The following is a 71,692-nucleotide window of genomic DNA, read 5'->3' as shown; positions in this document are numbered from 1 at the left end:
AGGTATAGGAGAGAGGAGGTGTCACAGCCACTGTTTTCCCTCTGTATTTTGGTGTGTGTGTGTGTGTGTGTGTGTGTGTGTGTGTGTGTGTGTGTGTGTGTGTGTGTGTGTGTGTGTGTGTGTGTGTGTGTGTGTGTGTGTGTGTGTGTGTGAGTGTGTGAGTGTGTGAGTGCCAGAGATGATGTCATTGTGAAAGCTAAGCCGCGCTAATAAGGCACAAGACTCGGCCCCCGGCGTACTTGTGTTTACTGTGTGTGTTTGCCTCGCTGAGCATTTGTGTGTAAGCGCCAAAACGCTTTGGCCTTACAGAGCCCACAAGTGTCTGTAGTGTCATGACATCACTGAGCTGGTGAGGTCTCGCAGTTTAGGATCTACTCAGCATATTTTGCATTTTGCTGCAGTGCTGTCACAAGCCTCATTTCCTGTTCAGTGTTGATGGTTTGCATTAAATGGGTTCCGTGGTTAGTGTGCTTGTGTAATGAGTTTGTTTGCTGACATTTCCAAAAACAAATTCAGGAATTAATTAACCACAAAACTGCACTTGGAGGATATTTGGCTTTCTAATTAGACATAGTCTAGTGATAAGGTTTTATATATTAAAATCCATGGCTTTTATAATCTGTAAATGATTTTCTCTTGAATAAAGCAGCTTCGTCTCCTTAGCTAACTCTTTAATGTGGCACCGTTTACAACTCCAGTTGTATTTACTTTTCATTTAAGATTGTACTTAACTATATTTGTAGGCCTACTAATGCAACACTAGTTCAATAATTACATATGTGTGCAATACGTAAATGAACTGTGTATGTTTGTTTGCTGAAGTTATTTTGTTTTTCTGCTCTGCTTCTTTATTTCTGCTGTTTTTCTTATTTTGCGTCTTGAATAGCAGAGAATTGCGTTGTTACCTACACTGAAAAACTTAAAAGTCGACTTTAATAAAATATATTATGTCAACAGATTTCAGATAACTTTATTAGATTAGTTGAAAGCAATACTATTACGTTTAAATACAAAATATTAGGTTCAACTTCATATTATTACTTTCAAATAACCTAATACGGTTATGAAACCAGATAGAATCGGAGGATGAAACCCTCTTTATTTGTCACATACATGCACACAGCAGAGCACACACAGTGAAATTGGTCCTCTGCATTTAACCCATCCTAGTACTAGGAGCAGTGGGCAGATGTGAAATCTGTTGACCTAATACATTTAATTAAAGTCAACGGTCAGTTTTTTCAGTGTATGTATGCATGCATGAGAAAAAGCTATTTAAAAGCAAAGAGCACAGTTTGTTGATTTTTAATAAAGCCATATATTAGAACGTGCTAATCCTTTGCCAAATATGCTGTATGATGAAGTAGACTGTGCTCCGCCTAAATACGTGCATGAATCAGATAAAGTCTAAGTTCTCCATGATTGTAAATTTACTGTCTTTGGGTTTTGGACTGTTTGATGTTGTCCAATGATTATCAGAGGAAATAATTAAAAGATGAATAGATAATTAAAACAACCATTAGCTCCAACCATAAACAGAAATAACACCTATTTCAACGTGTTAGTGGCACGCTGACAATCCTTGTGCCCAATGCATCTAACAGTAGCTAAAAAACATTGAAAATAGATTAGATAAGTCAAAAAGCAACAAAAGAGAAGTGACGCAGATGGATGCCCATTGTTTTCCTAGTAGATTGTTATGCAAGTAATGCTGATAACTGAAATGTGAATTAATGCCAAACTAGTGGACGTTATCAGGAGTGTGTTGGCTTCAGTATCTGATGTAGTTTGTCTCAAGGTCCATTGCTGTGACGATCATTCAAAACACGCCGAGCTTCAAGCAGTTCCACTTCTACTCTCTCAATTTGGAATAATTTGCAGCCTATTTACATGAGATCAAAAGAAAACATTGAGGACTATGTCTGCGGGGGTATGATGGGATGAAAATGATTAACATTACTTCCAGCCTGTGGAGGAGAGGGAGATTGATGCTTTTACTCAATAATCACTGTGTTGCTTAGGGAATATGGCATAACATACATCTTTCCAGTACCGAAACTGTGTTATATAATAAATCAGATAATAAAGTAAGGGTTTATCGCACAAGATGTTCAAGTTAACACATTCAGCTTTAGGGAGAGAATATGTGCCAATTAGGTACAACCATAATTCAAACTGGATAAATAGCACTTGGTTTGAAGTTGGTGGGCGGATTTAGATACTTTTTTCTAGTCTGGCTGCGTCCCTGCCTTGTGTTCTTGCTCGCTCTAGGGTTTCCCAAAGTGTGTGTTGGTCTCAGATGGTATACAGTATGGTGTGGATCCCTGATGCCTCGGCCGGTTAATATGGGCAGATTGTGTTGTGTTAACACCCACGCACAAACACACATGCACTCCCACAGGCACATTCCCCTGCAATGCAAAAAAATGAAATATTAATTGGTAATGAAGAGCCTGAGGATCTATCTATCTCTACATCTATCCATGCTAAATTATTGCTTTTCTCTTGGCATATATCGGTACATAAGCTGGCAAAAACAACAGAAGCTTCCAGATATGCTTCAGCACTCAGCCCCAAATGGGAATTCATACCTCCTGCAGTAGAGGGTTCCTTTTTCTCTCTGTTTGTGACTAAATAAGCCTAATTACATAATTGGAAGAGCAGGGACTGATTCATACACATGAGTAAGGGAAATGATAGAAGGAAATATAAAATCATCATCAGTATGGTGTCATCAAAGAAATATGCAAGACCATGTACTTGCACAGTGAAATTTAGCATGATAAGCTAATAATGAAATGCTACAGCCAACATTAAGTGCAGAGTGTTCGTGACATCTGTTTGTGATTATGCCGTAAAGGTAAGGTGCTGTTGTGTCTGTCCTCTGCTACTAAGTGGAGCTGTCTGTTAGCTGCACCGGTGCTTGGGTCACATTCACACACACACAAACAAACACGTGCGCACACTAATGAGCTCATTTACACACACACACACACACACACACACACACACACACACACACACACACACACACACACACACACACACACACACACACACACACACACACACACACACACACACACACACACTTGTCTGCTTCCTGCCATGGGATTTGGGGTTTAGAGGATCTTAGGGGTCCCTAGAGACCTTGAGATTTGATGTCAGATGTTTTGTTGTGTGTGTGTGTGTGTGTGTGTGTGTGTGTGTGTGTGTGTGTGTGTGTGTGTGTGTGTGTGTGTGTGTGTGTGTGTGTGTGTGTGTGTGTGTGTGTGTGTGTGTGTGCATTCTGGTCTGTGAACTCAGGCTGTACACAACACATATTGACTATAGCCATTTGGGCAACATCAGGAGTTGTGTCAAAATACAGAATGTTCAGTAGTTTTTATATGAAGTGTTTAACATGGACAAACCAACCCTAACAAAAGGATGATGTAGTACAGATATAGATAAAGAATTTTTCTGTAAACAAAACGTAGAAAACAAAACTCCCTGCTGCTGTAAGCACCTGCGTGTGTGAGGTTGAATGAGTGTTATTCTTCAGAGGACGAGTCTCATCAGTTTCATGGTCAGCATGACATGTTAAGCAACAGATATGACACTGCACTGTTTGATTCTTGCAGAAATGCCAAAACATTTCTAACTCTGCTTTGAATCTCTTAAGAAATAACAAGGGAAAGAACGCTTTAATTGGATGTAACGTCAACCCCACGTTCACATTCGATGTGAAGGAACCTGTGTGTTAATATTCTTATTTAGGGTGTGTGTCATCTGCTTATGTGCTAGACCTACAGTATAATGGCTGTTTTGTTTTTGTGTTGATCTACTAGACCTCTGTTTTTCTTTAGACTCAACATGCCTTGACGTGCTGTCTGGCTGCCCTTTGACTTAAGCATTCATTCATAGTGTGTATGTGTAAATGTGTTTGTGTGAGTGTGTGTGTCACAGCTGTCTGAACTTAGGCTACTGTGAAAATGTTGCTTGTATTTCCCTGACAATATTCTTCTTTCTCCCATTTGTCCCATGTTTTGTTATCTCCTTACTTTCACCACCTGAGATACCAGATATAACGCTTGGTGACAGTTAGTGCTTTTCTGTGAAGTCTTAGTCACTGCAGGAGGGATGTGTGTGTGTGCAATGTACTTGTACGCACCAATTTAAGCAAAGGACAGTGAGATCTCACCTTATAGTATCATTTCTGATTTAATATTTTTCCTGGATGGCTGCATAAAAGGACCATCTGTCAGTGACAGGGTATGTTAGAATTTTAGATAACTCATCATAAATCATCATAATAGCCACACATGGATTACAGTCCCACTCTCCCTGAAGTATTGTCGTCGTCATAGCACGGCAAGTTGAAGGGTTAGATTTCAGAGAGAGTTAGACAAGATGAGACGAGACGGACGTCCTCTTTCATCATATACGTGGGGACAATCAGCATTGTTATTGCATGCAACAGGAGTTGACATGTGTGTCATTCAATATGCGTTTGCTTTCTGAATTACGTGTTCAATTTGTGGAAAAGCAGATAAGTAATAGTAACAAAGGGTAGTCGGTGTTTAAGGTGTCATGGTGCTTATTAAGGTGTTTATTTTATTACACTTTGTATTTGTGCACCAAAAGATACTATCCGATAATGTCTCATTTGCATATTTTAATCGAACAATTTACTTGTAACACAAAATATTATTGTTCATGTTAATTATGAACCGCAGAATCTTTTGGGTGATACCTTTCATTCAATACTCTTTTCACCTGTAACGTCTCCCTTTAGTTTATGCTTTCGACCTGATCTCTTTTTTTCGGCGCAGGTACGAAGGTGGATGCGGAACCCAAAGGTGAGCGTGGAAAAGGCCCAAGGGAAAAGCCACCTTCACTCCTGTCCAAAGTGTCCTCTGGCAGACGACCTGTGGTACACACACTTCCCCTCGCCTTATGGCTGCTGTCACTACGGGGGCCTGCAGGGCGGACAGTACTACCACCAGGAGCCGTGCTCGCCATGCCCTGCCAGCGGTCAAACCAGCAGCCATGACAAGAGCAAGGGCTGCAAGGTAAAGGGAAAAACTAATACAGAGAGAGAAGGAGGGGGGCGTAAAGGAAGGCATCATTCAGTCACTCGGTTACACTGTACCCTGTGACTCACAATGTAATGCAATATAATGTGTCACGTGAAATAATTGAAGTCCCGCCATCCTCTCACTACTAATGTCCTCTGGCTGCAGGTGCAAGCCTAACTACTGATTATTTTACAGATCTCTCTCTGTTCGCCTATTAGCATTCATTAAAAGGAGCCAAAGAAGCCAATTAGGTTCTAACAGGACTCTAGACATTGTTGTGTTTGTCTTTGTTCTCGCTTTAAGCTCTACCATGAGTGTCGTTATGTAATATAAACACTAAAAAGACAGGGGCGTTTTTCGAAAATCCCCCTGTTGTTGTTGTTTGTTGCTCATGACAGGCTGGTGTTTATGAAATTAGAGCATGATGCATATATTCAGCAGAGAATACTAAAATGTGTCACACATACACACCAGGGCATGCTGCCAACGAACGCCTTGCCCAAACACACAGCAGTCCATTCATGCTAATACTGCTGCAGGTGTCCAGGTTGTCCTTGTAACTGCAATCATAAAAGCCATCCCACGGCCATCAATCATCACACCCATCAATTGGTTCCTGGATCAGTGTGTGTGTGTGTGTGTGTGTGTGTGTGTGTGTGTGTGTGTGTGTGTGTGTGTGTGTGTGTGTGTGTGTGTGTGTGTGTGTGTGTGTGTGTGTGTGTGTGTGTGTGTGTGTGTGTGTGTGTGTGTGTGTGTGTGTTTCTCCAGTCCAATGGGCAACAGGAAAGAATGAGTCATCACTGTCCCAGCAGGACAAAGCCACGCTGCGTGTGTGTGTGTGTGTGTGTGTGTGTGTGTGTGTGTGTGTGTGTGTGCGTGCGTGCTCAAAAACAACACTGAATCATGTAAGAATATAAAACAGCACCTCATTATTGTCCATCACACTGTTCTCTTTCCTGCAGCCCTTTAGTTTATTTTTTTCCCCCCACATATTCTCTAAGATTTCTTCCAAGCAGTTCTCTATCTATCCATCAATTTCACCTCTTGCCCTCACCACCGATAGAGCTGTCACTAATGTCTCACTGGAGATAACAAATGTGTGTGTGTGTGGAATTGATGGGTGCTGAAGCGAGGTGGGCGAAGACAGGGGTGGGGGTGATACAAAGGAGGGGCCTCCATGGTGAGTCATAGCTAGCGCCCACTGCATAGTGTGTGTCAAGTCAATCCAGGAGTGTGGAGTTGTACAGGACTGACCTATAGCAGCTGCTACTGTGCAGTGTAGTGATCATGAATCAATTAATGAAACACACATTTAGAGATACACAACTGAACTCCTCTCTTCCTGTGTTTGACGTGTCATCCCAAATCTTCCATGACAAAACTTATCACACACGCCATGTTCTGTACTGTTTCCCACACACCATGTCTCAGGGCCCTCTGTGCAAACACCTCCCAACCCTCGAATTTGACTTGCCAATAGCAGAGCGTGACACTTGTTCCACAAAATGGAACAGTCACAGAAACATTTCCCCACGCATGCCGAAGGCGCCGCTCCGTGCTCGGGGAGGCCACCCACGGCCCGACTAAAAATGCAAATGAGCAAAGCTTCACTATGAAATTTGTCAGCCCATCAAAGTGAACCGCATCAGTCGCTGTCTTACGAGTGACGCAGAAACAGACTTAAGAAAGTTGGGTGGTGACGCCGAGAGGCTGCTGTCTCATTTTCGAGGAGGAGGAGATGGAAAGGATGAGGTGTTGACAGACAGTGTCAGCTTACTGTTGAGTGTGCAGAGACAGAAGGGAAAGCTCAGAGGACATTTGTCATGGTCTGATATGATGCTCTTTATACTTGCCTTTTTATGCTATTGCTTTAAGGGTTTTGTATTGTTAAACACCAAATGCTCAACATTAGCATTACACTCATTGTTGGCAGGAGCTTTTGAACCTTTTTAATCAGAACTTGGCAGCGAAATGCAGGTGTTTGTTGCCAGAGGAGCTGCTTATAAACTGGAATTAAAGTTTCCACTAGAAATTAAATACTTGAACATGATCTCTGCAATGTTTGGATTACGTAATTGTTCTCTCTCCCAAAAAGGTTTGCTCTCCTCCTCCTCCACCTCATTAAAAATGCATCCCAGCACCGTTTTTTTTTCTAATTACGAAGCATCAGCATCATTTAACATGCTCAGTGTATCCTTGACCTAGAGCTTTGCATAGCCTTCCCCCTTCCACTGCTTTCAATATAAAGCTAAATATAAACCAACTTTATGGCACTGATTTTATTATAATATTAATATCAGTGTGCTAACTTTATGGTGCCTGGATTTTTTCCATCCAGTAATAAATGCGGAGAACATAAGGCAGGACAGGAAGGGAGGTTTACTGTAAGTAGAAAGTAATATGCGTAGGAAATCAGAATTAAAAAAAGGACAAAGGGTTAGAAAAGAGGCTGCATAGGGAAGATGACAAAGGTTGAGCAATTGGAAGTGAAGGGATAGATATAGACACAGAAAAAAAAATTTGATATAGAGAGGGAAGGATAAGGGAAGCTGAGAGGACCGTTTTATTGGAAGATAGAAGATGAGGTCAGAGCATTTGCCCCACTGCCTGAGCATGACTAGAAATCAAAGGCATATAAACTCTCCTGGCAGGGACGTCCTGTACTGTCCTGTGTACTGTAACAGCAACACACTGTCAGATAACACACACACACACACACACACACACACACACACACACACACACACACACACACACACACACACACACACACACACACACACACACACACACACACACACACACACACACACACACACACACACACACACAAAGCTGATGCAAACGCAGCAATCCACTAATCTCTTACATCAAGCCTGTACTGTTCTTGATGAAGAAAGCTTAATCAGAAATGAAATGAACATGAACTTTTGCTGACAGCTGGTTGTCCTGGCATGTTATCTTGCTTGTCACACACTCTCAGTACTTTTCCTGAATCTTACAAGATCCCAAGGATATATTAAATCAAACACAAGAACAAAACTTGACATACGAACATGTTGAACAAGTGTTTTAACACCAACACCAACTTTAGCCAGAAAGTTTACTATCCAAAAAGCATCCATGCATAAGGTAAGGAAAATGAGGAGCAAGGGAGGGAAGTAAAAGAAAAACATGGTCTGGGAGAGTTAGGGTTGTTAAAAAAATCCAAGAATATGAGAGAAGCAAAGCATGTCCAAGAAGAACAGTATTTTTTATCTACTCCCTGAGGGATGTTGTCAACTATTGATTATACTGTATCTCAGCCCAAAATGGTGGCAAAGTAAAAGTTGAAAAACTGCATATTAAATTCTAGAAAACTCTAGGTAAACTCAGGTGGTTTATTGTTTGTTAGAGTCAGCTGGAACGAAAAGCTTGGTAATACTCTTCACAGTTATTAATGTTTAGTGGCGTTACTAAGAGCATGGTTCTCATGCTGGCTGGCTTTACCAGTTTGTTCTCTGCGGTGACAAAACAGAGGGAGACGACCTGTGACGAATCCACCTCTCTTGTTCTCCCTCAGCAGTGACAAGGCCCTGCAGGTTAAGCTCTGTTCGAAGAAAGCCAATGCAATATAACATTTGATTGTGGACCTGTGGAGTGAGACTGTGTTCTGTGACAGATGATGTCAAGTGCAAATTCCACTCCAGTGCCTGATCAGATAACATTTCTTAGGGATTTGAGAAGCCATCACCTTTGGCCCACATATTGGTTGTCTTCTCAGGGAAGATTTCCCATGTTTATGGTGTACGTGGTTTTCTAATGTGAGAATATGTTTTCTATTGGACTTGAAACTCTGAACTTTGGATCTTGACGTAGTTTTAACTGTCAAGTGTCTTACTTGTGGATTACGAGGAGCAGTAGATCACTTGGAGTCAATGGTTAATGACATAAGGGTCGAATTTGAATATCCCACCGCTTCACTGCTACTGCTGACGGTTTCTGAGTTGTGGAAACAAACTCTGGATTCCAGCCATCTCCAGCAGCTGTTTAAAGTTAAACTTTGAACTCTTGATGGAAAATCTTGATCTTTGGCTGAGTTGGGAGGTTTTCGTCAATATTTACGTCGATATGAGAAATGTATTGAAGTATTATGAACTCCAATAACACAACAAACAGGACTGTAGACTCTGACATAGTCTGGTTTATTGAAGAACTGTTTTATTGGATCACTAGTTGAACCTGAGAACCAATGACCTCTCTTGCATGTGTCTGACACTAACCATTACTTACTGTATCCCTTAAATGGTGACCTCACTGAAAACCTCACTTGAATTCCATCTTTAGATGAATTTTCCATTAATAGTGTTTCTTTGTGCTTGGATTTAGGACTAAGAGGAACTAAGATGAACAACTCACTTGGTCCAATTATATTTGTTACTGGGAGTAAAAATCCTAATTGAAGCGGATGTCTTGTCATGCAGACTGTTCCAATAGCAGGGAGAAATACGTCTTTTTCGACCTCTGTAATTGTGTGGCTAATTGACACAAAACTTTATTTCTCTCCTCGTTAAAGACCTCCACACATATTCACATTCACTCCATATAAATGCCAGTAGTCAGACCCCCCTGAGCCTTTCAAACTCTGTGCTTAGTAATGAAACTGGCAAAGTTCCAGCTGAGCATTGGTATAAAGCCAGTTTGGAAAACATCCAACATCCTTCTTCTCCTCCTGGCAACACCTGAAGGAGTCAACTGGTTCTCTGGTGGATACCTTGCCTTTGCCTGCATTTATAACAGTAAAATTATGCCTTGTATTATTTACAAACCTGATTTTTCATCATCCATTGCCTTTGCTATTGTTATGGGTCATCTTTTTCTCCCCTTGATTAAATGATATTTAAGCAAACTTTAAATGAGGGAACTCTCCCAGGGTCTGGAAAGCAGTTCTAAGCTATGACTGTTTAGCATTCATTTAGCAATGGAAAACTGCTAATCCTTTTTGCTATTCTGCTGTCCCAAAGCCAAGTGCTCTGGCAGTGGAAGAATGTGATTAGAGTAATAAATGGTCTTTTCCTGCTTGATTTATTCTATGCTTACAGTGGATGTACTGTATACATACAACCAGAAACGGCACAATGCATTTGTTTCCATTGCTACTGCAGCATTATACACACTCCCAAAAAAGAGATGAATATAGAAGCCATTCATACCTTGGCTGTGATTTCCTGGATTTGTCGTGACACAGGGGGATGTGTGAAATAACTTTGTCGTGTTTACCCTACCCAGCTATAACAAGCTAGAGGCGAGCTGTAAAGGAAAAGTAAGGCAGCCAGCCTGATAATCTGTGTCTGCTTTCATACAGATAAAAGGGCATTCGGGGCATGAAGAGAGTGATCTCTACATCTGCATGACTTCATAATCTGTAGTGAAATGCAAGGGAATTGATTGTGAGGAAGTTACTTTATATTTAATAATTCTGAGTTTCAGAGTTTTGCATAAAGGGAATTAATGGACAAATAAAAGGACTGGTGGCTGGATATGGTATCTGAATTCAAATGGACTATTTCAGGATCTATTTAATGGATAGTCAGTTACCTAAATGTTCACAAGCCTCGTCAGAGCAGTAAATATTCCCCCCTCCCCCTACACTGACATTGCCCAACAAGAAAAATAGGTAGCTTCCTCCTTTCTGCGTCTCATTGTGAGGAAATTTAGGATTTATTCTTTCTCTAATCTACCCTGGGAACCCGGATAATCCCATCTTCCATCTTGATGTTCCAGAGCTAACGCCAAGAAAATGCTGCGCCACAGAGGCTCAGCAGCACCCTGACGAAGCAGTGCAACTTTTTTTCTTGCATCCACACACTCAGCTCTATTGAAACTGCTTAGTGCAAAGAGGTTTATAGGGGCTTATGGCTCACACTTGACAACTAAGCTTTGAGTTGACCTGATCTGTTTCCACATTGACAATATGCTTACTCATGGCACACTAGTGCACAACAAGCAACTGTTGTTGTGCTTTGTTACTACATTCTTCATTGTTGAGCTGGAAAGGGATCAGACTTATTTATCTTACTGTTTTTCCATTTCCAGTTCAGGTTGACCGTGAGACTTCATTTAGGTGTTTTGATGCAGGAGTATAGAGACATGCTTTGGGATGTTCTGTCGTCTTGTTTCTCCACCACTCCAGACATAAATATCTCAGCTACTATTGAATTGCTTTGGTATTTTGTACAGACATTCATGTTCCCCAGAAGATGAATCCTACTCACTTTCAACTGGCACTTAAGATCCTCAGTTATACTTGTTTTTACTGCAAATGAGCTAATGTTATCATGGTAAGGCCTGTACACAAAGTTAAGATGTCCAACATAGCAAATATAGCATGTTATAGCTTAAAGCTGTCCTGCTACACATACAGTACTTAATAAACATCAACTTTTTAGCATTGTCATTGTGAGCATGTTATACAGTAAGAGGCGTTAACATGTGGCTCAAAGCGTTGCTGGGCTTGAGCTGCTCATACTGTAGTTGCTAGCATAGCTGTAGACACATTTTGTTATTGTGTATCTGGTCTTTCAAGAATATCTGTTAAATGATTATCCAACAGTACTATTCAAGAGGAAGATCCATTCATCCAGTCACTTTACTCAAACTAGGTATTTACCTTAAAACAGATCAAATAAGTGTTTGGGTGTTAGTATTCCATGGTTTTTAACGTTGGCCAATTTAAGTTCACTGTGCTCATGCAATGGGAAATATTTAACCATCTCAGTCGGACAGGAAGTGAGGCTTCACACAAAAAGACACATTTAGCATCCGGGATTTAGGCATACTGAATGACTATGAATGTTAAAGTTTTCCCAATAAGTCAGGGTTCAGAGACCTCAACATTGCTCAGAATGTAATGCTGAAAAGAGTCCAAATACGACCCAAAATGATAGAAATGGCCACGAGTCAGTTTAAGGTTAAAGTCTCAATATTGTAATCTCAGATTTATCCCTTGGTGTGTTCCCGTTCTTAACAACAACATTACAGTTCTCTGCTTCCTGCGGTCTTGTTACTCAGATACTCAATCTCTTATTTCAGGTTGACATGTCTTTCACTCTCTCTGGCTCTGAATAGTATTTCTGAGACTTAATCTCCCGCGGGACATGCTGTAGCTGCATTTAAATTCCATTTGGACTGCATGAAACATCTTTCTCTCTCTACTCGTTTGGATATGAGAAGAAAGAGCAGTGACCTTGGTGGCAAAGTCTTATCTTTGACAGGGTATGGGATGGTTTGTGTAAGACTATCTCACACTCTCATTGTCTTCGTTTATCTTTTTGTTTTCAAATATATTTTTCTTCGTCTCTGTACCTTTGCCCGCACCACAAACCCTTCATCCACTTTTTGATTCTCCCCACCGTTGCTTTCTCACCTTTCCCTCATTTCATTACTCTTTGATGCTCAGACATATGTGGGATGTGACAACGCTTGTTAGAGGTGGAGTAACACGCCAAGGGGAGCTGCCAGAGGACAGAAAGGGATATGAGGATAAGGGGAAAATGGGGTTACAAGGAAATAGGGCCATAGGCTGGCTAATAGAAATACTGTAAATACTGTTCTTATCTACTGTGTTCTGAGCAAAGTACAGTACTGCATTTTACATCTAGATCTATGAGGCAAATATCAAGGTTACTGATACACTGTTGTTTTAATGGGACTTGGTTACAGATGGGTACATCTTGGCCTTGGTATCCCTGGACCTTATTACACCATGAGTTTATGAGGCTAAAGGACAGATCTATAAGGCAGGTATAGGCAGCCTAACTAATAGAAGGACCCCCTTAAATGGTTGTGGTTCAATACCAGGGCAAATGTGAAGCAAAGGGGTTAAGAGGAAGGGGAAACTGGAGATGGCATGCATAACTGTGTGTGTGTTATACTTCCTGTGCACATATTTTCTTACCCACTGAAGGAATGCCTTTAAACTTGCTCTAGCACAAGGTTCACTAAGAGGATATACATCTAAGATCATTTGCATTATAACCAGTTTCAGCTGTTTCCTGTGTTTGTGCTAAGGTAAACTAAGATAAGCTAGGCTGAGCTCATCTACCAGCTGCTGAAGTGGTATCTTTGAGTAAATAACAACTTCTTCCAAACAAAATTCAACTTGCGTTTAATAATAATATAATAGCTGGCCCTATTGTTGTGACTAAATACTATTTTCTCAACCTGGCAAAATGATACTGAACACAAAAATAGAGGTATATCTTGCTAACACACACACAAACTCACAAATACAGTGTTATGACAGAACAGTTTTAAATTGTGTTTGACACCATCAGTAATTGTTAACATCCATTCTGTCCTTCCAGCGCTGAGCTATAATTATTGTCAAGGGAGCAACCATTCGTACACGGGCAGAGCTATTTTGCAGAGTTGCAAATTTTGAACTATAATATATACACATCCTCATACACAATCACACTCACACACATTTCTCTACACCAAGTCGTCCTAATATAGAGGCCAGCAGAGCAGAAGCCACTGATAGAGGCCTTGATAAGACTCATTTGAAACGTCCGCAGTCGATGAACCTGTACGCTCTGTGTGCCAAGGACACCATTAACCTTACATAACAGCCATTCTGGGTCAATGACACTTCTAACTATGCAATTCTGTTTCCCCAAGAACTATGTGCACCTTGACCTTCCAATATCCCATGTATTTTATACACACACCTGATCTTTCCTGTGAGAATGTGTGCATGGAGGGTATTTTTGGGTTTATGCCCGTCAGTGTTACCTGTCCCATGCTTAATGATTGAGAAGAAGTGTTTGTGATGAATACTCCTCAGAGGAGTGTGTCACTGCTGCTGTCACACGAGAGGAGATTAGGCTTAGACTAACTCACTCAATGCAATGTAACCTTGATATATTTATAGTGTGAAGGTGATTGTAAGTTATATACGTATAATAAACCACCTAAACAATAATAGCATGCTACTTTGGAAAGGAGTCAGAGTTAGACCCCATTAATTATATGCTGTCATAGGCATTAATTCCTCATAATGTGTATGGTTTTACTCATTTTTGGCTACCGCAAAAACGCTTTTACTTATTTTCACTAACAGGTCAGGAAGTGGAAGATGCTGGCTCGGCATCACAGCGAGGGTACAGGAAAACAGAAGGAAGCAGAGTGCGATGTCCACCTTGGTGGTTGTCATTCCTGGGGGATCCACTCATCGCCCCTCATGGCCAGCCCCGTCATGCTGGAGTGCTCCGTCTGCAGCGGGCCCTACATCAGCTACACCCTGGAGGATACCTGGCAGCCACGCCAACGCACACAGGCAAGTTCATTCTGCCTATAGATAATTCAATTACAAAAAAACATTTATTTATCTCAGTTATCCCTGGATCACAAAGAAGGAAACTTTCAGGTGTCCATGACAAGATTTCTAGTAAACCCCCACTCCTTGATGGTGACATTGTACAAAGAAGATTCTTAACTCAATTTTTAGAGGAAGTTAAGTGTATGGTAATGTGTCACTTAGTTTAACATCACTTCCTCTTGCAAGCAAAGAGTTACTTTGTTCTACTCTCCTGCAACACACGACTGCCACAAACCAGAAAATGATGTCATAATGTAAGAAATGATTGACTGTTTTTTTTGCAATATTACATCAGAATAGGTGACTTTAAAAAGCACAAGCACAAGTTGGTTGTTGGTATGGAAAACTTAAAGTAAAGTAGTAAAGTCAAAATGTGGATCTTTTTTCTTTTGATGCCCACAAATCTGATCATTGAATTTCTGATATTCGATAGGCAAAAGAAAAATAATTCCCAGCCATTCCACTGCTAAATGTGATTTATCGTATCACTCAAAGTTAGGACGTGCAAACCTCTACCTCTCCTTGACTGTCAAAAACTATTCCTCCCTCTCTCTCTTTTTGCTTCTGCTTGAACGACCCAAACTTTCTGTGTTCTTTTGGAAACATGATAAAACCGATGAAATATTAATGAACTGAGAGCCTAGATTCACCATCTCTATGGATACCACTCCGTGAGATCTCTATACTGAATCCACAAACCGAGTGAAGAGCATAAGAGGTAAATTCAAGGAGAAGGGGCACAAACCGTGAAGTGATTGTTGACTGCAGAGAGATGTTGACATTGTGAGGGGATAACAGCGAGCAATATGTGTTTAAATATGAACGAGGACAAGATGGATAGACATGACCACTTATATGGATATGAAATGACCAGGAAGATTGTTGAAACTATAGCCTATAAATGAGTAAACAAGTGCTGATATTGAAACAACTCTCTCACACACACAAACATGCCTCAGCTTGCCTCATCGGGAAACACCCATGGGAGAATACTGAGAGCTGCGATATGTTTTCAGAGCTGCAAAGTCAAAGAGCACACTAGACTTAGACTGTTTTTAACAAAGACATGGTTGACTGCAACACCATGTAGAAAAAGGATATCTGACATGACAGTGCAGCTTCGTGAGAAAGTCCTGAGATGCGAACGCATGACAGCTGACAATTATACTGTTGTGTAATGTGTGTGAAAAGGAAAAGTGGGAAAGGCTTAAGTCGTTGTTGTTACTGAGACCTTTGTGCACATTCATAAGTGTTTACTGGCAAATGTCGGATCCATTCAACCTGCCACGTTTATAAAGCAATATATTGACGTTTAAAATCAAATGAACCAGGTCAGAGGTCAACGTTCACCACTTCACGTGCAGTGGTTGGAAAAATACATCTCAAGCTGCCTTATGTATGATTTTGAGGCAGTGGAACTTTACACGAGTGATTCCGTTTCAGGGAACCTTATTATTCTGCCTCCCACATTTGAGAGAACTGTTGGCCTTAACTCCTCAATATTTATTCAATTCCTTGAGTTGGTAGTTATTTCCATATTTAAATTTTGCCTAACACAACTTATTAAAAGCTGTTTGTTAATGAAATGCTTGGTTGAATAATAAACTGGAGGTTCCAACATTTATGGTTTGTGGTGTCTTACAAAAATGCAAAGGCGTTTTTGGGCACTCAGAGAGCATTTCTCCAGTTTGTTGGAAACCATAAGAATGCATCAGTCACATTGTTTTGCAAGTCTCTTTTTTAAATTTGGACTTTTACTGATGTAATGGAGGGCTTCATTTTATGAATGTGCGGTTGCTTTACCTTAAGTAAAGGATCTTCATGTCATCTTAAGATATATTTTGCAAAGGGAACTTAACCTAGCTTAGCCATACAAGTTCAAACGGCTATTCATCTTCTTTTCCTGCTGGCGTTCAGTCACACTACAGCACAATAACACACTCATGTTGTCATCGTGTTGTTAGAGTGGAGGTTTTCCACTGCTTTCAACACAGGACTGAGGTGATTTAATGCAGTCTCACCCAGGAAACCCAGCCTCATTATGTGGGAAACCAACTGGAACTGGAGCACAAACAAGTCTGGCTCAGAACCAATGGTTTTAGTTTACTGATGTTGAAAAACATAAACTCCTCTTATTGTCACTAAACTATCAGTGGTTTTCAAACTTCTTTGGCTTGTAACCAAAAAGGGATTCCCCATCCCCTCCTTGTGTTGCATTTAAAACTCTCTGATTACTTTGTGTTTCTTATGGAAAGGTTGATGAAGAAAGAGATAGAAATACGAAATAAAATAATTGTGCATGATTTTCTTTTTCTTCTCCCCTGTTCTGGTAATATCCTCATTTGCATATCTCAATTACCCATGTTGGAAGCTACTGACCTAGAGTGTAGCTTGGCTAGACCATTTAAAAAAAAAAAGAAAATCAAATGGTGACTGGAAAGAACATGTTAAGCAAAATGGCTGTGCAGTTTACACAACCTAACCAGTTATTATTGTTATTCAACTGAATCAAACAAGAACATTTCCAAAACTGGATTTGCAGGGTTGTACAGAACACTAGCAGTGTGTTGTCTAATAAGCCAGGTCAGTTATTAAGACCTTTGTTAAACTTTTAGAGAATTATTTGATGCATGCAACTGAATCCAAAGTCTGACTTTGTAATGTGGTTTCATTTATATGCTTTTATATGCATGCTTTTCACATAGAAGTATTCAATTTGTCTTTACTAAGTAATGCCATATTCCTCCCCCAGGCGATGGACCTGTACTACCACAATGAGTCAGACCCAGACAGTTACGGTTGCCCTGGCGACAACAGTAAGTCACTAAACCTGTTGTTTTGTATTCTTTGACTTCCTCATGTCCCTCCTTTACTCCCATCTGCCTTTTTAATGGCCATTCTCTTTCCTCGGCTATTTCTCTCCTCTCCAAACCCAGGGCATTTCTCTTTATTATCTGTAGTTTGTTTATTTTCACCATCATTCCAAAATAATCAACAACCAGTCATTCTCTGTCTTTATTCCCCCCCCCCACCACACACACACACACACACACACACATCTTACCACTTGGCTTTGTAATCCAACCTCCAAACCTCTAAGTTTCCAGGATAATAACTGTTGTTCATAAACCAAGATTACTATTTTTTTGTTTTGTGGAAACTGACTTGGAGAGCAAAACAGTATTTAGAGAGACAATACAGAGCGCTCATTATCATCCACATGACACAGGGACCTTTCCTACATTTCTTCACACCCTCTACAGCAGAACTGTGTGTGTTTGTTCCTGTCACTGGTGAGGGTCCAGGCAGCACTGGTTTACAGCCAACATAACTGTAAATGTCAAGTGACAGTAATTTACTTTTCCATCATGCCCTTTATTTGTGCCACAAATCATAGTCCCATCCAAGGTTCACTATGTGTAGGAAATTAAAGGTGCTTTGGCTCGAAGCCCATTCATTTCTTTTTTATTGCTGCCTCATCATGAACTCTTCACGTGAGTGAGATTGAACTCAGAATGACATCATTTCTTGAAACATGCTTTGATTTTCATTTCGGATTGACAGTGATACCAAACATTTTCCTTTCTCTTTTTTCCTTTTACAATCTTGAACAGTATGCTCACACTTGTCATAGGGTAGTGAAGAAAATATTCTTTTACCTAAGTAAAGTCATCACTACTGCAATATAAAATACAAGTGGTGTAAAGTAACAAAGTAGATTTACTGTACTAAGTACTAAGTACTGTACCTTTCAAGTACTGTATACAAATACAGTTTTGAGATACTTGTACTTTACTTGAGTATTTACATTTTATGCTATTTTGTACTTCACTACATTTATGTAATACCTTTAGTTACTTACTGAAATAGATAAAACCCTTTAATGAGACTTTTGTCACACCTGGAGTAAATTCACAAGCTACCCCGCAGCAAACAAAGTCATGAAAACTAGCAGCACCTTCACCACCTTTGATAACACTTTAATGCATCAATAATTATAATCAAAACACATCATATATTATTCTGAAATGGGCCAATCTGCATAATAGGTACTTTTACTTTTGGTATTTTAAGTATATTTAGATGCCGAAACGTTTGTACTTTTACTTGAGTAGCCTTTTGAATGCAGGACTTTTATTTGTAACAGAGCATTAAATACATTCTGGCACTTCTACTTTTACTCAAGTACAAGATCTGAGTACTTCTTCCACCTGATGCTTAAAGGATAAAGGATTTCTAATGAAGCAGTGAAGTACTTCATTAGAATGTACTTAGTTACTTTTCACCACAGCTTGTCATTCTATGCTATTGCAAAAACCAAACTGTGTGGCAGGTTTGCCGATACCCGCTGGACCGTGTCCAAGAAAGCAACGTGACAAGGACCATATTCTGATGGAAGTGTTTTTCACTGGGAGTAGTCTGCCTGTTAATTATGGGAGTTTTCGGCCCATGGAAAGACTTCCAAGCAATTAGCCAAGCTGGTGACAAGCTGTTCCTGTGGCCTCGGCCGTGATGCAGCTACACCCTGTCGTTCCAAACTCAGCAATTAGAGGCGTTAGGAGCCCTAAAAAGTTTGAGTTTGTCACTTAGGAGTCATTTAGTGATGCAGCAAAGTGTGTGGCAGATTTTGCAGTACAGAGCAATGAGGGAGAGCCAGTAATAGATGCAAATAATAATAATGTTAGGGAGTGAAATTAGAACTGTCCAACTAAACAAAAGTCATTTGTGGTCAGTTAATATATAAGTATGTTGATCGACTTGCTACAGAGCAGTTACTATATAAATAAAATGGGTGATTATAAAGCTCTCTATGTGTGTATGTTGTTCTCAAACTTTTGTTCTGAGTGAGGCTAAACTTACGTCTATGCAGTTTTCTCTATAAAAGGCAGGTTGACACAGGTGAGCAATTTGTCATGAATGATAGAACTAAAGGAGTACTTATCAGCTTCAGAACGGTACATCCACACCTACACACAAGCACATGTTCACAAACATAACACAAAACATGTGCTTTATGTCCTACTGTCCAAAACAAGAGACAATTTTGAGGTTGTCTGAACGCGTTTGTTCCCTTTATACCATGATGATTTGCACTAAAACAGATTAGGGTGTGTGTACTGCATTCAGAGCCACTGCTGCTGTCACTGACATAATCCCTGTTCCCTAAATCTAACTTTGACTCTCACAACCTTAACCTAATTCGAGCTTTAATCCAAAAGTAAAATCCTCGCCCTCATACAACCCACTAGAAATATCCTCTCTTGTCAAAATGTTCTCACTTTTTGGTACGTACTGATGACCCAAGGGTTAAGAATGAAATGTTCCCTCTTCACTTCCTGCTGGTATAATTTATTGCATGTCATTCTCAGGTCTTTCCCTCTAATACCTGTCAACTCTCTAATGTTGCTTTAGTAAGCGCTTAAAATTTCACACTACTTGTTATGTTTAGTTGTGATACACTATGGACCGGCCCTGACAAATTATAGTTTACATTTCTGCTTCTTGAGAAAATAAATATTTTAAATCAAAAAGTAATATCTAAAAAAAAAACAGCTGAAACCCAATAATTGTGTCAAAGATAGCAACTATTTGAGTTAAATATTTGGTAGTTTGGTAATTAATTGTCACCAAAACACACACATGAATGCACTAACAGTCATCCCTAAAAGACAGTGTCACAAGAGCCAAAGAATATCAATTTTGATAGTAACCAGCCAAACACTCCACAGTCACTAGTTGCTAAATAAAAGCCTAGCTGTCCTCTCTGAATAGCCGCTGCCTTTTATATAACGGTGTCATTTGGTTCCTCACCACCGAGGCTCATTCACATTCAACGCCAGATCAACTGTAGCCACCACCAGTCTCATCCTCCCCTCAATGGCCGCACAGAGAGTGGACATTGCAAGATGGAGGGAAGGGAGAATGGAAGAGAGGAAAGGATATAATGTATGGATCTGTCTGGAGAAAGTGTGAATCTGGGCATATGCTGCTCTTTGTTTATACGTTGGGTAATTTGTAGATGGGTGGGCTGATGGAGCGTGTCTGTGTATTTAAACAAGGACTTTCATTTCCTTCACCTCTAGCCCTCTGGCACTCTAGCAAACTTCTTCCTGTCCTTTCATGGAATGGCCCCCTAAGTGTGTGTGAGTCAATGCTGGTGCTGGCACCAACTGCAGTGCCACTAGTGAGTTATATAATGCACTAGAATCTCTCTTTCTCACACACACACTAACACACATAGAATGTGGGCAATGAACAAACTACTTGAGTATGTTGGAGCCTCCTCTTGTTTAGGGCCAAAGCAGACAATTTAGAAAGGTCAGGATAGGAAAAACACAGTGGACCTATTTTTTGTATTGCACCCTCTTCCACTCTCTCTCTCTTTCGTCCTCTCTCCTGATCTTCTCTAAACACCTCTCTATCATTTCATTAAACTTGGGGATTGTAATGAGCAGAGAGGCAGACATCCGAGCAGAGCGAAGGTAACATCTTCTTCATCGTCATTTTTATTCCTCTCTTGCTACATGGTCTGGTATTTAGTCCTTGGATAATAAAGCAAAGCAGCTGCTCGTTACACGAAATTTCAAACCAGTGTTCTTGTATTCATCTGTGTGGAGGATTTCAAGGTCAAGAAGAAGTATTTGATGTATAAAAGTTTTGATTATTTGTTTAGCACATGATGCTTTCAAGTGCTTGTGAAAGATGTTGAAAGACGCTTATAGCAACCTGTGCTGTCTTAATGAGAAATATTTTATTTTTCTGACAAACAGTGCTGTGTTCTTGTTGGTGCAGAGAGGCGAGAAGTGTTGGACACCTTGAGGAAGTTTAGGAAGTACATGATGTGCCCGTGTGTGTGTGTGTGTGTGTGTGTGTGTGTGTGTGTGTGTGTGTGTGTGTGTTTTTGCCTGAGTGTGTGTGTGTCTCTGTGAGTGTTCGTGTTCTGTCAGGCTCTCCATGGGTTTGTCTTGCCCTCCAGCTGTAAGTGAGTGTGTGTGTGTGTGTGTGTGTGTGTGTGTGTGTGTGTGTGTGTGTGTGTGTGTGTGTGTGTGTGTGTGTGTGTGTGTGTGTGTGTGTGTGTGTGTGTGTGTGTGTGTGTGTGTGTGTGTGTGTGTGTGTGTGTGTGTGTGTGTGCATCAGGTGGTGATGGGGGGACATTAATAATAGATTTGACCTGAGTAGAGGGAAACACAGAGACAAGCACAGAAAAGTGGACGTTATATTTAAAATCTGCAGAGTCACATATAGCCAGAGGTTTTGAAAAACTATTTAAAAAATCACACTTTTTCTCTCTTACACACATTTTGAGTCATCTTCTAGAACCTGTCTTTGGCTCTGCATTTTGACCGTCTAACAACACTGCTTAGTATCTCTGTAGCAAATATTTTTCATACTACCTCGATCTTCATAAGATTCGTGGCTGGATTGTCACTTGTTAAGTTAAAATGTGTTAATTTCATCACTGTTTTCTTCCATAGTTTGTCCTTGGTGCATCACCTGTCCATATATGTAGTAGTTTCCTTTCATTTACTCTATCAGTTCTCTACTCACCCCTAGACAAAAATCTGCAAAACATTGTCTTGAAATACACCTTGCGTGTATACACATGCACAACATAGTTGAGAGAGCATGCATAAGAGTTTATTAATATGGCCTCAACTTGTTGTTGGCTATTGAAGGTTAAATTAATGGGAACTCTGTAAACTTCCAAATCCAGTTTACTTTTTAATTCCGAGCTCAGCGGGTGAATAACCTCAGCTAGCAAGCTGTAGTGGAAAAAACTGCCTACAAGGGGAAATTAAATAAACCCAATGTTTGCGTAGGCTACATCCTCATTATCCTCCAATTGTCGCCAACAAATAGTCATATGTTTTGTTGCTATAATGAGTGTGAATATGTATCCTTTGCGGATTGATATACTGTGGACGTCCATTGCCGCCAGAAGAAAAAATCCAATCAAGAAAACATATCTTATCTTATTATAATGCTAGAATTGTTTTAAATAATGACTTTGTATCAAAGGACATTGAGTTATCACTATTTATGTTTTGAATACACTTATTTTCATAATTTTAGGAACGTTTCTCAGTCAAATTAATTACAGGAACGTTTTTTAGCACAAATGGGCTTCCATAATGTGCAGTCTTTTTTCTTTTATTTGACTCCTTAATCCTGAATCAATTTGGTTGCTGGGAAAAGGCACATGTTATTTGAAACTTCTATTAATTTTGCAATCAAATAAAAAGTCAGGTCTATGTTTTAGATATCTGACTGAACTGTAAAGTAGGAGCTTATTAGGAGACTTTGAAGGCAGCACTTCCCCCGCCCTGAAGAAAACTCATTGAGCCGTGCATGTAACACCGAACTGGGGAGTGGAAGGAAATAGAGGCGGGACGTCTCCGCCCTGAAAAAAAAAGAAGAACACTTCTTCTGGATGAAAGTCTTCAAGATCAGGAATGCGGCATAGTTTGATTACCAGCCTGCTGTGGAACCTAAAGCCTCACTCCTTGTTGTGATTCAGAAAATAAAGAGTCCATATGAAAGACAAAACTACCGCTTTGACGTGTAAGTAGGCTGCATATTCATTTTGAACGCACCGCGATGGCTTCTCCATTCGAAAAAGTCTCTATGATATTCGTATAAAGCCCGTATAGTTAACTGTATGTCTATGTAGTATGGATTAATGGTGACCAGCCTATTGTGTTAAGGATCGTTTCTATAGGGGTTAAGCTAAAGCTCCCTTAATTTACTGACTCTGTGTGGAGCGTTTGTGGTTTGCAATAAAGCTAAATGCAATATACGTTCCCGAGGGGCGCTCCATTCACCCCGTAATCACATGACCTGGATTTATGATGCCGTTATCTATGGAAAAAGCCTGCTGATAGGGGGTCTTTTAAAAGTGCCAGAGAAAACTTGGCAACTCTCTTTTGCGACTTGTTGATCCTCGGCGCTGCAGGCAGTGAAATGAGAAATCCCTCAGAGCTGAAAGGTTGGTTTGTGATGAACTGTTGTGTGTATTTCAAGCAATTAAGAAACCGAACACCTGGTATATGATACTTAGTTTGGTGTTTTTACGCAAGACTTGGAAAATTGTCATTTGTGTGTGCAGAAAAGTTACACTTCATTAACCTGCATTGTTTCCACTCCGCTGTTCTTTTGAAACTGTTCAACTCAATTGACTTAAATATGGATGTTCTGCTTTTTACGCACGGTTATCAATATCCTTTTAGAATGTGTTCGGCCTTTATGGATAATATCGTTTTACGTGCTACATTCCTCTTGGGCGTGTTGATCAAACTTGAACCAGGTGCCTTACATAAGCATACCTCTGTGTGGTCTTTTGGGTGCCAGCGCACATAAAGGCAACGTTCCACATTTTTCGTTTTCATCATCACATTGACATGTTTTGGTCTCTTCTAAGAGGCTCGCCGGTTTGTTGAAAATAGCTTGTGGGTCTGATCTGCCGGGTTTTTTTTCGCTTGAGTTGGATGTATTCAGAAGTTTCTCAGTCTGTACTTTTCCACTACCAGCGGCTTTTTTTCTTGGCATCGGGCCTCCCTCGGCTTAGGCTCTCCCTGTAGTCTTTTGTACACCGAGGGAACCTGCGTCACTCCCGGCCTTTTTAATTGAGAAGCAGCCAAACGGTGAAGCTGATAGGCCTATTTAAGAGGCTACCAGATTATTTGTTCAGGACCAAGTTGCAATCTCATAGGGAGGTCAAGCAGGGGAGCAGCTTTACACAAATAACTAGGAGGTTTGAGAATAATCCCGAATCTCATGAACCCTCTCGAGCAGTTTTACTTAATGTTCACTTGTTTGCATAATATAGAGTTTATTCTGTACTGCAGGAACATTAGATGCCACCATACGTTACTTAATGCACACATCTGGATGTCATTAGTCTATAGTGTTTTCAGCGTAGACTGAAAGGTGGCTGCCTTGATGACAATTTACACATGTGTGACACATGGCATGTTAAGAAAAAGTGCTATGGTGTTGCACAAACCTATGTGCAACAATAAAAACACCTTTGAGTGAGTCTTAAAAAGTACTTCTTTTACCAATTCTTCATGTTATTTGACGCACGCACATCTTGTGACGCGCTAGGAGCGCAACGGCCTCTGATTGGTCGACAACGTGATCGATCATGTTCTCATGGGCCACATAGCTGAAGGGACTGTTTGCAGAGCATCACGCCCACCCGGGGATGTGGGTGTGTTGGGCGGCTCCTCCCTCCTCGGCCGCTTATAAAGAAAAAGCCAAAGGCATGAGTGTTATATTTTAGTTTGAAGGCAGAGCTGAGCTGCTATACTGCATCACATCATGACGATCAAAACAGAAAAAGAGATGCCTGTCCTGACTTATTCCAAATCTAGAGGGATCATTACCTTACTCACTGGTAACTGGATATTTGATTATACCTGCAATGGATGGACATCTTTTTGCTTTATTTTATTTAAAATCTAAACTTTCTTTTCTCTCTTTTTTGTGTTGCAGCTTTTATGAAACAGAGAAAGATGGGTCTGAACGACTTCATTCAGAGGCTCGCCACCAACTCCTACGCCTGCAAGCAGTGAGTACCAACTGACTCATTTTATTGTTCTGTGTCACTGAAGGACAAATTGTTGGGAAACACAGGCAGTAATACCAGTTAGTTTCTGTCCTCTGTAGAAACGTTGTAAATCCCAAATCAGCTGATTCACATATTTAAAACAACTGAATAATCTTTTGATGCTTTATTGAATGAACTAACTCTTGGAACTCTTTGTTTTTTCAGTCCCGAAGTTCAGTCTATTCTGACGCTGAGTCCTCCTCAGGATCCAGAGCTTTTGAATGCAAACCCCTCTCCTCCTGTAAGTATTTAAATAAACAGATTATTGTGTGTTGCTTCCTCTGCTTGCATTTCACCATATGCTGAAATATAAACACATGTCCTCTGTTTACCATACATTTTCAGGTTCAATTATAATTTTCTAATTTTTGTCTTTTGACCTATTGCAGCCAAGTCCTTCCCAACAGATCAACCTCGGTCCATCCTCAAACCCCTCCGCCAAACCCAATGACTTCCACTTCCTCAAGGTGATCGGCAAGGGCAGCTTCGGCAAGGTGCTGTTGGCACGCCATCGGGCTGATGACCAGTTTTACGCAGTCAAAGTCTTACAGAAAAAGGCCATCCTCAAGAAAAAGGAGGTAAGTGTGGCTACAGACATGCCAAAAGTGCACATGCCTACTCTTTGTCAACCTCTCTAACCTTATACCCCCTGCTCTTGTATTCCCCAGGAGAAACACATCATGTCAGAGAGGAATGTGCTGCTAAAGAATGTCAAACACCCTTTCTTGGTGGGTCTGCACTACTCTTTCCAAACAACAGACAAACTGTACTTCATCTTGGATTACATCAATGGAGGAGAGGTGAGTTACCGGCTGAACTGTGCCAGAACAAGAGATGATAAAGGGAAGAGGGAGAAGCTGAGCTATTAAGTATCTGCTTAAGAGGAATGAATATGGCAGAAGGACATTTTAAATATGGGTCAATTAAAAGGAAGAAGGGACGTTTTTAAAGAGGAATAATACAGTGCCAGAATCCAAGATGAGGCAGAAACACAGACAGACAGAGGGGATATCCTGCCAGGAGAGGCAGATTAGAAGCTCTCTGCCTTTCTTTCTTTAAAGGAAGCACCTCTCAGGAAATCATGGGGTTGGTTGGGACAGCGGGGGAGACTCTTGGGCCAAAATTAGCAGCACAACTCAGACTCAGTGTGTGCCCAATCTAGCTAATTTCCTGCGATTGTTGGACGAGTAAAGACAGTGCTGATTTAAATATGGGTTTCATCAGGAAACAGGATGCAGTTACTCTCCATCTTTCTCTTTTCTTCCACTCTTTTCTCCCTCTATCCTGCAGCTCTCCAACTCCACCTTTGCCCCCCTTTAATCTGTCTTCCCCTGTCAAACTTTATAGCCTTTCCTGCCTCTGTATTTTCTCCGATCCGCTTTCCTCTTGGCTGTCTTTTTATTGTTGACCTTTTCATTTACTATCTGAGCTCATGCCATTTTTAGATTATTTCCAACATTATCAAGGTATTTGAGGTTTTGTAACTAAAAGCCCTTTTCTTGTCTCCTTGTCTTCCAGCTGTTCTACCACCTACAGAGAGAGCGCTGCTTCCTCGAGCCCAGAGCCAGGTTCTACGCTGCAGAGATCGCCAGTGCACTGGGTTACCTTCACTCCCTAAACATTGTGTACAGAGACCTGAAGCCAGAGAACATCTTGCTGGACTCACAGGGACACATCATTCTTACTGATTTCGGCCTGTGCAAGGAGAATATCGAACCCAACGGGACCACCTCGACCTTCTGCGGTACACCAGAAGTAAGGAAAAACTATCCGATGACTCAGAACTTGACAGCTTTCTGTAACATTCTGTAATAAAGCTAACCACTTCTCCATTTTTTTTCCTCTGCAGTATTTAGCCCCCGAGGTCCTACACAAGCAGCCCTATGACAGGACGGTAGACTGGTGGTGTTTAGGAGCGGTACTCTATGAGATGCTCTATGGCCTGGTGAGTAACATTCACACTGTTATTTAAAATCTCCACTATAAGGATGAGTTGTTCTGTACACAATGAGGCAATTCTTATCTCGTTTTTGTTCCGCTTGTCTGTACATGCATGATTTAAAATGCTGCAATCAGTGTGTTCGTCATGTGGATTCCTCGCTTATTTCCACGATGCTTATCAGTTATTTTTGTCCCTCTCCAGCCGCCATTCTACAGCCGCAACACAGCAGAGATGTACGACAACATACTTAACAAGCCTCTGCAGCTGAAACCTAACATTTCCAATGCAGCCCGACACCTGCTGGAGGGCCTCCTGCAGAAAGACAGAACCAAGAGGCTCGGCTGCACAGATGACTTTGTAAGTGTTTTGTTATGTTGGCTCTATATTGATTTGTATTAATTCTTTTTACTAAATAAGTGAATTAAAGGACATTGTTTTATTGTTGGTCATTTGTGTCTCTTCGCAGCTTGAAATTAAGGTCCACGTTTTCTTCTCCCCAATCAACTGGGATGACCTCAATGCCAAGAAGATCACCCCTCCGTTCAACCCCAACGTGGTACGTTCCTTTTAATACCACAATAACTGCTCATTATGGCAGATTTAGGATTCTCTATTGTATGTTAGCCAAAACGCAGACTAAGTCCTCAGTATGCACATTTACATAACTAGATTGAGAGTGTGGAACTTCCTTGCTGTGATTTAACACGTTTCCAATTATGGCAAGGTATTTTTCAGCCTGACTAATCCCTTCTTGTCTCCCCGCTCCTTCCTTCTTTCCTCCCTCCTAGACGGGACCCAACGACCTGCGGCACTTTGATCCAGAGTTCACAGACGAGCCGGTGCCCAGCTCCATTGGCTGTTCCCCAGACAGCGCACTCGCCACAGCCAGCATCAAAGATGGTTCAGAGGCCTTTGTGGGCTTCTCGTATGCCCCATCTATGGACTCATACCTATAGGATTAAAACACAGGCACTCTAAGGACGCCAATTCAGACTTACAGGACATGAACTGTGGCATGTCCATGGATTGCATCTTGATCCCACTTTACATTTCCGTTAGGTTGATGGATATTTCAGAAACCAACCCCTGCAACAACTCTGCATCTGCAAAGAATTAAACATGTGTACTCGCCATAATCCCCTTGAACTCTTGAAAGAAGACTTGCCACAAGAGGAAGCCTGCCATGATTTGATGACGCATTGGGGTTGTAATCCTCCATCTTTACTCTCGTACAACTCGCACAACTTCAACCTTCCACAACAGACACACTCTGCAGGCCTTCACTCAGCCAGCTCTTACCTGTTAGTGGAGGTCTTTGCACACAGCTCAGGCAGCTTAGAAGCCCCTTTTGACCCTGCAGCCACAACTGACAAGCACACAAACCAATTTCCACCATATCTAGAAGAGGCTGGACCACGCCGAAAGAGATCTGACCAGGATTTCTATCTTCATCACAAAAAGTACTTCCCTCTTGGAAGATTTTTTCTAACCACCCATGGGGGACCTATCTGAGTTGGACTGAGTAGCTTGAAGAGGACATTTGTGTTGGTGCTTGAGTTTCTTCTTATTTAAATTATGTGTGGTTGAAAAAGGGAGTCACTTAAAGCTGAATGTTACAGAGGGGGAAGTTTATTTTCTCTCTCAAAGGTGCCTTTTATTTTTTTCTCTCCGTCAGAACTCACATCTTTTGGGTTCGTCTGGGTCGACCTTAGAGTCAACACGTTTAATCTGGTTTTTAATCCAAGAAAAGCAGGGTGTGGCACCAATTTATACACACCAGTTGTGGCATTAACATGCGAAACGTGAACAACTCAAATTGTGTTTCATATCTTCATTTGCACATAAAATAATAATGTTGATAGAGAAAGAGAAAGAGAGAGCACAGCTGCTAGGAGAGAAAGAGGGTTATGTGTTTGTGTAGCTCTACTTGTCAACTGTGTCCCCCTCATATAGTCTTCCATTTCGCCTCTCGATAATGTATCGACCCGCAGCATCGAAACTGAACATTCCATTTTAATATTGCTGTAATGCAGTTTGACGCTATTTAAGTTTGTTTGTATATTTGGAGTTATGTGTACAAGTTTTAATGTATATTGAACAAAACATGACTAAAGGTATGCTTAAGTATGTATATGTAACAATTCATGTTAAATGTACTGTAAATTGTAAAATTGTTTAAGATTTATGTGACCATGTTTGGTTTGCAATAAAAGTTTAACTTTATTACACCTATTCATTTTGTTTTATATTATTGATCCTTTTATTGACTTCTCTTAGTATGCAAATATTTGTAACATGAACGTGTCTTGACATTAACAGTAAATATACAACAGAGTCCACAGAAAATAATTAAATCAAAGCATTTTTTAGCAAGTCATAGAGCAAATAAAATAGATCTAAACAATATCTGGTAAACATAAACCAGTTGTGGTTCAGAGCTTGAGCCAAACGTCCCACATTAGTGTAATAAGGACTTTACCCCCCTCCATGCGTCATCAGCATTACACAACAATCCCTGTGATGTGCGTGTGTGTGTGTGTGTGTGTGTGTGTGTGTGTGTGTGTGTGTGTGTGTGTGTGTGTGTGTGTGTGTGTGTGTGTGTGTGTGTGTGTGTGTGTGTGTGTGTGTGTGTGTGTGTGTGTGTGTGTGTGTGTGTGTGTGTGTGTGTGTGTGTGTGTGTATAGATTTGTTTGCAGGCTAATTATTGGATGGCCTCAGATAGACTGGTAAGGCCACTACAGGTCATTAGAAGAGCATTGATTTTTGTATACCAAAGCTAGAACTGCATGACTCGGTTATGTATAATGTGAATTATATACTTTGCTTAAATAAGATTACAGCAGGGTGTCGATGAGTGAGAGTGTCCATCTGCTGGAGTTCAAGGTTGTGTTCTTGGAAAGAGGACTCTACCAGGGTTGTCTGAATGTCTACCAGATCTAGGGGGGTTATTGTGCAGGTGATCTCTGACTTCTAACTCCCTGGGATGGAGGGAAAGTGGAAAAATAATTCCACCCTACAGATTTACATTGTAAAAGGAATCTGGGGAAGGTCTCAGTTGAAACTAATACACGTTTTAATCTGTGGGTTTGTCCAGAACACCCTTTGATATTGCCTCTCTATGAACATGCTTTAAAGGTTAAAGCTAAGGTTGATTACAGTTAAAAATGATAACACAAGTCAGGAGAAATATCTTTAAATAGTTGTTTAAAGGCATTACATCATTTCAATGTTCTACAAAAGAAGAGAAACCTGATAACATCTTTCAGAGCTGCTATTTTTTCTATCTAAAATGATGATCTAGACAAAGCCTGCATCTATCATATCTGATCTTACAGACTGTGCAAATCATTACTTTCCACGGGATCCTTCGTATTTCTTGTCACTCTAGCTTTTCAAATGATCATCATCCTCATGTTGTGCATTGGTTTTATCATAGGAAGGGGTGAACAGAGTTGCTTATTGCTGATCAACCCCAATAATTAAGGCTCCAAATTCAAAATAACAACAAAATAAAAGCTGAAACATGTAAAGGAAATATGGTCACCGTGTGAAATGTTTTGGATTTCATCAAAGTGCTTTATAGTCTCTGTCCAGAGTAAGGCGTTTGTTGGGCTGCATGATATTTCTATATCCGCCCAGCAGCAATGAGGATGCACTGCCATCGTCTGGCCAAGTCTTAAACTGAGTCTTAAACTAGTAACAGTTCCACCTACTTTCAGATAACACATTTAGCCCTTTGATTTGATTAAATATGTGATAGTAAGGAAACTTTATCAATGCCCATCATCAATATTTGTTTAATTTATATTATAGAAAAAACATGTATCACAATAAAAAGTTACAAGTCTTGATATTTTTTCTGATATTACCATAGTATGACGTGTTTCTGATATTTTTTGGACATCATTTACTATTACCTACTTACTTGACTTAATTTTAACATATTATACTACGACATTTTGTGATTTTTTTCAACATACAATACTATGACTTTTTTTCCACATGACCGCTTTCTACAGGGATGGAGCTCTCAGAGACGGAGCTGCCAAACTCTCAGCAATGGAGCTCTCCATAAAGGAGGTGTTGCACTCTTGCTGATGGATTTTCTTAGTTATGGAGCTCTGGCAATGGAGCTGTGGCGCTCTCGCTCTAGTATCTGAAAATCATCAGAAAAAGTCAGCGTTAGAAAATATCAGAAAAAAGTAATAGAATGATATGTCCAAATAGGTCATAGCTCTGTATGATGAGAAATAGTCACAAAAAAGTAATAATGTAGTACAGGGGTGTCCAAACAACGGCCCAGGGGCCAAATGCGGCCCATTGTTCATTTTAAATCAGCCCTCAGAAAGTATAATGGAATATGGCCCACACTTTGTGCTTTCCTTATGTCATACTTATTAAACACATATGTAAACATATATTTCACACTAGTATTCATGAGTAATAAGCCAACTTTTCCAACAAAATCAGCCAATTAAATTTGAAAACCTTTTCCAACAACTCTCGGTTGATTAAAAAAAAGCCCAATAACTTAATTGTAAAACACATGTGAAATGTTCCCTTCATATTTCCCCTTATTCTAAGCAATCTGAGGCTTTTGTTTAAAGGAATGAGCTGCCAACACTTGTAACAAAATACATTAAACCCTATGTAAACCTTTGATTTCTGATACCTGCATTTGATTGATTTGATAACTTTTGTTTCAAATACTTTGTGGTTTATATTGTTTGTAATACTTTGCTGCACTGAATATGTCGGTGCTACATCAAATGACATATGATTAAATGCAAAGCAACAGAAATGTGACAAAACATTAGAGCACCTCCCTATTCTCGGGAGTTTAATCTTTACTTCACCATTCTGGGGACGTGGGAATATTTAACTGAATGGGTGCAATTAAGTCATACTGTCGTAAGGTTCCAGGAATGGCTTGTTGGGGAAAGTTGACTTGCCTCTGATGACGTTGATCAACTGTGATGATGCAAGTCTGTGGAGGACTATTTGAAATCAAAATCTAAATACAAAGGTCTCTCCTTTATAATGTTTAGTTTTCTGCCACTTTCAGTAAATTACATTTAAATTTCGGAAATCCAATTGAACATCCAGTTTGGACAATAAATACACCCCCCCCCCCACCCCTTTTGCTTTATAAAAAATGTGTACCTCCGACATATTTAATAACAGCAAATATTAAGTATTGATATTATAACTCGTACTTGATACTCGGCATGGGTTTTGTGTGAGGTGGTGAGAGGGGAACATAAGGGCATGTGTCTAGGATGTCTTAGTGCATTGGTACAGAAAAAGTAGTATATGTTTATTAATGTGTGTTTATTTGCAAGTGCAAATGGCCACAGGTGTAGTTGTGTAATTGAAGGTAATTGCTATGATATAGGATTAAAAGTCAGAAGAACAGCAGAAGGTAGTTAATTAGATTTATTTGGGCACTATGTACAATCTTCTTGAGCATTTGTATTTTCTGCAACTTTAACTTAGTTATATAGTAAACAAAACATAAGGTCAGTTTATACAATTGACTGTTTTGTTTCAAATTGAACTACAACAAATTCTATAAAATGTTCAGATTTAAGTCAGAATCCGAACAACACAACACTTCTTGCAAAACTATGAATCAGCAATTCTTATCCAATTGTTTGATCAACTGTAAATGACTACATTATTGTCAGGGTCATTGTGATGCATAAATAAGTCATTAATGTTTAATATTTTGAATGCAATTTAACTGTGAGACTTTTATCAAAGTAGTCTTATTGCTTAATTTGTTTTATTTGCCAGAAAAAACATTATGCAAGTTCAACCTTTAGCCTATCAATAAGTGTGTCTGCTGATTATGTTGCCGATATTTGTCACTGGGTGTGTACAACTGTGACAGTTGGACTTGTTATTCAATGATGTATCAATTGCGACTGATGTGAATTGCTTTGACCAATTAGAAAGACCAAAAGGATGCCATAAATAGAGATTTTTTTTCTGACATAGTAGAGGCCAGTCTCCGGCAAGAAGGACACTTATGGTTATCTCGGTTACTGAATCCTTACATACCACACACACACACACACACTTAAATTTAAGTGAGGATCAAATAACAGTGGTTAAAAACAGGTCAAACTTTGAATTCTATAGGCAATGCCTGAACATCTAAATTCATCTCAAGAAAGCCAAGCCCTAACTGAGTGTTAGTGGAACATAAATATACACTCTGTCATCTGTGAAGCAGCAGGGCAGGTGGGACAGCTCAGTCCTGCAGCATTCATAGAAACAGGACATGGGAACCAAGCAAAAAACAGCAGGAGGCCACCCCATGTGTTTTCACATGCAGTATGAGGGAAAGACCATTATTGATGCAGGTGTATTTGATGGTGGTTATGTTATGATGATCAGAGCAATAAAAAACAGTATCGTAAATTCTAATAGCAGCTGGAAGCTATACAAAACAGCACATGAAAAGATAAGTTCATAATACGCCGATAAGAACACGTTGTTTCAATACAAATGTGCTATAGAATAGAAACTACCAGATATACACGTTTAGACCAATAGGATTTGGAATTGGCCGTTCTTAGGACAAATCCAAGTTTCCTATTAGTGGTCTGAGCAGACATGGGAGGGGCTTAACAAGTGCTTAACCAAAACAAGTTGCGTGCGTGCACCGACGAGAGAGAGAGAGAGAGAGAGAGAGAGAGAGAGAGAGAGAGAGAGAGAGAGAGAGAGAGAGAGAGAGAGAGAGAGAGAGAGAGAGAGAGAGAGTTGCGAGCCGGGTAAAAGTCATAAAGTCTGAAGCAGAAGGCGAATGGACCGATTAACAGGAAAATAAGCTGACAACGGAGACACTGCCGGGTCGTCAGGTGAGGAAGGTAGTACTGCACATAGCTGCATAAAGTGTTTACTGAACTTTCTAGGAATCGACACCCGCAAAGTTGCACGTCAATTGTGGACAAGCCAAAACTCGAAGTCATTGGGTTTGAGCCCAGCCCAGCTGACTTTAGTGTTAGCTGTGAAGACGTTGTGTTTTCCCTTGTGGTGTTTGTTTACTGGCCTCCACAAAACGACCTTGCAACACTTTAGCATAAGGCGATAGATACATTGTGACACCCGTAGGATGCAATTACACCATTGCGAAAAGGAAAAGTCCTAAACGATTTCCATATGCCAAAGAAGGGCAACACAACAACAAACGTTAAAAGAGCTTAAATATCAACAGAAGTTTGAAATCATAACTACCGTTTTTGTAAATACTTTCAAATTCACACAACAACTCTATTTCACAGTCAAAAGCAGCTGTCCATTGAGAGCTGGTATTTATGACTTGGTCGTATCTAAAGTCACCAAAAGGCATCAGTTGAAAAAGGAAAAATGGGAACAGGCCTTTTGTTGATCTTTACAATTTCCTGCACTAGGATCAGATTTTTATTTTGGTGAAAGTAAAAGATTTCTTAGCTGTTGGGTACGGTGGTTAAACATAGTGTATATAGCACACAACACAAAAATAGTTTAATAGTTTTGATTAAATAATTATTGATAACATTTTAAACAATATCTGTAAAGGTGTTGACTGTCTCTATGTTTGATGGTCTGTATCTGCTCTACTTAGGCCTGATGTTAGCGGTGGTTAATGATGGACCCCAAAAGTGAGACCACGAAGATCTACCTCCAAGGCGACCCCTCGTCTGAGATGCAGAAACAGACCCCACCCAGAGGCTCAGGTACACACAAATAGAAATTACATTTTTATGAAGAGAGAAAACAATTGTTTGTTATGTGAATGTAGGTTCAGGAGTCTCAATGTTTTTTAAGAGACTCATTTGGAATTGTTTATGGTGTCCCTGCAACATCATATCCAAAAGGGCTCTTCCTTACAGCTTGTAGTTCCTCTCTACCACTTTATTATATTACAACACTTGGTTTTACCAGAAAATAGTATTTGTCAAATGTTAACCTGGTGCCTGTTCCAAGAAGCAGTTTAGTTTAACTTTCGAAGTAACTGTCCCCTTTTGGTCACCCTCAAAGTTATCTGGTGAATAAGTAACCTGATTTCTACAACAGGTTAAATAAAAAATATATTTATTGGCACGTTTAGCATATTCACACCAGCTTTTAAAAACTGATTAACAAAGACACCGGCAGTGGTTTATGACTTTTATTGTGCCCAGGTCACTCTAACTTGGTTTCCTTATATGCTTAAACCACCTCTAAAACACTCAGTTCTTTCAATAAATGACCCATTCTTCTTTACCTCTGATTACAAAAATACATACTTCTCTATTGATGATTGTGAGGTAAGTGTGCTACTGTGCTAATATAATGTTATGGAGGACCAAAAAAAGTCACATTTCTGCATTAAATAGCTGTAAATATGTTGGAATGTATTACAAGGCATTACAACAAGCTCGTTCTTGGTAGCAGAGTTGAAAAGGTACTGTAGGTTTGACAATTGTTTTGTGGCTAAGGACAGCTTCAAATATAGCAGAACAAGTTCATTACTAAAGTAGTATTATATCCACATACATTTTTATGTAAATGTTTCTTGAACTTGTTATGGAAATGTAAAGTGATTACAGCTATAAGCCATAAGACTCATTACAGGAGAGAACAGTCCAACATAATAAATATTATAATCTCATTATTACATAAAGTCTGTTGTGGAAAAGTATGCAGTGCAAAAGTCAAAGCATATGACTGGCAGATCCTACAGTTTGTAGCTGCGTCTTTATTTTTCTTGCATGTTGCACCATGGGAATTATATAAGATCAAAAAATGAAAAATTACTGGCATTATTTATTAGGACAGTTAAATACCCTGGCATTAAAGTGTTCAGCCTACTATAAAACAGATCTTTCAGGTTTAAACAACACCAATACCTCAGGTGCAGTCTCCTTAGTTATATAACAATTGAAATAATGATAGAACTTTATGAATGTTCCTATAAATATACAAACTAAGGTCATTTTTAATTCCAAGTTTAAATGTGCATATGTTAATAGCTCATCAGTTTAGATTCTTCCAGATTTGTTTCTTTCCTATCTCTCTTGTGATAACAAACGTGTGTCAGCTCACAGTGGTACGTGCAAAACAGCGCAGATAGGCTTAAACCACTCACACACACACACACACACACACACACACACACACACACACACACACACACACACACACACACACACACACACACACACACACACACAAACACAACACAATTACTTACAAGATTGCTTCAGCATTCTTATGAACTTTTGACCTCTTGTTCCACACAATCAGCACTTTTAAGGTGTCTTCATGGTTGGGGGAGTCCTACAGGAAGAAAAGCTGTGACAGGTTTGGCATACATATTCATATAACAAACACAAGTATGTGTTTTATTTTTCTGCCGTCTTACATCACGCTGTTATGTACATACAGTACCTCTTGATGTATTTTCTTTTTACTTTAAATTTCCACCGGCCGTAAAACGAGTGCACTACTTGTTGATCTCCAGAAGAAACAAATGGTTCTCTTGTTGGCCTTACTCCAAGGAGGTTAAAGTGGATGGTGAGCTACATTAAATGTTTAATTGGAAGGAATGACAATTTTAAAAGTATACTGTAGGCAAATATGTGATAACTTGATTTAAAAGGCATCAAATAATCCAGATTTTGTCTTTGCTGTGTCAATAAGCTTTAGGGTTATTTCTTTTGACATACAAATACCAACATCCACCCTGAACAACCTTAGGATGAAATCAGCTGATTGTTCAGAGCAGGTTAGGGCTCCAAATGCTGCTGAGGAATGGGAGAGCACTTAATGAAACCGTGTTACCTGTGGCAGTGCACCTGTTTAGGGCACTTTGTGTCATTTTATGGACCTAAAGTTGCACATTCAATATTGTGGGGGAGTCCACACCAGGTTATCTGGCCTTTCAGCTGGAACTTGATTCTGTTTAAATGCTTTACTCTCTATTAAATAACACAACTTTGATAAGCTTGTAGATTTGTTCTTTTCTAACCAGAAGGTGATAAGTGTGATAAGAAAAGCTGGAAGGCCAGATGACCTGCACAACCAATGCAGTACAAGGATCTGACCCCGATCAAACATTAAACAAGACTCTTAAAGGGAAGGAAGACGAAAATGGGAAAGGAAATAGCCAATCAAGTTCTACATTACAGGGTATTGCAAGATTGCTGGCTATACAGGGGTTAAGCTTTGACTTGTTAGGTATAACCAATGATAATTTGCCTGACAATGGTCACAGTGGCACCCGTCTGTCTGTCGAATGTCTGAGAACATAAGGTTGCCGGTCGTTTGTAATAAAGGTGTGATAAAAGCCTGAGTGGGACAGCCGTAGTTTACATAGAACTGATACATTTAAACTGTGAGACAAGAAACCCAAGGCAGTATAAAACCTACCATAATGACATATATAAAATTAAATTAGACACATGGTCATTTCTACGATAAATACCTAATTGCCTTTCTATTCTTACTATAACAGAGTTTAACATTTATCACAGGATATCTGTATAAAGGATGTGTGTTGTGCTTCCAGTCAAGTTAATCCTGTTTATTTTTGGTTTTTTCTCCTTTTCGAGTGTTGGGAGGTGGATGGAGACACTTTAAACAAATCTGTATACTATTGTGTAAAAAAAAGGTAATCAGAAACTCACAAACACAAATAATACACAATTTAAAACCTGCCAAGTTGTTCTGTCTGCTTTTGGGAAAAGGCAGCCACGTCTGTGAGATCTCCTGGATGCGCATTGAGACTGTTGTGTTTTCTCCCACACTCTCTCTGTGTTTCTGTGCCTCTCTCCAGGCTGCAGCTGGCTGGTGGTGGTAGCGGCTCTGGCGGCCTCTCTGAGTGGCCTGATGCTGGGTTATGAAATGGGCCTGACCTCTGGGGTCCTGCTGCAGCTGCGGGAACTCCTCTCACTCTCCTGCAGGGAACAGGAACTGCTGGTCAGCTCCCACCTGCTCGGCGCTCTGCTCATGAGCCTGGCCGGAGGTCCTCTTCTGGATCGCTACGGCCGCCGCTTCTCTTTGCTCCTGAGTGCCGCCCTGGTAGTCGGAGGGACCGTCATGCTCATCGCAGTCAACACACTTGTTTTTTTCACCCTGGGCCGGGTGATAGTCGGCATGGGTACAGCGCTGTCTGGGACAGGAGCGTGCCTGTACATCGCAGAGATCTCACCGAGGGAGAGGAGGGGGCTGCTGGTCACGCTGTACGAACTGATGTTGGTTGTGGGTGTAATGCTGGGATTCGGCTGTAGTTACGCATTCTCTACTCTGCCCCATGGCTGGGCCTATACATTTGGACTAGTAATCCCCCCCGCACTGCTGCAAATCGGTGTCCTTGTGTTCCTCCCAGCCAGCCCACGCTTCCTGGTCACCCGGGGTAAAGTGGAGCAGGCCAGGATGGTGCTGGCCCGAATGAGAGGTGGGGTTCAGGAGCATGTGGAAAAGGAGCTCAGAGACATTCAAGCAGGACTTAAAGAGGAATCAGAGCACAGTTTCTGGGAGCTGTTCAGTAGCAAGGCTAACTTGCGTACACGGATGCTGACAGGCGTGGCTTTAGTCTTCCTTCAGCAGGCTACAGGTCAACCCAACATCCTCTCCTACGCTTCACCGCTCCTCCGCAGCATGGGCTTCAACAGCGACGCCGCAGCGACCTTGGCCTCCACAGGGTTCGGGGTGGTCAAAGTAGTTGGCACCATCCCAGCAGTGTTGCTGGTCGACCGCGTGGGACCCAAGAACTTTTTGTGCGCTGGTGCCGTCGGAATGGGAGTGTCGCTACTTGCCCTCGGTACATTGACACTGCAAAGCCACACCCATCTCGCCAGCCTGTGTAAAAGTCACATGATACCAAACCACACACACACGCCGTTGGATTTAAACAGATCATCTATAGACTTTGGCAACAGTGACATGTTTGCTACTGGCTTCCCCAGCCAATGGGACAGTGAGGATGCACAGTGGACTAACAGAGAGGATGATGGGATTAGTGAGTCGGCAAGGACTCCTGTGGAAGTGTCCTCCTTTATGAAGTGGGCCGCATTGATCAGCTTGCTGATGTTCGTAGCAGCCTTCTCCATTAGCCTGGGGCCAAGTAAGCACCACTTTTCCATTTACCCACCCCCTCTGCACACACAAATGCTGTAGCATGATTCCAAACTTGTAATACTTGTTGTTTACCACTAGAAGAGTGCCAAGAAGTATCTGCAATAACATTCAGCAGCTAAGATCCATATACCCTGACTGGCACTTGAATGTTAAGAGAATGGCAGCCGCGTATAGTACGTTGTAGAGTAAAGTACAAAGTACAAGAATGGTTGTCATACAATAAATAGGTCTTGGTAAGTTCTAGATTGAAATGCTCCAGTTCCCCAGATACAGCAATCTGGACCCTGACCTCAAAGTATACTACTCCCCACACATAATTGACAGATATTAAAATTGTACAAAGGGTTAGGGATTTTCTTATTTGTATTATTGCGTTATCAACCTTTTGCATTTTTTTTTTCTTTCCCTTCCAGTGGTGTATGTGGTTCTCAGTGAGATCTTTCCGATGGGAGTACGAGGTAGAGCTGTGTCGGTGGTGTCGGCTGTAAACTGGGCCACTAACCTGCTCATCTCCATGACCTTCCTCACATTTACAGGTGTGTGTATGTGTTTGTTATTGGTTGAATAATTGAATAATTGGAGGTTCAAGTTAATGTGGTAAAGCTAAAATGGTTCTATGCAACGGGGGCAAGTATTCAGTAGTAGATCAGGTTCTGTTTTGCTTACAACAACTGCAGGTGAACAAACGTTTTAACCTTGATACAGCTTGATCTTTTTGGTCTTTTGCCCACGACAGGCAAAGTGTTTTTAGTATTTGTTAAAAAAAACAGCAAACAAAGTTAACAGGTTTAACTTGTTTACATTCTGACAAAAAGAAGTGTGCCCAACCCTGTCACCTCTGCTGTGGTCTCACACTGCCCCCTATTCTGGACACCTATCAGGACCAGCACAAACAGGAATATTATTTAAATAGCTTCTCATTATTCAAATAAAAGGGCTTAGCAGCAACTGCAAATCTAGGGTAGTGACAGGCCATGATTGGGGCGCAAGCTAAAATCTTGCCTAGGGCGGCACATTGGTCAGGGCCGGGCCTGACTGTAAGCATGCTATCTTATGTAATGTGTGGACATTTGAGAACATATAATTTTTCCTTTTTGTTTTTCTAGAAAAGTTTGGTCTCCCCAACGTGATGTTCCTCTACGCTGCTATGAGCTTTGTCCTACTGGTGTTCATCATTCTCTGTATCCGTGAGACCAAGGGTTGCACGCTTGAGGAAATATCAAAAGAACTGGCTAAGAAGTGAGTGGCAGTTTACTGATGAGCTCAATGTTATGAAGGTGTCAAGTAGACTTTATCTTCCTTCTCTGCTTTCCCAGGAAGCATTTTGAGGGGAGGCTCTGCAGACAGGAGAGCCTGATCTCCAGCAGTACATCCACAGCGAATCAAGCAAACGTCTGATCTTATCATTTATTTTCCAACCGTACACCTCACCTGAAAAGAGAGTCCGGAGCCTTTATTAGCACTGTTAAGAACTTGGGCTCGTACACTCCAGCAGATCCTGTCTTGATGGCTGACTCACATCCTTCTGCTACATGCTGCACATGAACGACGGAATCAACCGGATGGGGATAACGGAAATTGCATTTGCAGGAAATAATTAAACAATGAAGATTTTATTATTTGCTTACATGAGTACAACTCAGGTCTGACTTCAGGAAGAAAAGATAAAGATTGGGATGAATTTAAATTCTTGGTAAAAATTCCTTTCTCGTATTACCTACCAATTTCAGGGAATACTTCAACCCCAACATAATGACTTCTAGTGAAACCTTGAATTCTTGAAGGAAATTTATTTTTCTCAAACGTCTCTAAGATTCCAGGGTATTGTCATTTTTGGGGTGAAGTATTACCTTCAGAATACAGTTCCAATGAGGCGGAAATGGACATGAAGGAAAAACCACTCAAACTGTACTACTACAGGTTTTTAGTTAAGACAAAAGAATGCCTCGTATAAACTTCATTAGGGTAATCAAAGATGTACTAATACGGGTGTCCAAACTATGGCCAGGGGGCCATCTGCGGCCCCTGGTTCATTTTTAATTGGACCACACATGAAACTTGTGCTTGTCTTGTATTGTACTTCTTGAATATGTAAACCTATATTACACAGTAGTATGCATGTGTTAATAAGCCCACTTTTCAAATATATTCAGTCAATTTAAGTTGAAACATTTTCAAACAAATCTTAGTTAATAAAAGAAAGCCCATTAACTTATTTACATAACAAGCTTGAAATAAACCCTTCATATTTCCCATTATAGTAAGCTGTGATGTAGGCTGTTTGTTTTCTTGAAGCATATTCAATTATCAAGCCTTATTTACCTACATTTGAATGATTTTGCTAACTTAACTTATGAGGCAATATACCTCACCTCTAGTGAGGGGCCCAAACATTCATACTGTATGTGGCCCAAAGTTTGGACACCCCTGTACTCAACTATCAGACACTAACCACTTATGTTTGTAACATTCTTTGGATTGCAAATGAATGCATTTTTTTGATTATGTATGTGCTGCTCCCTGTCATATTTATTGTAACAAAACTAGAGCCAAGTGGCTCCTCTTTTTACATGGGAACGATCAATCAAGAAAATGATGACTCAACAAGTTCACTTTTACTGTATGCCCGGCTGCTGAAGAATTACTAAACTCATCAGGTATGGTAGTATTACTGGCTAGACAATATTGGTACTAGACGTACTGTGTGATGAAATGATTTTTTTACTCGTACAATTTGATACTGTTGCTTATCTTTTTCTCCGGGAGGGATTTATCTTTAGTCTGACACGCTGAAAATCTTGAAACCATGAAAGTGCTTCACTCCACCTGTAATGAGGCCATGTACACAAAGAGAGTAAATGATACAAAGTCAACTGTAGTTTTAATTGTTGATCCTTTATTTTTATACAAAATACAAAATTCTGAACAAGTGTCACAAATGTTCAGTAGACACTAGTTCAAAAAGTCCATCGCACATACTTAAGACGACATGTCAACGGCTATATCAACATGTTTCCATCAGATGCCTCTATTATATACATACATCTGTTGCCTGACATTAGGTTGTCCCAATTAAAAACACTTTGTTATCGGTTGTTCAGGAGAATGATCATCTGTGAAGTGTTGCTTTTTTGGGGGGACTGGCTAGTGCCATTGTCATTACCTCTGAACACTGTGAAATGGAACGGCTGCTTTGGAGATTAGGAGTTCCTTACTAAAAAAAAATGACTCTTTTTTAAAAACTTTTTTTTAAAGAGTTTCTGTTACTCTATTCTGTGCTTCTTGAGCAATTTCAAAGACTAACGATGGACGGTGTTTCATAACTATTCCTTGCCTTGTGTCAGCACCAATGACCTGGGATTAACCATAAATTCTGTTTAGTTAAAAACCTGTGAGTCTTCTATGGTGACACACATAAAACATTTCATTATACCGCTTCAAAGTTGTCGTTTTTTTTTACATTTGCCTTGTTTAAAACCTTTATTATGAATCACAAGAAACTCAACTTGTGCGAGTTCTGATCCAACACCGTAGTTAAGAAAGAACACATTTATAGTAAACCGACAACCAAACCAAGTAATGAACAAATTAAAAGCAACAAGTTAGAGATTAATGCTTTTTGTGAGCGGATATGTGCCCATAAGGAACTGCAGTGTCAGCCTCTGCAGCCTCAGTCTCTGGTTTGACGGATGTTTTCCTTATTGGGCAGAAATATGGATAATACAGAGGACGCCTTGTCTTTGCGTTAACACGTCTAAAAAGAGCCATGGACGGAGGTTATTTTAGAAAAACTGGCACATTGGGCGACTTCTTGTAGATCGAGTTAAAGATGAGGCATCTCAGCGTTGACCTAATGACCCTATGTAATGGTCACAACAGTTCAGCGTTAAAACGGTTAGACTGTTAAAAACTGGTCTTTCAGTGTCCATGCAAAAACACCCCGAGCAAACGAGGAACAAGAGCAAATAAATGTCAGGCAGGTCTGGAAGAGCAGTTTCCACTGAAGAATGTGATGTTTGAAAGACAAACGTGTAAGTCTAGGCTGTTAAAATCACAATAGCCACATAATCCACAACAACAGAGACACTTCGTGAGAGGGAAGCTGTTAAAAGTTTAAATCCAGGTGACATCCAGTCTGTTGTGTTAGAAGTTTGTAGACACGTAACGGTAAAGTCAAGCAAATAAAACCCGAGGATAAGGTGCTTCCTCACGTGTAACAAATCAGAATTGTCGTCTCTTTCCTCCGTTGTCTCTGTCTTTGACACGTTTGTTTTATTTGCGGAGGGGTTTCCTACACTCGAACAGTAGCGGGTACACCTGCTCAACAGCTGTTGCCACGTTCTGCACATTTGGTCCTAGACAATCGGATAGATTGGGAGAGGGATGAGAAAATAGCAAAAAGGTTTGAGTACGATTAAAAAACACAATGGAGCAACAAACCCAGAAAAAATGTAAGTCACGTCTACCATTACAACCATTGTTTGAGTCAAGTTAAACACAAAAAGGAACTAAACTATTTCACTTGGAGTAAAATTCCATGAGGAATTAGGTTATACAAAACCGCTTTTCTGGTTGTGACATAGTATAAAAAAAGTGCATAACAACAATTTGACCTCAATCCCTTCAACTGCAACGCCCCCTAGCAGAGTATGAGAGGTATGTCTCAATTATGAGAAATGTAACGGTATACAGCACTGCACTTTAACTATTTCATTATTATTAGCAGTATAATTATCAGTTATTAAGACCTTTAAAGTAATGAGAATAGTAAAATACAAATAAACCTGATAAAAAAACTAAAGAAAGGATGTCACTTTATTATGTTACATATGATGAATGCTAGCTTACATGTTGCCAGCATTATAGCAGGTAAAATAAACTACAGTGAGTTTATTTGAATATTCTAGATAAGGAAATTACCACAGTATGATATTGGTCAACTGTCATAGCGCAGGATACTGTTACTGCAACCATGTAGCGAGAGGTACCTGTAAGTGTGATACTGCCAGTAGAGAACACCTGGATGGTAGCTTTAATATGTTTGATCCTGTAGGTGGCAGCAGGATGGAGCTCCGGTTCATAACTGACAAACACAAACAAAGGAGGTGTAAGTATTGGCATCTCAAAAATCTTGATGAATCAACCTCAATAACTCATTTATGGACAACAAATGGAAAACCAATTCAAAACTGATGGGTTATTCAGGGCCAAAAATAAAGTATTCTCCCCTAGCATGCAGCATTACAAGGACACAGAGGGTTAGATCATTTCGTTCTTTACTTTTTCAGGGCAAAAACTATTTCAACAATTTAAGAAAACACTATGACCTAATTAAACAATCTATGTGAACCTATCTGAGCACATATACAGCTTTGTGAACCAGACACTGCTTACGCTAACGTCTTCTCTCTGATTATGCTGAACAATGCTCACACCACTAGAGGTCATCCTGCCCTTCTAAATAATTAAACCTAAGGTAAGAAACAGGGCTATTAACTCCATTAAACATGAACCAAGCTGCTTTTGGCCAAACTAAATAAAAAATAAACTGACAAACCATATAATACATATAATAATGAGACTAATCTGTAGTCTCTATGAGAGACATTTTGGAGATTCTGGACTGACAGGAGAAACCTTATGCAATATGTATTATTTATAAGCACTGCTGAGACAAATCTGGATAACAGTTATGATTGTAATCAGTGTGTTGATAGAGGTTGTAATGCAATGTACTTTATTACCTGGCAATGGGTCGGTTGTTCTTTGTAAAGTCTATAAGGTGGATTGCAAAGGGCATGGAGCACACTGCCAGAACATTCACAACTTTGAAGGCTGAAAACCTCACCTGTACAGAAAAACAGACACATGCATTACTCATATCAATGTATTTATAAGTACACACTTTCACATTTAAGAAGAACTCTGGTCTTTTAATGTTGGTCTCATGGCTTTCGTGTTGGCAATAATTCTTATAAATAAGCCTCATTTCACACAATCCAGTTATTCCAGAAATGTATGCATATATAATTCCACCGGCAGGTAATCTGACCTGTCCAGGTGAGCGGTGGCCTGTCTAAACCAAATGAGGTTTTAAAAGAATTGTAGTCATTTTTGTCAGTATTTGTGTTGATGAATGAACTGCAATAAGGCCTGAGCCTTCTTGAAACATATTGACTGTTACTAAGTCAATAAGTCCAGGTTTGCATAAAGATAAGAAAAATCGACTGAGAAATAACTTGTTTTTCTTATGACCCCTTTCAACAAAGGCTAAAGATATGGAAATGTAAAAAAGATTTGAACTTTAACTAGACAATCCACAATGCAAACAGATGTTACAATACGCTTTGAATCTGCATTGACATTGACAGTTAGGCCTCAAACATGATAAAGTGCTATGTGTTATGATAAGAAAGTTATGCTCACCCTGAAGCCCATTTTCTGCAGAACACGGGCTAACCTGCGAGCACCCAGCTTTGCGTCATCCTCACTGTAAAATGCAGACAAGATGTTACATGGCAATTGGCAAAGAAAAAGAGTAAGGGAGGCAAGAAATCAGTAGCCCACATTTTTCTCACCAGTATAGTTAATAGAGGCTATTAATAGGGCTCTTGCAACAACAACTCCAGTTGTTCAAAGCAGTTGCAGATTACAGTCAGACTTCTAGTGAGTTCATGGTTTGTTCAAGTGTTTCATGTGTCTACCTTGTGGCTCCTGTGCAGATGATTTTCCCTGAGGACCAGATTGAAGCTGTTATCTTGGGCTTACGAAGCTTCATCAGGACTTTCTAAAAAAATAAAGTGTTAACATTTGAATGCTGCAAACATAAATCCTATGATAAATGCATTTAAGTTGTACATAATCAAGGAAAATCAAGCTGTTATTTGAATCTCTTACTAAGAATGTTGTTGTATCTTTAACATTCATTTGCTTCCTTACCCCTACTTCCGGCTTATAGATGACATTGTTTCCCTCTAAGGCGATGGTACGTAGGTTGAGGTGGCACCTAACCCTAAATGTTGCCACCACATTGGTGATAATGATATCGAGTGCCTCATCATTGCTGGAATCCATGAGGAAGTGTGCGATGCAGCAAGAGGACCACAGGGGCTTTCTCCTCACACATTTATCACCTACGCCACCACCACCATTTCACTCAAGGGCCAAGGAGACAAGAATAGCTGGAAAGTAATCAAGGGGTTATTAATATTTTGAGAGCCAAATGTTATAAATGATGAAACCAGTGACATACACATGCAACGATACGATACGTTTTGTAATGTCCCATACCCTTATTATTTGCCAAAATGCCTTTGTTTTGATTGTTTTTACATCAGTATTTACATTTAATTACTGTCACATTAGTACATTTAAATACAGTTCTAATCAACTAGCATACATGGATGTTTGATATGTGTAAATAATGTCCTTGCACCTGAATGAAAACGTTAACATTAATGAATTAAATGTTCACCTTAGTTGCAGCACCAATTCATCTGTTTCTCCAGTTATGTGGTTCCCTTGTACTTGATATTTTGGAGCGTGAGTGGGACAAGTAATCACACAGGCATCTGGAAGACATTACGAGTCATTTATACATTTTGGGAAATTATACATTCTGCAATGAACTTCTGTGCAATGTTGGCCATGTACTTAGTTAGCTTTCCCGCTAGTAATAAAGCCTGACGCGTTAGCAACTCCTTCTGGCTACAAAATCCACGCTATCCAGCCAGATACATTTACATAACATATTGGGGACTACACATATATTTGTATACAACACGTTAAAGAGTTAACGCGTAAGATATAGCTCGACAAAGCTTTAGTGGCATTACAGCTGATGCATCGCTCACCCCTCTGTTGTATTGCATACTAACGGAACTGATAAGCTTGTTTAGGACACTGATGCTAAGCTAGCTAATCTTGCAAGCCTTACAAACCGCCTGGCAACTTTAAATTGCAGACTAAATTAGAAATTAAGCATCAACCAACGTGTTTTTGGAAGTTTACTGAAATTAACGATTAGGAACAAACAGTAAATGCACCTCACTACTGCCTAGATCTGTTGTGATGAGGATATCCGTTAGCTGCAACAAAGAAAGTGATCGGGCAGTAATGAATGAAAAGTTGGCAGCTAAGCTAGCTCACAAGCTAGCTATCTAACGATGACGAGGTCGTTGCACTGTTTCCAGTTGTTGATGTTAATGTGTGTATCTAAAATGTATGCTTTAGTTCTTTAGCTACCTCTTCAGCTAGCCCAGTGATGTAACCCCGAAACATAAACAGTCCAGTCAACGGTGAAATTTGTGGACAGACTCCTTCCTCCGAGAAATACTGAACAGCGAGCCAGCCAGTTTCCTGTTTGAGCTTTCAGAATAAATCCTTGTGACGCAGGGAACTTCAAAATAACACCAAGTTCCGGTTTCAACTTTAAAGTGTATCCATGACATCATACATTCAGTGCAAATGTAAGGTCACTTTTTATGATAATGCTTTGCACACAACAGGACGGAGAGTGTATAGATCATTTACAATTGAAAAACTGAAGCAGTAACTGTGCAAACCTAGACAACAGATGGGCTCACTAATGACTAGTAATCTGCCTTTTACAGAAATCAATGGTGCCAGTTGTGATGATTTTTAAAACATTTTATTGATAAGAGTAATATATTAAATATGTCTTTTAAAAGGTAAAATGACAAACAGTAAAAACAATAAATTGCAGATATAAGAACAGTCATAGCAAAATGTAAATTGGGGGCTTAGGGTTTGTGCAAAAATAAAGCAACACAGATCCAACCATTTTTGAAAATTCTTGTTTGGCAGTAATTGATCAAGGTTGATAAGGTGTCCATGTTTGTTACAAAGTTATGAATATTTGGTCCATCTTTTAATACAGCCTATAAAGACTGTAGTGTTCTTTATTGTCACCCAGCAAGTTCTCTTAGTTAAAAGCAGGAAAATATCAAAGGTTTTCAATTGATTAAAAGCAATGAATTGCAAAAGTTTAGAGTTAGTTAGAAATTCATTTAGAGACACATTTTAGGGGAAATCGATCCTTACCTTCAGCAAATAGGATCAATGTAAGACTCCTTTCAATGATTTGGAAAGTGAATTGATATACTTGCTATTAGGATGGATTTTTCCATATCAGATAGAACATTCTTTTGTCCAATTTGCATCTAATTAACATTAGCATTAAAGCCTGTAGAATTGGATTACTAATAGAGGTGAATTGAATGGCAAATACAAATTATCCATGTGTTTTTTCACATACATTACACCTTGATTGTCATGTCAGAACATGATTATGCAGATGTTTAAACCATACGTTGGTTTAAAGTTGGTATCTTGCGCCACCATGTGGACAACAAAGCTTGACTTCTGTAGCCAAATTCTCTTCTACAAGTTTGTGTTTGGGATAATCTACGTTTGCCAATATTACACTTAGTAGGCTTATGTTAACACCATTTCCAGATAACAATGTGTAACTTTTTTCAGTGTTTATGCTGTATTGACATTTAAGCTATGAGAATAAAAAAACATCTCAGAGGAAAATGAGCACATCTGGTCAGTAAATACTGCTCAGGGAATTCTGGAAAGGCTACAAAAGAGGAGAAAGGGGTAAAGTTTGGAGGCAGTTGGGAATGTTTGTGTTATCAATGAGAGAGTTCCCAGCCGCTCCTGTGGCTCATGAATGAATTTAGTGAATGGATGCAGTCCGAAGGTGTCTATGCTCTGCCACATCCTGCAGTGACTGTGACCATCAGGCAGACTGATCATGAGCTTTTGTGTTGATTAGACTTATTCTTGAGCTCATTTGACTTGCTCTGTAATATTCCAAAACAAATACATACTGATTAGAAAGACATATACTCTTTGTATCTGAGCATGTGTATGTGCACATTCATATGTACATGTTTGTGCGTGTTAATGTCCATGACTTATTGCTTGCTTACACACATTTTCGCATTGTGTCCTGTAAACCCTCTTCTGCTCGGACCACTGCAAACACTTCTCCCTTCTGGCCTGCGTCCAAACAAAACAGAAAAATAACTTCTTTATGATTCAGCCTTGTTATTATTGTTCGCCCTCCCTGGTTACCAAATTGTCTCTCTTTCCTCCTGGGCTTATCATGGTGATATATGGCCTTGTAATTCACATCCATTTTGCACAAGAGCCTTGTTCAGATGTCCCAAGTTGTTTACTATAAAGGTTTGGATTTAGAGCAGGTTAGGAAAGTCAGACCACAGACACAGCATCGATGTTGTGCGTGCGTTTGTGTGTTGTAAGGCAGCTGACGCAGGGCTCAGGAGTGTGTTTACAGTTTGTTGGGCTACACAGCACCGGGACAGTCTCTTCCCAGGGGAACAATGCTCTTATTCTCATTAGGTCATAAGATGCAGCATGTAAACACACAGATGTGAGCACTTACGGCTTAATAGAAGCAGATATGTCTAAGAATAAATAGACGGTCCATCACTATAATTACTTTGTGTGTGTGTGTGTGTGTGTGTGTGTGTGTGTGTGTGTGTGTGTGTGTGTGTGTGTGTGTGTGTGTGTGTGTGTGTGTGTGTGTGTGTGTGTGTGTGTGAGAGAGAGGGATAAATAGCATTGTATGCTTCAAGCAAATATATTTTTATTTTGTACCTATGTGTGTGCACATGTGTGTGTATACATTTTTCACCAGCTATTTGTTAACTTCAAAGATTTACCCCCTACATTTATACTAATCAAGCATGACTAAAAATAATAAATGTTGTGTAAAATGTTTGCTTTTGGGTGGAACAATATTATCAACCTAACAATGGTGAAAGGAGCTTACATTTCCATACATCCCCAGGTCCCAAGAGGAGTGTTCCCTTCTGAAGGACTCGATGATCTGGACAGTTTGGAATTCTTATGAAAAAAAGCCGAAAAGGTCAAGCAATTTTATCTAAACAAACCAAAAAAAGAAAATGGAACTTTTAGAAATACATTAAAAACAAAATCTGTTTGTGTTAACTTTTGAAAAACAACTTTTGAAAAACAACTTTCGGAAAAAAAAAACAAATGTTATTTATTTTTAAAGACTTGCGCAAAACATACAAGCAGATGCGTCTTTGCAGAGATGTTCTTCAGGGGTGACCTCACTGTTGCCTGTAAACTGGACGTGCTTGTCAAGACCCCGGTGTTCTGTTTATGTTGCGCGTACATCACAGGCCCATCCCAAAAGGACTTAGAGAGCAAATTCAAAGCTTTTGAGAGTCTTTGCGGTCGTGTTGTAAAACTCAGTTCAGTACTAGTTTGATGGCTTTGTGGGACATCTATGTCCACTGCTAAATCTTAACCAGTCTGTGTTTGTTTAGCCAGTTTTGAAAAGGTTAAATTCAATTCAAATTAAATTGGTAACTTTGGACCGTGGGGACAAATGAAAGGAATGAGGGAAATGCCCTAGGACAATAAAAGTAAGTGGAAAAAAGATAACAGAGTGACTAAACACCTTAAATATGAATGGCTGCATTTCTGCAAATATCTGCCTGCCCACATATTACATGTGTGTACATATGAGTGAGTGTTCTGTATGAGACAGAGATAGATAGTCTGTTAGTTGGCCATGTGGAGGGAATCCAGTGCTCGGGTAGAGCTGCTCTGGGGTCTTCCAGTGTAAACAGAGACGTGGGAACAACCAAGCCTGTTTATATCAGCTCCAATTCTTACTGGGACCAGTCAGCCCGACATCAGTGGCACAGCCAACACACTGGCCTTGTGTGCATACATGCTCACAAAAACAGATTTGCCCACACAGAAATGCATGTAAGTAGTTAATGCATGCAGCATCCTAAAATCCCAGATTCAGAAAGTTCTTAGGAAATGACTAACACCTCAAAACAGGAATGTACACCCACTCAGAGTCAGTTTACCTCTTTAAAGGCCGATAAAGTACATTTGTGGTTTTTAACATTGTACGTCTTTGCCTTGAATAGCACAAGTTGTTTTTATTGGAAAACAAAAGGTTAATCAGCATCTTTTGCTAAAACAATGGCATTTTGATAATACACATGCTCTTCAGATAAAAAAAACTTTACTCAGGATTGAATTTTGAATTGCATGACTGTTCTTAACCTTTTTCTCAGACACACTATTTGTATAATAACCAAGTTAGATAATTTTGCCTTAAAAAACCCAATATGCCAGCAGACCAACTCACTCAATTCTAAAGTTGAGGAGTCTAACATATGCATCAGAGCCAATCAGGTAAATGTTTTTTTTTAAATGAGATCTATAAAGAAATGAAATCCGCTTGCATCACAGCTCCAGAGGTGAGGCCGAGCTCAGATGGAGAGACAATCACTCCAACGCTCATCATGCGGCTTTACTGGGCTAACATTAACAGCACCTGCATAAATGTTATGGAGTTCCCTGCTAAGCCATGTTTAGACTAGTTTTGGGAAATGATGACTCTGACATGAGCATTATCTGGTGCAACTCCAGTCTGCAGGAAAAGCTCTTTTCAGATGTAGTGCTGAGGAACTGGGTCAGGATTAAATCGAGTTCTCTTAGAGATTAATTTATTTTAGTTGTGTTTTTTTAGATACATTGTCCATGCATTTTTTAACTGAGATTTAAATTGTTTTTATTGCGTTTCTGTCTGTCTGCCTGCCTGCCTGCCTGCCTGCCTGCCTGCCTGCCTGCCTGCCTGCCTGCCTGCCTGCCTGCCTGCCTGCCTGCCTGCCTGCCTGCCTGCCTCTTAAACTTGCATATTTAAAAAGAGCTTCAGTATGATTATTTATAGATTAAGTACGTAATCGTGAATTATACAAAAATCCCATCATAAAGAAAAAAACTAAACATGGATCTTCACCATCTTCAAAACAAAAAACAAAGCTTAAACAAAGCAAGGAAGCATTTGGATTTTCTATATTTAATTCCGATAATTTGTGCATCCCATCCAAAGAAGTACTTTATGGTTCCCTCTATCAGCATTGACAAAATATTCCGTAAACAAGCTTTGTTGTGTTCTATTCCAATTGAAACTTTACTTATTTCCCGTTTAGACACTTTGATTTATATTGATTCTCATTATATCTTCCTTTGTGTCAGTGTTTTGGTTAATTTTGTACTGTCAAGAAAAGTTAGGAATGAAAATGAATCACCATGATATTTTGTACAACATTGTCATTTGCAAGGGTGCTTTTTTCATTTCAAATGTTGATTATGAAAGGAAATTCTTTTTTCTGATAACAGAAATAACAACTTGGCCCTCAATTTGAATAAGGCAAAAAAAAAAAACACACAAAAAGGCATTCACTTTAAAAGAGCAGCGGAGGATGGATGTCTCATCCATCATGATTACATGAGGAGGAAATACTTTGAAGTAAATGCAGTTTTTGTCTTTAACAGTGAGAATTATTAACTTGTCTTTATAAAAAGCTACATACCATCAGTCATTTCAAAATTAGATGGAACATTTACTCGGCAAAACTCTTTTTGTGGCTCCTTACTGACACAACTGAACAAACGATACATCTCTGCTCCAGAACTGGGGCCCGCTGGCCCTTTTTTCAGCACCTCAGACGGACATCCAGCCAGTGTTTGGATAGAGAAGGAGTTGCTGTAAGCCTTGTGGAGTGGATTCTTCCTCTCTCACTAGAAATCAGTGCAATGCAAAAACAAACTGCTGTAAGAGCGTGGAGGAGTGGGTCCGAAGGGCACCCAACAATCGCAGAGAAAAACCACAAATGTGTTAGCTTCAGGAGGCTCAATTACACACCTGGTTGCCTTTTGAGATAACGTGTGTGTGTGTTAGCAATCAGTAGTGAAATGCATCATAGTCACTGTGTGTCTTAATGTATACGCTGTATGTGAGGAGGAGAGAGTGGGTGCCAAGACTATCTCTTTTGCTGTATCTTCATGTGAGTGTGTAAAGACTCCTATAAAGTTTGTGCTGGTAAAGGTCCGAATGTGGGTGGAATAGGGGGTGGGAGGTGTTGACATAGAAGGATGTTTTGGGGTGGCGTTTGGGGAGCAAGTCGGGGTGAAGGTGTAGAAGGATGATAGGAAGGAGAGATATGAAGGGGGTGGTGTGTTTTAGCGGCTCGAAGTTTGGGTTTTACAATCCTACGGTGTGCAATGTTGCTGCATGTTTGCACACATTTTCTAATTGATCTGCTTTTGCTCATACTTGTGTCTGTGTGTGATAAAACAAAGCAACATCTCCCACTCATTCAAGCAACACACATGCTCATGTACACACAAACTCACACAAACACACAAACACACACACACACACACACACACACACACACACACACACACACACACACACACACACACACACACACACACACACACACACACACACACACACACACACACTGATATCTAAATTAATGGTCTCCTTGGGGAGTCATCCAAAGGCCATGGGCGTTTGGGAGAAAAGATTCTTGGAAAAAGGCTTCATCATCAGAACATGTGCTCATTAGTAACCCCATCTTAGCCATCCAGAAAGAAAGGGCGGGGTAAACCAAGGAAAACATGGACAAGGTCATATACTTATCATGTTGAAGAAGCATTTACTTTAGTCTTTCCAAATGACAATAAAAGTCAGAGAGGGGCGATTGGGAATCGGCCAATCGGTGATGAGCAGAGATGAGGGTAACGAGGTAAAGGAGGTAAAGAGCATAAATAGTTTAAAGAAAGTCTAAAAAACTAAAAAAGAACAAGCAAAAAGAAGCAAGGTTCTCAGCATGTTAGACTCCCTCCATCTCATTCAGCCTCACTCTTCGCAGGAAGTCATTAAAGGGTAAGCCAATAAAGCTGTGTCAGATATATTGTATCCCCATCCTCCACAGGGATATAAAATATTGGTCTCCTATTCTCATCAGACATGGGGATCAGCATTTTACAGGCGCACAATGTCCCGCTTTGGAGTTCAGAGAGTTTACTTTAAGTTATCAACTGTCTTGTTGTTGGTTTTCAACACAAATGTTTCCGGTTTTATTGAACATGACAAATTCAGAGGGGCATCCTGCAGGAAATTATTTTTAAATGTGGTTCTGTGATGTTCATCCTTACTAGTCAATTAGTCCAGCGTTGGGTCTTGAAGTTGGATTTTTGCCAATTAAAGATACATTTTGGGAATCATTCTGAATTGGGATTTCTCCTGAAATTAAAAAGCCTGTTTTCAGGCCTTTCACTATTCTGTTCGGTTTATTATACTTTGGTGTCTCTACTTTCCTTTTATCTAGCAGACAAACGAGGTTAGCAACTAGCTGGTGAAAATGGTGCAGCATTTAGCAGTTAGAGCCAGATGTGTTCCTCAGGAGTTGGTAGAGACCAAAACACAACCAAAAGAGAGGAAAATTAGACATACATAGGTGGTCAGTAACCACGTGCTAATGAATGCTAATGTTGCTACATATGTATCTGCCTGCGTGATTATGAGTCCAGCTGCTTTTCTTGGCGATATCCGCCCTGTGTAACTGGATATGTCATAGACCAGGGGTTATGGTTAAGATGTCTAATTGGTCAAGGCATAATACATCATCCAACAGATTACCTGTGATCCTATAGTGCCTGAATGCTATGCAGGATAGGTCTTGCCTTTAAAAGCAGCAAGATTCGTAATAACACATAGCTGTTGGATGTGTAAGTGAGCAACCTTTGCGATAATGTATTGTTAAAAGCTTTTTTTACAGCCCTGTTTTGGCAAAGAAAATCAGTTATTGCACCTTAAAATAAAAAAAAAGTTTCCAATAATGTTCTGAATAGATTCTATGACTAATGTTTGCAGGGAAACTCCACAGAAAACAGATGAGCTTATTATCGCTTCTATAAAAAATGACTTCAACATTTCATACTCTTTGTTTTTGTGGTTGAAGTTCAAACCCCCCACAGGGAGGTTATTGGGAAAAATGTGTTTCTTTGTACTTAGTTTTTCCTTTGAGATTTTAACATTTTTTGACCAGTATTTTATATATAGCACTAACTGAGAGGCTACTTTGGAGGAAAAATAAGCGGCCCCTGCTGCTTTTTCTGTAGATAACAGTCTTCCAAAACAAATACACAACATATTAGTATTAGAGCAAGAAGAGAATGCGTTTTCCATGGAAATGTTGCTGCACTTAAAGTGTGTTTTATAGACGGGCAGGCTGACAGACAGAGACAATCAGAAGAGAGATAGGTAGATTGATACAAAGACACATTTATAGATAGATAGATAGATAAATAGCAAACGAAGGGAGGGAAAAGGGAGCAATAAAACATGATGGAGGGAGAAAGAAGTAGAAAGTAGTGAGGAGACGAGGTTAATCCAAACAGACGTGTGCCAGGTTATTTTTACGACAGTCCCATCAGCCATTATCTGCCTGCTCTGTTATGGTTAGGGATAAATACAGACCTGGGCAATACCAAGGAGGGGCAGATTTGTGTGTGTGTGTGTGTGAATGGTTTAGCGTCTGTGTAGTAATGTGTATTTTTGTGAGCATGTCGTCCCTCTCCTTCTCTGGCTCTCCTCCACTGCAGCAGTCAGGGAAGATAACCACAACAGTTTATACCATTTCATCAGACAGTCTTTTGGCGATTTTAGCCCTAATGGACACAGAACAGAACTGGCCGTTTTATCTTCTTGCTCAATAAAAATCTCAGGGCCAGTCGGCTCATGAGACTCTCTGTCTACAAAACTAAATAAATATCTACCAATTTACTGAGCTGGTAAGTGGAGAAAAAATAAATGTTTTAAAGCAGCCTTTGTGTTAGGCAAAGGTGAAGTGCAGGGGAGTTCTCTGTGGGAAACATTTGTGTGAAAGAATGAAAGAGATGACTTGAACGTGGTTATGATATCATGATATCTGGCATCAAACTCTCGTCTGTAAGCTCTCCAAACACCTGTGTTTAAGGCGTGGAGTGAAGATAAACGAGGGGATTAAAGTAAGACATACAAGGAAATTAATCTGTGTGTGCGCCTTCACGCATCTGTTTGAAAGATGTAGCGTTATGTATATTTAAAAGACCTTTACACTATTTTTATCATTCAATGCTTATTTAAACACGCATTTCAGTGTTTCCTTTGCGAAAATGCAGCATTCAAACACCTGCTGCCTCAGGGAAAGCCAACAACCATGTGTTTAGGCGAGGGTGCCTCATCCCATCTGGCCATGTAAGTGTTGGTGCAAAGGAGGTGACGGTGAGTTTGAAGCTGCAGAGAAATGATCTTCAGGGTTTATTATCTTTAATTAGCATCCAGAGGGGGAAAGATGGATAAGGACCACCATTTCGTTGATAAATCTGCTGCTGTGTTATTGCCTTAAATGAAGAAAAAAGAGTTCAGTAAAAAAGGAGCAGGAAAAACAGACTGTGGCATCATCATTCCTAAGTCCAGATGCCTCAAGATATACCTACATATTTATATTTTGATTAACTGATTATGGAATGAAATGTCAGTTATACAAACATTGACATGACTAGGCCCTTAAAATGAATTTTACAGTATTTTAAGGCTTTGATAACACATGAGTGTTGAGCATTTACCTTTAGCCAATATTGGAAGTAAAAATAGCTTTAATTAAATAAACTAAAATTGATGAGATTGAGGATTTACTCCAAGAAGGTCTGCAGTCAGGGGGGTTCAAAGGGTACCAATGACCCCGGTCAAAGGCCCATGCGAAGGTCTAAGGTCACATTGACAACTACAAAACCTGCGTTGAAATTGTCACGAAGAAACTGTTAGACGCCTGTTAACACAAGAGCAAAGAATACATAAATAAAGTTCTTTCACTTTCAAAGTTTCTGACTGAGGAGGCATTCAGAGGCATATTGCCCATTTTCAAGATTGGTAACATGATGATGTGTTACATGGTGATGGCAACAAGGATTTTTAACTTATTCAATTTTTAACATAACAGTTGAAGTTGAGTTTTAAAGCAAACAATTAACTCATATGGCAATACATAGTTAAATTCTGCAACAAAAACGTACACAAACACAGACACACTCTTCACACCTCTTAAGATGCAGAAGGCTGCTGTCAAATAAATAAGCAACACATTTAAAACATATCAAAAACAGCTGGACAACAGCTGTTATAAAGAGGATGAGCAAGAAACAAGGAAATATACTTACACACATTTGAGTATGTGTGTGTGTGTGTGTGTGTGTGTGTGTGTGTGTGTGTGTGTGTGTGTGTGTGTGTGTTTCACAAAAAACAGCAGTATGAGAATAACATGGTGGTGTAACTGCTAATATACAACTCAACAGCTTTGTTTCAAAACTAATTTCGAGCAAGAGCAAGAGCACATGCACCTATTTGTGAAAGAGCAGAATCAGATTTGTTCACGATGGAGGACAGAATCGTGAGCGGAAGAGCAAGATATAGTTTATTAACCTTTATTGCAGAGTCATTTAGGTGGGTGATCTGACAAGTTTACATGGTAATGGATCCCAATCTACTTTTCAAGCATATCAGAGTGATTGTGGCATGTCCTCTCACTTGTTTCAAAACTTCAAATTACCTTATTGAATAACAGAAGTGAACAAACAAAGAATGTAGTCACCTATAGCTCTGCTGATTGGACAAGTTACTTCATGTGACTCTTTCTTGGTTGATAGCAATTTACATTAAAGCTAGTGGATGAGAAGCTTGTTCCTAAAAAGAACTGCAAGCCAGTGGTATGGGAATGGCACAGTAAGTATCAAAGTATCAAAAAAGACCTGACTTATATTAGCCGCGTTAGCTCGAATCAAATTCATAATACATCTAACATGTCTGCAACCAGGCTTCATTGCATTCTGCTATGGTTGGTAGAAAGATAGCCCTGCCTCTGTTATGTTGAGTTTATCTCTCTGAATGATTGGGAAGAGTTGCAAAGGCGCTTCTTACAAAACTTTTCCAATGCGCAAAGCTGTTAGCTAATATTGTTGAAGTCAGTTTATCTGGCAACAATATAGCACTGATGTGAGGAGTGAAGATTTTCTCATGACTGACTGCAGTATGGTGTCATCAAAGAAATATGCAAGACCATGTACTTGCACAGGGAAATTTAGCATGATAAGCTAATAATGAAATGCTACAGCCAACATTAAGTGCAGAGTGTTCGTGACATCTGTTTGTGATTATGCCGTAAAGGTAAGGTGCTGTTGTGTCTGTCCTCGGCTATTAAGTGGAGCTGTCTGTTAGCTGCACCGGCGCTTGGGTCACATTCACACACACACAAACAAACACGTGCGCACACTAATGAGCTCATATACACACACACACACACACACACTTGTCTGCTTCCTGCCATGGGATTTGGGGTTTAGAGGATCTTAGGGGTCCCTAGAGACCTTGAGATTTGATGTCAGATGTTTTGTGGTGTGTGTGTGTGTGTGTGTGTGTGTGTGTGTGTGTGTGTGTGTGTGTGTGTCAGGGTCTTTTTTTATCACAGCTCTCATCTCACCTCTTAGTCGTCTCCTGTTAGCCTCCGGTAGCATTATGTCTGTGTCTCATGGGAGAACTGAGCCACACACTCGCACAAACACAGATTAGGCTGAAATGAGATTGGAGAAGGTGCTGCTAAGGTCAGCTATACCTTAATCTTCCACATACAAATATCACAAGTCCTTTATACAGCCAAACATGTCTGTTTCTTTCATAATTTCCCATTCCTTTCTTTTTACTTCATTTATTTTGATCCTGTCTATTCTGTTCATTCAATTTTACTTTTCTTCCATAAATACACCTTTTTATTTTTGTAGGAGATTTGTTTTGGTTTATTCTCCGCCTGACTTTTTGTTATTGTACAACGTGTGACGGTGTGGGTAAGAGTTCCTACATGTACGTAAAATGTTTGTACAAGTTCCCTCCCTGTGCATCAGGCCCTCTCTTTGAGGGTTAGGGGAGTATCAGCGGAGTAGCCCAGGAGGAGCCTCTAAGCTGGGCCTGGTGGGGGTGACGGTGCCCTGTGGGACATGGAGGGAGATTGTCGGCAGGAGGAGAATCAGCCAGTGAAGGAGGGTGGTATGTATAATGTCTTTTCTGAGGAAGGCAGAGGTTTTCCTGCATTTGGGGCAGTCAACAAGTCCCTGGCTATCAGCATTTCTGGATGGTTTATCCGGAGATATCGGCAGGTTATGTGGGTGTATCTTGTTCGAGTCTGGAGTTTGTTCATGTAGACAAGATCAGCTAACACTCCCCCATCACAGAGACATGCAAAGAAATTCATAAATGCAAAAACACATTCATTACACTCACAGGGGTGTCTTTGGGGACTGCTCGTATCTCTCTTCCTGGGGTCTGATAATATTCTGTCTCCCTCTGTTCCATGAGTTACAGTAATTACCAGTGAATGCTTTAGAAAGTTATAGATAATCAGCCTGTGTGCGTGTGTTTGCCTGTATCAATGGTCTTTTTGTGAATGTGCAACTATGAGCTCACTGGACCGCTGACACAGAGGAGATATGATCGGGTGAGATCATTTCATCTGCAAGTGAGAGGAAAATTAAGTAAATTTTTCAAAATAAAAATAACGATCCTGCACTTCAAACAGCAGTACGAATGTTGATAATAAATAAAATACAGAATACTCCCTAAACAGATTTGTTCCTCCTTGGTAAAACATTAAGGAATGTGTGCTCTCAATTTAACATTTAAAATGTTCACATTTCACATAGAGACACACACACACACACACACACACACACACACACACACACACACACACACACACACACACACACACACACACACACACACACACACACACATACACACACACACACACACACACACACACACACACACACACACACACACACACACACACACACCTGTCGCTCCCCCTCCTGAGTAATGAGGAGGAAGAGGATCAAAGCAAATAACCTGATACAGCCAATAGGAGCGCAGCACTGTTTATCATCCCTCTCCATCATCGCCCTCCGTGTTAACAACAGCCTGAGTAATCAGGTGTGAATAATACCAGCGACGGTCCAGCATTACACCGCTAATTAGGTGTGTGTAATGATAATCCTGACAATATATATCCCTTCATTACATACAAAGGTGAAGAGATATGAAATTATTCTCTCTTGGTAAGACTGGGTGTACTTGACTCATCTTAATCTTACATTTGAAATGCAATTTGTTAAAATGTTGAGTCCCTGTAAGACCAGTTGAGAAGCTCTAAATTGCAATATTAGGCTACACCACAAATCTTAAGTATAATACAGCTAAAAACAATAATAATAACAATTATTATATAATTATATATATTAAAAAAACTGTTTTTATTGATTTGTTTTGGCTAGACGGATTTGACTAGACGATCCAACAACAGAGAGTTGAGTCTGTAGTGGGGACAGTTAAGGGGGCCGGGGGGGGGGGTCCAAACGGATGCTGTGAATGATTTAGTAGGGTGCTGGGAGTTCGGATAAAACCACCCACACAAACACACACATCCAAACTGTGCAGAGACCCTCTCCCGCTCTCTGTTTATAAACTGTAGCCTCACTCATAGTGACAGACACCAGACCTTTGACTCTGAAACCCAGCACTGTCCTACACTGCCATACTGCCAGTGCTAAGAAGTGAAGTCACAGTCACACACACACACACACACACACACACACACACACACACACACACACACACACACACACACACACACACACACACACACACACACACACACACACACACACAGTAATCTGTGCATCCGATCACCAGCCCACAAGTTACATCAGAGGTTGCAGCAGAGGTTGAAAAGTGCCATACTGTAGCAGAACTAGGGCTGAACGATTTTGGGAAATAATCTAATTGCGTTTTTTTTCCTCAATATTGCAATTGCGATTTAATATGCGATTATTTTTTCAAGGTCCTCTTCTCATGTATTTTTCAACAAACACAAGCAATACATCAATCGTGATTACAATCGTGAACCTCATGAGGTAGCAACAGTAGCGAGGCACGCTCGCAAGTCACGTGACCAGATCACGTGACCAGTCAAATCGCAGCCTTTGCGGTTGGAAAAATCGTTTTGTCATATCGCGATATTATCGCAAATGCAATTAATCGTTCAACCCTAAGCAGAACACAAGCTAACACACAAACTGCAGCTGCATCACGTCTCACTTACTTCCCACAGGCCACTTTGGGCACTTTGCCAATTCAAGTTCAGGCCAATACAACTTAAGAAGCACTGTGTGTATGTGTATCTTGAAGCCAGCCACCAATGTAGCAATACCTCTTGGTCAGTCACAAAGGTCAGCCCATGTTTATATATTTGTATCTTTTTCGGAAGTCTCCACCATGTTACTTTTTTTGTCTTTTCTCTCATGATTAATTTATTGCTGACCTCCATCTGTCCATTTAATGTAAAGTGAACTGTTTGCATTTATTTAACAGCCTGTTTTCCAACTGTGCAGGTTAGCTCTGGAAAATAGCTAGCAACAAAACGTTCAACTTAAAATCTTTAGTGCTCTTTGAAGCCATTTGACATAGTTGCCAAACCTTAGAATGACAACTTCCTGGTCTCTCACATGATGCCCCAAAAATACTCTCCAATCAGAAATAATCCTTAAATGTTATGTACTCAATGTTGTAAATTGTACTTTTGGCCAAATCCAGTTATTTTCTTTAGCATATTGAACTACTGCTGTTGTTGAGTCAAAACTGAGCAGTGGGGAGGCGGGGTTAAAGGAATGCCTTTTGCTTCTCTATTGGCCGATGAAGGCTTCAGATGAAAATGGTGGTTATTTCATAACCTGCAGCTAATTTTGTTTTTTAGATTTAGGATTATTTAATGTCTTGAGCACAATGACAACACCATGTTTGCTCGAGTCAAAACATGCTGTTGTCCCTGTCTTCTGATTGGTCGTTGAGGTAAGGAGTAAAACATTATAGCCCAGCAGGGCACATTATAGATTATTCTCCATTATATCACACCATTTCTTTGCGCACTTTTAACAACAACCCTTTCCATCCGTCACACACGTTGCGAAACTCAATGCATTAACCACAGATTTACACATTTCTGCAGATAATGTGTGCACAAATTCCAGAGCCTAACACACTCCAACTCCCCCAAGGACAAGACTTCCAGGTCATTAACCGACACTGTCACAGAATATCACTCTCGTTCTTTCCCTGTTTGCCTCCCCCCGGATGTTCTTGTCACTTAATATCAAAGGATTTTAGTCTTTTTGAGAAAATAATATGATATATCCACTCCCAAAAAAAACGTCATCATTCTCTATTATTGCCTTGGAACGTCATATCCTTTTTTCCTCTGTTTTTCTGCACTCCCTGATTTGAACTTTCGGGAACCTCTCGTTATTTTACTTTGATTTTTCTGCCTTTTTTTAAAGGTACTTGAACTGAGGCGGAAACTAAATTGTGCGTACATTTGTGAATGTGTGTGTCTGTGTGTGTTGGGGGAGTATAGTTGTGATAAGGGACAGGGAACTGGAGTGCTAAGAAATAGATTGATGATGTTTTTCTCACCCCAAGCTTCCCTACAAGATTGCCTTCTCTTTCAGCTCTTTAACACCAGCAAGCAACTAAATGTTTTCCCATTTTTATATGTCACAGAAAAATACAAGTGGAATGTTTTGCCAATAAATAAAACAATATTTTGCTTTAGATTATTCTTCTTTTCACTGACATTTTCTGGTTCCTTCCTGTATTGTGTGGTCCTTGTAATGTTTAGCTCTTATTAAAAGGATAAGAAAAGCAGTTAAGGAATAGGACTTTTTCAGAAGACACCACAATTTTATAGGTATAGTCATGTTCATCACTAAGTAACATTTTAGGAATAAGAAAGCACCGTACAGATAAAGTATAATCCTCAATTGCAGCTTTCCTTGTTTTCAGCTTACATTTTTTATTTTGTTACCCATTTTAAATCTAAAAAACTTTACCCCCACCACCCTAACTCTTTTATAATTTAAAAGTCAAATTAAGATGTTATATCTATTTTTTTAAGTAAGGAATCAAGAAAATTTACAATAAAAATACGGTATTAAAGATTCTTATACATACTTGTTGAAACCATATCTAAGTTTCACACGTCTCGCTGGGCATAACCAGTGTTTTAGCATAAATTGCTAATGTTACTTATGTTTATTTCCTGCATAGTCAGTGTTCGAATCGTCATAAGTTAAAGAAAGGAGGGGGTCTAGTGTTAGCCCTCTGTCTTTCTCATGGGTGTAGTTATGGTGAGGGCAAATATAGGCTGTCAAAACTCACAGCAACAGGTAGTTCTTTGACTTTAGAGCCTTTAGTTAATGGCTGCGTTTAGTCCATGAGTGGAAAAATGGGCCAATAAAACATGTTGGAACTGACAGTGTTAATCACAAGACATTTCCACCCCCTTAGTACACCAATGTGGTCCACTGTCACTTAGCATGAAATGAATAACTTTAAGTTCTGTCATCATGGATTCAATATTATTTGTTCTCGTACTGGACATTCCAATAACAATATCACTTGATAAATTCCTCCTTTCCCAACATAAGCATTAAACAAAGGTGTGTGTGCATGTGTGTGTGACAGAGAGAGAAATTATGATGACCGGAGGCATCAGGTGGCCCCCCTCGGTGGCCCTGCGAGCAACATCTGGAACCCGTCCCTTCGTGGTGACATCACACAACCAGCCTAACCTTTGAACCCAAACCGGCTAATTAGCAGCATGTCCCTCCATAACTGCCAGGGTCTTTTTTTTTTTGTTTCTCCATCTTTCTCACCATATCCCCCCTCTCCACCTGTTGCCTTATGTCACAGTGTGTGTGACCGGGGCTCTCAATGTGAAGGTTTTCTAAACACTCTTTGTAAAACAATGTTGCCATTCACATGAAAAGCAGTTAGCGCTGGCAAGTACACGTTTGAATCATGAGTGTTTTACATCAGGGTCTGTGTTTTATTGATGCTCAGGGAAGTAATAAAGGGTTGTGCTTTGTTTTTTGAGCTATTTTAGTTCATCTCCTTCTCCCTGGTGGATCCATGTATCTCAGAGGTGATCATCAATCTACCAGACTCTATTATTACTTTTCCACAGAGTGCTTTAATTTCCAGGCCACCCAGGAGATTAAGCCCCCTCATTGCTCTCTTTCCTCTCCCTCCGTCCCCTCACCTATCTTTTTTCTTTCTCGGTCTGCTCTGTGTAGTGCCTTATCGTTGTTTTCTTTGCAGTCCAGTGAACCTCTTTCCAAATGTGTTCCTCTCTTTTAGATTTTTTTATTTTAAGATGTTTCTCTTTTAAAAATGTTACTGCATTAAGTGTTTTTCAGTATTGTGTCAATTCTATGTCTAAAACATACAGTGCCGGTGCTTGTTTGGATGCACTGTGACACCGGAAGTGAGGGGGTTAAAGGTAAGCTCTCAAGAGACACACCTCTCATCCTTTGCACACGCTTCAGCTGTGCCGGCAAAGGCACACACATTCCCAAGAGATCTGCAGCTTTATCTACACGTGCAACAGCAAATGCAGTCTCTCTCAGTATCACTAGCATGTAGGAATTAATTAAGGATACGAGGTCAGCAACATATACCTGACTATCATCAGTATTAATTTGGTGCAACCCACCGCTTTCCGCTTTAAGCAGCTCCAGAGACTCAGTTGTTTGGAGCATCGGTGTGGAATGATGTGGAAGGCCAAACAGAGGATTTTGGGTGCCGAGTATCCATTACATCAGAGGGGACCAAGGCGCCAGTTTGCCATTTGAGACGTGACACCCCCTTGTCCTTGCACTTTATCCTGTTAACTGGCAAGATGTGCTGAAAGTTACTTGGGCCCTGTAAGTGGAACTGGCTTAAAACAAATACTTGGCTATTAAAACAATACGTAACATAACATCTACTATATAAATGGGTTTGATTTAAGATAATTGATTGATTATTAAGTAAGATACTTGAGTTAAATATGATAGGACCTTTTTAGCAGTATTTATATTTAGAAATGTAAGATTTATGGAGCAAGATAACGTTAAAGTTATTTCTTTATAGAAGACATAAATATTCAAATTTGGCAGTATTTTAATCTCACTATAGTTTATTAGAATACACTTTGTAATTCCAGTTACATATAAGATGATATATTAAAGTCATATTGACCAAAGTTAAGAAAAAAAAAAGCACAAAAAAGTTTGCACAGGTGCAACAAAAATGGGCTAGTCCAACAAATCAAAACACATAATTAAAACCTACCATGAAATATGTTACTTTGTAATAATCGTCTACTATATTTGTGACCATAACAGTTGTGGCAATAAGGATGAACAAAATAAACAGTTTGAAATCTTAAGAAATATCTGTGAATACACAATGAGGTTAAAGCGTTTCAAATGTACACTTTAAAAAATAGGTAAGAATCTTCCTAATTGTTGATTTGACTTACGGTTAAAACAAGCTTTATAATCTGTGTTTTTCTGGGGACCCATCCAGCGTCCCTTGGGGTCCTGGACCACTTCGGGGACCAGATCAACTCCATGTCTCCTCCCAGCATGAGGTAACGCCCTCAACCGTGGGGATAAAAAGTCTGCTCCTCTCTGTTCTGTTCACGCTCACTTTGCAGTTGATGAACTTATCTCTAAGGCGCGCGGTTGTTCATTCCTGTCCAGCCACAGCTTCCAGCTCCCATGTTGTAAGCCCGCTGCTTTTGTTCACCATGTCCACCGGGTCTCTCAGCGATGTCGACGACGAGCTCCTGGACGGCATCCTAAAGTTTGGCTCTTCCAGTAAAGACTCGAACGAGAGCACAGAAGAGAGCTCCAACTGCGAGGGCGCAAACGATGGGCCGGGCAAGAAACGGAAGAAAGCGTCTCGGAAAAAGGCATCTAAGGGTGTGGCACAGCAGGAGGGCAAGCATGGGCAGAGGAACGCAGCCAATGCCCGGGAGAGAGCAAGGATGAGGGTCCTGTCCAAAGCCTTCTCCCGGCTGAAGACCACCTTACCCTGGGTACCATCCGACACCAAGCTCTCCAAACTGGACACTCTGCGCCTGGCGTCCAGCTACATCGCGCACCTCCGGCAGATACTGGCCAACGACAAATATGAAAACGGATATATCCACCCCGTTAACTTGGTGAGACTGGGTGGAGGGGAAACTGATAGTTTATTTATGTTTAAAAATAAATGTATGAGAGAGGAAACTTTAAAGTGAAGTTTAAAAGTTAGAATTACAGGCTGGAAATGTAAGCCAAATTGAGCATTTCAGCATTTTATTGTTTTACCCTATACTATTTAAGACTGATATATATATATATTTTAATTTGTTTTTTCAGGCTACACCAATTTATATATTTATGGTTTTACCTGGGTTGCAGGCTGCTGCTATAGGCCTTATTTGCTTGATAGAAGGTGATAAATGTGGGTGATAGAGTGAAGCAGGTGCATGAGAGGGGAAAAGCAACAATTCATGTTAGGTGACTTTTTTTAGGCCAACATACCTACCTTTTTACGTACCTCTGTTTAAGATTAAGTGTTACCATAAAATATATTTACAGGCCACAAATGAATGAGGTTTACAATTATGTTATGCTAAAAATGTCTGATGCAAGATTTGGCCTTACAATGTTTATAATAGAACAACAAATAGATTAATTAACAATTTGTCAATTGGCATTGCAGATCTTGTGATTGCAAGTTTATTGTTAAGTCGATCGCATAATGATTTTTAAAAGAATGTAATGCATGAACGTCTCGTCATAGTCCATCCCTGCCCAGAATGATTATGCTGACCTGATCTCTGGAGGTGATAAACTGACACAGGTTTATTTTCCCCATGTAATTACTTGATGAATTAATATTCTGAGACACTGCTTGCCTTAATTGATTGTATTCCCCCCCTCCCGCAGACGTGGCCTTTCATGGTTGCAGGTAAGCCGGAGAACGATTTGAAGGAGATGCTGAACACAACGAGGTTATGTGGAACAACGGCGTCTTGACGAAACTGAGTAACACTGATTTTCCAAGACAAAACAAGAAACATTGTGACTGACATGAGCGTCTCATCTCCGCAGACTTTGAGTGGGAATATCAGAGAGAATATTATCTCTTTTTCGTTCCCGTAAAGACAAGTTGAATTTTATTTAAATGCATTATGTCACCAATTGTTGTCTTTGCTGGTCCAAAGATAAACTGCGTGCTTCAAATTGCTTTTTTATACTCTTCAGACGCATTTGTTTTTTTTACTCATGCAGGCCTGTTGTAACGGCTTCATTATGAAGGATGTGCACATGAAACATGTCCACCGTCTCAAATGGTTGAACAGATTACATGTATATAAAATATATTTGTTTCACTTTTACACCTTGAGTATTGAATGTATTTTTTTTATTCCGTTCTGTCTGTTTTATTTCCGTGTGTGGGCCAATGCTTTGACCTAGTAACCCCTTCTTATCAGTCCACTCCTTCAGAATAGCAGAACCTGAGCACCAACGAAGCATCAGCGCAGATAAGTCTTCTCTGTTGTTTCTAAAAGATAACAGTGGACGTTGTTGTCATTACATAAACAAACGTTTTCCTTCGAAGATTATTTGAGACCCTTAACACAGTTAGTGCTCTTAGTTTAAACACTTCAAAAAAGAGTTTACCACCCTGCCAATTGTATTGATGGATGAAGGAGAAGGGAACTGCGTAAAAAGGTATCTATACGCAGCTAATAGCCTACTGATGTACATTTAAATATATATCTTAAGCTTTTAATTTATTCACTGATAACTACACAACTTCACACGTTTATTTCTAAAGAAAGTTCTAAATGAGTATCGAATGAGAGTTGAGAAAAATTACAAATGTCATTGACTGATGTGCACTGATTGGATAGCCTATTGAGGATTAAACCAATCAGCAGCGCGATTTGTTAGAGGTAAGAAAATATTTGTGACATTATGAAAGTTGTAGAAAAACCTGCGGGCTGAGCTTCAATCCCGCCCAGACCAGTTGTTTTAATTCGCTCGGGTTATGACCGCTTTGTTTACATCACGCCGACAGTTATTTATGCAGTCTGACACACCGCCCCTCTCTTTCTCTCTCTCTCTTTTTTTAACACGGGATGCCTTTCATTTCTCCCCCTTCTGTCTGTCTCCATACATGTTTTACGTGCTCAATCAAATGCAAACATCATGCTATACCTGCCATACACATTTAAACTTGCTATACACACACATTTGTGTATTTTTCTTAAAGAGAATCAACATTTCTTTGCATAAAAAAAGGAAATGTTGATGTGCATGTACTTGTATTGTACATTTAATTTTATTCTATCCACTTCATAACATGATTGACAATGACCAGCTACAGTTATAGTTTCTAAATGTTACAAGGTTACAGACCAGTCAAGATTAAATATATACTTGTCTTTATTTAAATGTGTATATTCAATCTGGGCCTAAAATACCTCATCGTCCCCCTAAATGTTGCTTTTACAGTATTGCCTGATTAAGGATTATCCAATAATCTAATACTGATTTGAGCCATTCAACTCCATAATAATCTGCTTTTGATCTCATTTACCCAACAACTCCTGTGTATTTTTACTTCAAGTTTCAAATGCTGGAATCTATATTGTATTGGAGTCATTTTAGATAAGGAAGTTGTTATAGACAAGATCAGAATCAGAATACCTTCAATCGTCCCACAGAGGGGACATTTTCATTTTTACAGCAGAAAGAGCCAAAGACAGCTTAATATTACACCAAGATACAAAACAATATATATACAAGAATCACATGAGACCTGAATATATCTGCTACCAACTGCGAGCAAAAAACAAACAAAGTCAACTTAATTATTTTTATGGTAATTAACTAAGCTACCAATGCAAGTCTCATTCATCATTTACTAATGTTAGTTTGAAAATGATGCTATCTCAAGGTCAACCTTTTTCTCAACTCTCAACAGCATGGTCTTCACAAACGTATATTTTCTTAGTCGTCATGGAGCTTATTATTGAGGCTCATGTGCTAATTTTATATAACTCGTCATTAGCTGTACTCTTCAGTGACTGGATGGAGGTGGTTGACTTTAATCACACTTACTAGATCACTTCACTTGAAGCATTAGAAAAGGAAAACACCAAGTGTCCTTTAATAGGAACAATAAGATGGAGTGCTGCATTAATAATGAGTCCCACCGACATCTCTTCAAGGACCCTCACCTAATACATCAGCTGTGGCGTGGCAGGGGCCTCGCCGCCACCTCAAAGGGACCACCGTGGAGAAAATAAACTTGGCCGCCTCTTTGCTGGGGCCAGCTGCAGAGAGATAGAGAGAAAGAGAGATAGAAAAAGGGAGGGAGGAGACTGCATGAGAGCAGGGCCGGGATTCCCATACTTGCTAATTGTTTTGTTGGACGGATGCCCAACTGTGATGTGAAAAAGGTCCACAGACTGAGGAAAGAAAAGGAAAACAAATCTCATTGTGTTCCATCATGTTTCCCATCTGCCCTCATGGTTTCTGCTGATCACTTGATAGTTGAATCATTTTTTTCCGGGGGTGACTTGGCTAATGCAGTATGATAGTGTTAAGAATATAATAAACAGTTTTCATTTAGTTTGTATTAAATCTCACTGTCTGTTTATTCAGAAATATTGGATAGATATATGTAGCAATGAAGAAACATAAACAGCTGGTCTTTTGTTATTTTTGAAGGCCTAATTAAGCAGAAAACAGCACATCACTTCTCTTTTGATGCATTTCCATATACATGTCATTCTATTCCAATTTTCTCCCAAGGCCCAACCCTAACACAGCCTGCTGTTCATGCAGTAACCTAACACTGCCATCTTCTGGACAAAGTATAAAGGTGTTTTTGGGATCGCTTGGGACCTGCTTCGCACTCTATCCTAGGAATCAGCTCTCTACAGTATTTTGGACCAGCTTTGAAGCTTGTCCTTCTAAAGCGCTACTTATAAAATCAGCTTTGTATTGTTGTTTTTTTGTTTGTTTATTTGATTGTTTAGGACATGGGAGGCCTGTAGAGCAAATCTATGTAATAAATGACAAATCTTATTGGCAAAACACTCATTTCAAAATAATAAATCATTGGTTTTGTTCAATTATAATGGATTGTTTTCATTTCATTTCCATCTTTATTTCAAACAGATGAAGAAAAATAAATCTTAAACAGAATACCGTTTTGTTAAAACAGTATTTTCTTAGATAAATCGTCAAACAATATTTATTTATTCAACAATATTTATAATAATAGTAGTGTCTGAACAGGAGCAGGAGAAAGCAAATGCTGATTAGGTTTACTGGTGCTTAATAATGTTTACTGGTTTTAATGAGAAGCATGGCGACCTTCTGCTCATCTTCATGCATCTCTGTCTCACTCAGCCTGCTTCCATGGTCCTGAGCTCCACCCTCTGCTCCACCACCATGTCTCTCTGCATCCTCAACTCAGTCCAAATGTCGGGGCCGGTGTTGGTTTGGTCACTGGGCCCATCTGCTGTTGTTTCAGAGTCCAGAGGTTTTGTAAGTCACAAAATGGACTAGTTTGGTCTCCACTATTTCATTTGCTGGGACATCATGAGTGTTCAAAACGAACAGGCAGGGCAGCAAATCCGGCAAAAATAAACAGGTCCTCATTCTGCTATATATTGATGCCTCGACGGTGAAAGATCGAAATGAATGATGTCTTTTTATAAGCAACATACAGAGCTTATTTTATTTTTTGGGGGATATATGGAAAAAGTAAGGGGTGGCACAAAGATAAGTTGAGACATGTGAAGCAGGCTGCTCTTCAAGGTCATGTGAAAAACCCCAGATGATGTTTCAGTGTGGAGGGTTATACTGTATTGTGGTGGTGGTGTTTGAGGACATACCAATAGTATTATACAATAATAAAACAAGTAGCATCTTTCAGAGTTTGGCTGCCAGTTTTTGGGTCTGCAATCGAAACGTGGGCAAAAATTACTTAAAAAATGGTTGAAGAAGGTGCTCTAGCAGGTATACTTTCATTTATATATGTATGGGTGGCTTTGGTGTTCCTAGTGTTTTTGCAAATGTTTTTAAAAATGCAAGCTGTTATTTGTATATTTTGTAGCTGATTTTTCTATTCATTTCACAAGCAGTGCATGGCATCTCTCCTATGTATTTCTTTAACAATCGGTTAACCAGTTTGTGTTTTGTAATCAGAGACCCTGCCAAATTGCGTATCATAAACACACGCTGCTGCTCTCAGGACAAAGGTCAGCTCAATACCTGTCACTCTGTGGAAAGAAAGTAACCGAGCCGCACATGTATCTGTTTTATGCATGTTTTTTGTCAAGAAGAATATTACTGTTTCAAATAAAAGTATATTTTTATGATGATGACTTGACATTACAAGACCAGACATTTTGGCCAGCAGAGGGCAGCATTACAACAATAATGAGACACACAACTTTTTGTTACTGCACTCAGGACTGGTAGTATGGATGAAATGTAATGGGTGAATTTGACATGAAACCCCATCATGACCAGCTCCCTCAGTATTTTGGGCAAACATTTCAATGCAAAGTGTATATTTAACTTTAAGATTGCACACCGAGGCCCAACACTTTTTCCAAAAGGGGACAACATTTTTAATCGTCTACCTCGTAAGAGTTGAACCAGCAGGTGGCAGCAGAAGACTCCCTATAAGAAACGTCAATAACAGCAGCAAGAGGAAGACA

At 39.9% G+C, this 71,692-nt stretch overlaps 4 protein-coding genes across 8 annotated transcripts in view; 3 read left to right on the top strand and 1 right to left on the bottom strand.

Annotated features, from left to right (window-relative positions):
* The window catches only part of sgk1 (serum/glucocorticoid regulated kinase 1), a 30,162-nt gene extending 967 nt beyond the window's left edge, over window positions 1-29,195 (top strand). The window contains exons 3-14 of the mRNA XM_063901784.1: window positions 4,815-5,054; window positions 14,164-14,379; window positions 17,174-17,237; window positions 24,916-24,991; window positions 25,196-25,271; window positions 25,420-25,608; window positions 25,699-25,830; window positions 26,549-26,785; window positions 26,880-26,975; window positions 27,174-27,329; window positions 27,439-27,528; window positions 27,761-29,195. Of these exons, the coding sequence (XP_063757854.1) occupies window positions 4,815-5,054; window positions 14,164-14,379; window positions 17,174-17,237; window positions 24,916-24,991; window positions 25,196-25,271; window positions 25,420-25,608; window positions 25,699-25,830; window positions 26,549-26,785; window positions 26,880-26,975; window positions 27,174-27,329; window positions 27,439-27,528; window positions 27,761-27,928 (1,740 nt within the window). The 3' untranslated portion in view covers window positions 27,929-29,195. The remainder of the gene's footprint in view (window positions 1-4,814; window positions 5,055-14,163; window positions 14,380-17,173; window positions 17,238-24,915; window positions 24,992-25,195; window positions 25,272-25,419; window positions 25,609-25,698; window positions 25,831-26,548; window positions 26,786-26,879; window positions 26,976-27,173; window positions 27,330-27,438; window positions 27,529-27,760) is intronic.
* Window positions 29,196-33,694: 4,499 nt separating this feature from the next.
* Window positions 33,695-42,515, top strand: slc2a12 (solute carrier family 2 member 12). 4 transcript variants are annotated; one of them, XM_063901905.1, is made up of 7 exons: window positions 33,802-33,838; window positions 34,585-34,696; window positions 37,556-37,614; window positions 37,780-39,069; window positions 39,497-39,619; window positions 40,190-40,322; window positions 40,400-42,515. In XM_063901905.1, exons 4-7 carry the CDS (start codon window positions 37,833-37,835, stop codon window positions 40,479-40,481), a joined length of 1,575 nt encoding a protein of 524 aa, XP_063757975.1. In that variant the 5' UTR covers window positions 33,802-33,838; window positions 34,585-34,696; window positions 37,556-37,614; window positions 37,780-37,832; the 3' UTR covers window positions 40,482-42,515. The 4 variants fall into 4 exon arrangements, with proteins under 4 accessions (XP_063757971.1, XP_063757972.1, XP_063757975.1 ...); XM_063901901.1 differs by lacking the exon at window positions 37,556-37,614 and having other exon boundaries at window positions 33,695-33,838; XM_063901902.1 differs by lacking the exon at window positions 37,556-37,614 and having other exon boundaries at window positions 33,732-33,847.
* tbpl1 (TBP-like 1) lies at window positions 41,960-47,486 on the bottom strand. Of its 2 annotated transcripts, none has more exons than XM_063901906.1 (8): window positions 47,328-47,486; window positions 46,558-46,654; window positions 46,023-46,264; window positions 45,788-45,870; window positions 45,510-45,573; window positions 44,828-44,931; window positions 44,072-44,166; window positions 41,960-43,438 (listed from the first exon to the last, which is right to left on the bottom strand). In XM_063901906.1, the coding sequence occupies exons 3-8, from the start codon at window positions 46,155-46,157 to the stop codon at window positions 43,356-43,358; spliced, it is 564 nt and encodes a 187-aa protein (XP_063757976.1). In that variant the 5' UTR covers window positions 46,158-46,264; window positions 46,558-46,654; window positions 47,328-47,486; the 3' UTR covers window positions 41,960-43,355. The 2 variants fall into 2 exon arrangements, with proteins under 2 accessions (XP_063757976.1, XP_063757977.1); XM_063901907.1 differs by having other exon boundaries at window positions 47,129-47,451.
* An 18,097-nt stretch (window positions 47,487-65,583) lies between these two features.
* Window positions 65,584-67,342, top strand: tcf21 (transcription factor 21). Its single transcript, XM_063901438.1, has 2 exons — window positions 65,584-66,118; window positions 66,891-67,342. Exons 1-2 carry the CDS (start codon window positions 65,612-65,614, stop codon window positions 66,978-66,980), a joined length of 597 nt encoding a protein of 198 aa, XP_063757508.1. The 5' UTR covers window positions 65,584-65,611; the 3' UTR covers window positions 66,981-67,342.
* Window positions 67,343-71,692: the final 4,350 nt, after the last annotated feature.

The sequence above is a fragment of the Eleginops maclovinus genome, chromosome 15, assembly GCF_036324505.1.
Source record: "Eleginops maclovinus isolate JMC-PN-2008 ecotype Puerto Natales chromosome 15, JC_Emac_rtc_rv5, whole genome shotgun sequence".
NCBI classification, from domain to species: domain Eukaryota; kingdom Metazoa; phylum Chordata; class Actinopteri; order Perciformes; family Eleginopidae; genus Eleginops; species Eleginops maclovinus.
Note: the sequence above shows the minus strand (reverse complement) of the source record. Positions and strands in the feature narration are given on the sequence as shown.

What these genes read in the sequence shown, in the direction of transcription:
- slc2a12 (XM_063901901.1), top strand. Translation starts at nt 34,606, where the DNA reads ATGATGGACCCCAAAAGTGAGACCACGAAGATCTACCTCCAAGGCGAC. An exon ending in GACCCCACCCAGAGGCTCAG is followed by an intron (nt 34,697 to 37,779) that starts GTACACACAAAT and finishes GCCTCTCTCCAG; the next exon opens with GCTGCAGCTGGCTGGTGGTG. An exon ending in TCAAAAGAACTGGCTAAGAA is followed by an intron (nt 40,323 to 40,399) that starts GTGAGTGGCAGT and finishes CTGCTTTCCCAG; the next exon opens with GAAGCATTTTGAGGGGAGGC.
- tbpl1 (XM_063901906.1), bottom strand. Translation starts at nt 46,157, where the DNA reads ATGGATTCCAGCAATGATGAGGCACTCGATATCATTATCACCAATGTG. An exon ending in AACAACCGACCCATTGCCAG is followed by an intron (nt 44,167 to 44,827) that starts GTAATAAAGTAC and finishes TGTGTTTGTCAG; the next exon opens with TTATGAACCGGAGCTCCATC. An exon ending in TGGCAGTATCACACTTACAG is followed by an intron (nt 43,439 to 44,071) that starts GTACCTCTCGCT and finishes CCGATTGTCTAG; the next exon opens with GACCAAATGTGCAGAACGTG.
- tcf21 (XM_063901438.1), top strand. Translation starts at nt 65,612, where the DNA reads ATGAACTTATCTCTAAGGCGCGCGGTTGTTCATTCCTGTCCAGCCACA. An exon ending in ATATCCACCCCGTTAACTTG is followed by an intron (nt 66,119 to 66,890) that starts GTGAGACTGGGT and finishes CCCCTCCCGCAG; the next exon opens with ACGTGGCCTTTCATGGTTGC.